At 40.3% G+C, this 61749-nt stretch overlaps 2 protein-coding genes across 7 annotated transcripts; one reads left to right on the forward strand and one right to left on the reverse strand.

Annotated features, from left to right (window-relative positions):
* The first annotated feature begins 31949 nt into the window (after positions 1-31949).
* LOC137267817 (uncharacterized) lies at positions 31950-32477 on the forward strand. Its single transcript, XM_067802251.1, has one exon. The coding sequence runs from the start codon at positions 31950-31952 to the stop codon at positions 32475-32477; it is 528 nt and encodes a 175-aa protein (XP_067658352.1).
* Positions 32478-36771: 4294 nt separating this feature from the next.
* On the reverse strand, positions 36772-59158 carry LOC137268001 (uncharacterized transporter slc-17.2-like). 6 transcript variants are annotated; one of them, XM_067802472.1, is made up of 13 exons: positions 58977-59158; positions 55292-55436; positions 53001-53117; positions 48501-48667; positions 47860-48093; positions 46728-46815; positions 43577-43672; positions 42867-42991; positions 42237-42386; positions 41499-41631; positions 40533-40683; positions 38919-39009; positions 36772-37323 (listed from the first exon to the last, which is right to left on the reverse strand). In XM_067802472.1, exons 3-13 carry the CDS (start codon positions 53095-53097, stop codon positions 37054-37056), a joined length of 1602 nt encoding a protein of 533 aa, XP_067658573.1. In that variant the 5' UTR covers positions 53098-53117; positions 55292-55436; positions 58977-59158; the 3' UTR covers positions 36772-37053. The 6 variants fall into 6 exon arrangements, with proteins under 6 accessions (XP_067658573.1, XP_067658571.1, XP_067658570.1 ...); XM_067802470.1 differs by having other exon boundaries at positions 55292-55425; positions 58977-59041; XM_067802469.1 differs by lacking the exon at positions 55292-55436 and having other exon boundaries at positions 58977-59065.
* Between the last annotated feature and the right edge of the window lie 2591 nt (positions 59159-61749).

A 61749-nucleotide genomic window follows, 5' to 3' on the forward strand; every position in this document is an offset into this window, starting at 1 on the left:
ATTTATTTAGGGAATGCAGTGATGTTCAAACTTTCTGGACGTCACTCAGATTTGTTCCTTTTGAAAATGTTCTCATGTGTGTAACTTAATCTTTACTTCTGAGCTTGTTATTTTTTTGTTACGACATTTTTGTCTCTGTTGAGACGTTTAACCTCATGTTATTACTAGCAAAGTTCCATGTTTATAAATGCAAACTTGCTTCTTCCACTCCAAATATTGCTTGTTATGAAAGACTAAGATATTTCTCTACAAATGAAATCATTAACGGTCACACGCAACCAAAACATAAAACATAATTAAAACACAATTATCACTTATTCGCGACACATAACATACATTGCTGCTTGTGAAAAACAAATAAACAAAATTATAAGCGTACAATCCCGATTCAAAAGTGCAATATTTTGTACTTGGGCTTATTCCCTCGAAACGAAGAGCCCAGTCATAGAGGGTAGATGTGCATTCAAGTGTAACGACGGCTTCCGATTGGCTGGTTACTCTGAGGGCTCATTCTGTGTGCAGAAAGATGATCTGTTTGATGGGCATTTCAGAAGTATGGCGAGTTAAAAGAAAGTAAGATTCTTAATAGTAGATATAAATTTCATTCTACAGCACAGACAATAGAAACTATGTCAAAACAATGCTAAAACAATGCGGTAATTAGCTAAAACAATAGCCCATGACGCACATCCCTCATCCCTCATCCCTCATTTCGTGCTCCAATTAGCAAAGACAATGAAACCAGTGACCGTAAATCCCTCATCCCTCATTTATCCCTCATCCCTCATCCCTCATCCCTCATTTGTCCCACATTTCATCCCAAAAATAGCTACACGTGACAGTCATTATCTAAACATATCAATTTCATTAAGCCTAGTGATACATAATATCACCATGGTGAAAAGAAGTTAATGACGTTTAAGGAGAAATTATCAATGGATGTTTCACGTCTATTCAAATAAGTTGTTTATACAGAACAGTCACGACAGGGTGGCATGACCGGTTGATACCCAGTGCACGGTGTACTCTATATATAGAATCAACAAGCCAGGGGTAGCATGACTGGATGATGAAACTTAAACCTTTGAATAGTGCCATGTCATGATTAGTCATCCCTTTCACATTCTTTTTTTTAAAAACACACGTTCCACTACGTCTATAAATCTACCAATGAGCGATGGTGATTATTGTGTGTTGTCCAATGACATAGTTTGAATTCACCAATAGATGTGCGCATGCTCGCATCCATCACTGCTTACAGCAATGTTATTCCAACTGAGTACAAGCAACAGACAAGGTGTGTCTTTGCTGAACAGACATCATGGGAACAAGAGTTACAGATCGGTTCGTATTCTTTTATACAAAATCTTCACCATTTAGCCAGTACTATCCTGTTAGGATTGAAGTTGATGGTAAAATCTTCAACTGTGCTGAGCAGTATTATATGTACATGAAGGCAATGACGTTTGGCGATGTGGTTACAGCTGAACACATTTTAAGAGCCTCTTCTGCTGTTATGCAGAAGAGATTAGGAAGATGTGTGAAAAACTTTATTCAACACAAATGGGATGTTGTGAGTTACCATGTTGTGAAGAAAGTTACCCTGGCTAAGTTTACTCAGTCTTCCACTCTTCGACATGCATTAATGAACACCTCCACAAAAATATTAGCTGAAGCCAGTCCATATGATAGACGGTGGGGTGTTGGACTCTCTCTTCACGGTCCCAAGCTATTAAATCCATCTAACTGGAAGGGACAAAACTGGTTGGGGAAAGCTTTGATGGAGGTCAGACAAGAGCTTATGGACAAAGTTGTTGAGAGTGAAAAGTGTTAAATTCTTGTTTACAGTCAACTGAATGGTAAAGCAGCTTTCTATTCCTGGAAGCAAGTTCTACAATCATCACACACCTTGCACGAAACAGTTGTCATGCAATCTAACGAATGGTTTCAAGATCGCAGTGAATGTGTCAAGGATGCTAAGAGAAAGTTTCAAGATGATTCTAGGTCAACGAAAAGAATCATCATCAAGAAGACAAGAAAACTGTTCTTGTGTGTCGACGAAGTTGATAGTGGAAATCACATAAAGCATGCGGAAAATCTTCTCACTTTGTGTTACACTTTGGAACTGGCTAAGATTCTTAGACGGTTATCCTGTGATTTGTGTTTTGGATGTATGTTTGAACCTGAGGGAGAACTGGAGCACACGTGTAAGCACATGCTAGAACAGGATCACGTTGATGGTCTTTTCATGACGGCCATGAGTGAAATAAATGATGAACACGTGATTGATAAATGGTTGGAAGTATTTAGTGATGACACATCTCTGAATTACGTGAACATAGTTTCATACCGCTGCAAAGACTTTCGGGACACTCATTTTAAAACATCAGAGTGGCTTCATGATCTGAAGCAACGTGTGGTTAAGATGCTGTTGTTAGAAAATCGCTTTCAATAATTGTGAATGTATACATGAATGAATTCTATTAATTAAAGCATATGTTCCTTCCTATTCGTACCTTCATGTTATATATTGCCTGTTACAACTGGTTTCATTCAGTACGTGTGTGAGTTCACAAAAGATGAACAGGGTATTGTTAGAGAGGCACGAAAAAGCATTAGAAAAGTATTATTATGACCCTCACAATCCAGGAGCCTACTATGGTCCGTCCAAACTCCGACGGGTATTGAAGACAACGCCTCAACCTGATGTTAAGCTCAGGAAGGTGAAATGGTTTGTCAACAACCAAGATCCTTACAGTTTACACAAACCAGTCAAGCATAGATTTAAAAGGATGAAAGTCAGAGTGAATTCCATGGACGAAATGTGGGATGTGGACCTTGCTGATCTTTCACGCTACAGCAAAGAAAATGAGGGTATCCGGTATTTGCTTGTCGTGATTGACATACTGAGTAGGTTTACTTTTGTCCTTCCTTTGGAAAATAAAAGGCCAGAGTCCGTGTTGAAAGCCTTTAAAAAAATACTTCAAGAAAGAAAACCAAGAAAAGTACGCGTAGATGGTGGTAGTGAGTTTAAGGGAGTGTTCAAATCTTTTTTGGAAAAACAAAATATTACCATTACTATTGCACGCAACGAAAACATTAAAAGTAATTATGTGGAACGCTTCAACAGAACACTGAAGTCGTTGATCACACGTTACATGACACGTAAGAACACCAAGCATTATCTCAGTGTTCTACCTGACTTGGTGTACAACTACAATAACACCCCACATTCGTCTTTACCCCTTCTATCACCTGCTCAAGTCAATAAAAGCAATGAATTGAAAGTTTGGCAACACTTGTATGTCAAACCCTTGTTGAAGTCAAAGGAAAAAAAAGGTCAAGTGATAAAGAAATACAGATATAAAGTTGGTGATCTTGTTCGCATCCCATACCTGAGGAAACCGTTCAGCAAAGAACTTGATCTGAAGTGGACGGAAGAACTTTTCAAAGTAACAGAACGTTTCAAGAGACAAGACATACCTCTGTACAGAATTAAAGATTTTCATGGTGAACTTATTAAAGGGAGTTTTTACACTGCCGAACTGCAAAAGGTTAACAAAGGAGACGATATTGAGTGGCAAGTGGAAAAGATCTTAAAGAAGAAACGCATGAGAGGAAAAACGTATGTTTTGGTTCGTTGGTTAGGTTGGCCTAGTTCTTTTGATTCATATGTGGAAGAAAGTCAACTGAAAAACCTATGATGGAGAAATATGTGTTTCTCAAGAGTTCTGACACAAAAAATTCTTATTTCAAGGATAACAGCCCTTATCATTTTCGCATTAAGCTCAATCAAAGACTGCTGTTTGATGGATTTTGGGTCGTGTCTTTATCCGAGTTAAACTTTGGAAAGATAGACCTCACTCATGTGAACGATCCTTATGTAGATATACTGTGTAACCTGTGCGATAGTTCACTGGTGGGTAATACCCAGTTACCACTGTTAAGACGCATTGATCTGAGGAATGGACCCAACTTTTCCTTTGCTAATGAATACAATATCCATGTGATGGTCAAAGAGTCACCTGACATTGAAATCTGTATAAAAGCGAGCAGTGGAACACCACTGTCATTCTTGAAAGAGCAGACTTATGCAACACTTCACTTGAGACGTTATCCCTTTGCTGACTGAACATGGATTCCCTCCCTCTGTATATCCCAGTATGACAACATTAACAGTTTGAACGCTGGTTTGCTTTCCAACACAGGAAAAGAGAAACTGCTGATGCTGACCAAACTCAACATGCATTTACGATAAACAACAAGACCAACTAGTCATTTAGTAATCCATTTTTTTATTTCCTTGTACATAATATGTATAGAAGAATGGATGTACATTAAAATGGTTCGATTGTTTTCCTTACGTTTGTCACACCAGGCACACCATGAGACGCTTTGCGTTTTATATATAAAGTATTTACAGTCTTCTTCTTTTTGTCTTTCTTTTGCCTGCTTTTCATGAGATGTTTAGGAACGTGTAAATGTCTCAAAAGTTTATAAAACTCTCTATATCCCACTGGTCGGTGACTCTCAGCACCTGCTTTCATGATGAGAAAGCGGAGCATGTCCACTATATTTGAACCATGTAATACCTCACCATTAGGTAACACAAGTCTTAGATCTCCTGTTAGTCCTATTTGACCATTCAGAATATTTTCTTTCACAAATATCCACAAGCTCATTAACTTCCCAATGGTCTTTGTAGACGAAACCCCTCGAATGATCTGCTCGGGGACACGAAGCATAAAGTCCATGTTATGTTCCATGACAGATGCAACCGTTTCATCACTAGAACCCTTATTATGATTCATCATCTTCAGATCTTGTCTCGTCAGAGGATTCTGATTCAGTATCTGATTCGCTGTCTGAGGAAGAATCTGTTCTTCTTGATTGTTCATCAACCTCTGGTAGGTCTCTCTTGTCAGAAGAACCATAGGCTTGCTCATTGTGAATCGATGAGAGGTATACTTGAAAGGATTTTATGCAAATGGGTAGAACCGAATGATGTGTCAGAATCAGCTCACGTTTCTCGCGACTACTAACTGTCTTGCTGGCTAAAGATCGAATGCACTTCTTGTAGCGTGAGAGATGCATTTTATCACTGTGTGGTAAGGGTATGATTCCTCTCAAAATGTTAAATATAAGAGTAATCACTGACATAAGCTGTTCACGTGAGGCATGTATTAACAAAGCCTTTCTTTGCCTGACACTAGCTTGTTCCAACATCATAAGAAAAGCTGAATGTTTTTGGAGCAGACCACTCATGTTGATGCTGTAGGGTAGCTGTTCCACTCTCAAATGAAGACACACATCTTTGGTTAGTGTTATTTATCTAGAAACCCAAAATCGCATCTTCTTTGTTGTCATCTTCTTTGCACTGACTACAATCATGAGGAGGATCTCTTTGCCAACTTTCCAACAAATCTTCACCCTTAACAGACACAGTGGTACTGTGTTTTGAGTCTTCATAATCTTGTAAAGACATAGCCTTTCGAAAAATATTATTAGCAACCACTCGCTCGTTTTCTCTACAGAAACATTCGTAGTCTACCCTTCCATCTATCCATATGTCTTCATCTAATATGTTGGGACACAGTCTGTTATTCCACAAGAAGTCTTTAATGACTTCAGTCCATGAGTCATAGTGATGTTCTGTTTGTAAAGCAGCGTAATCGTCTCCCCACACTGACACTGTAAACAACATTCGAGAAGCTGTTTCTTTCAATGTTGCATCATCCTTTCTGTGTTTTTCGATAATGTTGATCAGACAATTCCTTTCTTTCACTGCATACATTCTGAGGGAGGGCTGACTGTACTATGGCTGAAGTGACGTGAATTGGTTGTTATATGGAAGGTTGTCAGTTTGAAAAACTACGGTGATTAATATTTACTCAAAGTTGCTCACGTCTAACCTTTCTTGGTATCCATGGGTTCAGACACCATGTGTATATAGTTACAGTGTGGAGACAGTCTGAAGTGTTCAGTCATGGGATCATCATCGGGTATCCTTTGATGTACACGAAGCCTACATTTGAAGCAGTAGACTTTATCAGACTGTCCTGTGGAAATAAATCCTGCTTCAGCCATGGCTTTTGGCGACTGTTTCATTTGAACAGGCCAGTTGTTGAACGACTTCAATCTGTCACTAAACTTATAGCCATACTCCTCAGTGTAACGCTCTGTTTCAACACAGTCTGTGAGCACATCATTGAACCGTCCGCACACATCCATGGTTCTGTTCAACTTCAGCGGTGAGTGTGAAATGATGAAAACACTTGTAGAGAGACGAATATATCATTTCAGTCCTACTTCTGGGACTGTTGTAAGTAGACTGTACATACTTCATCATCAGGAAATATGTTTGTGCGTAAACGTCCATAGCGTTCATCAGCATGGGGTGAAGCATCCAAAACAAGATACCCATATTGTTTTCTCCCAACTGCATCTTGGAAGGATTCCATAAAATATTTAATTTGACCTGGAAATATTTGCGATGCCAAAATTCTGTATTCATGTGCTGAACGCGGGTTAGACAACAGAACAAAGTAATGGGTGTTTAGAGACATGGTTCTGTTACATTCGCCTTTAGGAAAGGCTGACTGTTGAATGTTAATGACAGTAATTCCCAGATGATGAGATAGTGTGGTATAAAGATGTAAAAACAGAGGGTTCTTACAAATGTCTTGCATGAAGTCATCTACTACCAGTACACACCGTTTATCGGATTCCGAAGAATATGATTTTAACTCCTCTTCTGTAGGTAGTGCATCTTTAAATCGAATGTTGGGAATTGTCCTCTCAAGTTCGCTGTAGGCATCCTGCCACACGGCATAGCAATACACAATCAGGTTGGGTGGTGGATCGAACATGCAGCTAGCTTGTTTTAAGAGCTGTGCAACCCAAAAGGTTTTCCCACTTGAAGATCCTCCCACAACCGATATAGTAGTAGGAGTTTGAAATGGTAACACACATTCTCCCATGATGTATTCAGATCGCTCTTTAGCACAGAACTGCAATACTAGGCTTGATACCGTGGTATTTATACACAACACAAACCTAATCTCATCTACACTAATTTTATTGATATTTTTTTTTCATACATAGATATAACATCAGTTACAATCTAGACAAGAAGCAGAGCAGTATTTGAAATAATTACAAACATATTCAGATACAAAGGCGTCATTCCACATGAAGTTGTGTACATCAAACTGATGAAGTATATGGTTTAGACTCTGGCATGCTTTAAATTTACATAATACATAGTACAAACAATAGAACCCACACACATTTGAATTCACAGATTGTAACCGGTGATTACTGCGTAAGTAAGAACCAGCATAAGTCTTTAAATAGCGATCAAATGTAACATCAACAGGATCTGCTAAACTATCGAAGAATTCTGCTGTATTGTTTTTAAAGTACATAGCAACACAGTGGCGACCACTGTTCTGACTGGACTCAGTATTCACAATAAATCCTACACCTTGTCTTTGCATGAAAGGTGCGATTATAGGAAGCGTATCTCTGGCATACACCCCCAAGACGTGAGTCTGTAAGGTTGAATCACACTGAAGGGCGCACATCAACCGTGAAGCTTTCATCTCTGTGTTTACTTGATGAAGACGTTTCGCGCTTGATCGATTTCGATGATGGAGTTTCTTTCACTGAGAATGATGCAGCTCAGCGTTTTGGTTAGTGCAGCTTTGAACTCGATTTCCAACCGCACATTTCCAGTCTTCACCAGATTGAGGTACTCGGATTCTCCACACAACTCTTCCAGTTCAAAGACAAACAGTGCATTTCCTAACAAAAATTCTCCCCTGGATATGAAATTTCCTCGATTTTCTCTCCAAAACCCCATGCCATCAAACATGTTTACGTAGCTGTTCACATCATCAGCTCGAGTTGGACGCCCAGGTACACTGACACCATTCACATAGAGACTGACAGTTTTGAGCATGCTGGATTGAAAGTTGAAAGGATTCTTGTCATATGACCCATTCAGACTCTTGCTTTCCACAAAGGCGATGATGTAACGATTAGCAATGGGGTTGGACACATTATCAATGGTATGCGTCAGTTGAGAAACAGGGATGCTGTTGACCTTGACCTCAGACTTGGTGAAAGGGTAGAGTGCATTGGAGTTATTTTCGAACAGGGTGTTGTGAGCTAGAATCAGCGCCGGGTTGACTTTGAGTTTGCATACTTGAAGATAAGCATCGAGTAGCTCAATGGTATACTCTTGGTTGGCTTTACCGCTCATCAAACAGAAAGTAGGTGATGATCTGTTGGAAAGTTGGCAAAGAGATCCTCCTCATGATTGTAGTCAGTGCAAAGAAGATGACAACAAAGAAGATGCGATTTTGGGTTTCTAGATAAATAACACTAACCAAAGATGTGTGTCTTCATTTGAGAGTGGAACAGCTACCCTACAGCATCAACATGAGTGGTCTGCTCCAAAAACATTCAGCTTTTCTTATGATGTTGGAACAAGCTAGTGTCAGGCAAAGAAAGGCTTTGTTAATACATGCCTCACGTGAACAGCTTATGTCAGTGATTACTCTTATATTTAACATTTTGAGAGGAATCATACCCTTACCACACAGTGATAAAATGCATCTCTCACGCTACAAGAAGTGCATTCGATCTTTAGCCAGCAAGACAGTTAGTAGTCGCGAGAAACGTGAGCTGATTCTGACACATCATTCGGTTCTACCCATTTGCATAAAATCCTTTCAAGTATACCTCTCATCGATTCACAATGAGCAAGCCTATGGTTCTTCTGACAAGAGAGACCTACCAGAGGTTGATGAACAATCAAGAAGAACAGATTCTTCCTCAGACAGCGAATCAGATACTGAATCAGAATCCTCTGACGAGACAAGATCTGAAGATGATGAATCATAATAAGGGTTCTAGTGATGAAACGGTTGCATCTGTCATGGAACATAACATGGACTTTATGCTTCGTGTCCCCGAGCAGATCATTCGAGGGGTTTCGTCTACAAAGACCATTGGGAAGTTAATGAGCTTGTGGATATTTGTGAAAGAAAATATTCTGAATGGTCAAATAGGACTAACAGGAGATCTAAGACTTGTGTTACCTAATGGTGAGGTATTACATGGTTCAAATATAGTGGACATGCTCCGCTTTCTCATCATGAAAGCAGGTGCTGAGAGTCACCGACCAGTGGGATATAGAGAGTTTTATAAACTTTTGAGACATTTACACGTTCCTAAACATCTCATGAAAAGCAGGCAAAAGAAAGACAAAAAGAAGAAGACTGTAAATACTTTATATATAAAACGCAAAGCGTCTCATGGTGTGCCTGGTGTGACAAACGTAAGGAAAACAATCGAACCATTTTAATGTACATCCATTCTTCTATACATATTATGTACAAGGAAATAAAAAAATGGATTACTAAATGACTAGTTGGTCTTGTTGTTTATCGTAAATGCATGTTGAGTTTGGTCAGCATCAGCAGTTTCTCTTTTCCTGTGTTGGAAAGCAAACCAGCGTTCAAACTGTTAATGTTGTCATACCAGTCGGTGTATCTATCATGGAAGTCTAGTCTGAGTTGTGTACGTTGATGACGTGCACTTTCTAACATGTTTTGATGAGATATTCCACTCAGAGCTTCTTCAAAATAGCGCTCCACCTTTTCATCACTATTCAGCATCACACACTGGTGATTGATTTGAAACGGATGACCAGTTTCACATCCATAGCAATCGTCTTCACACAATTTGGTGATTTTTGTCTGGAGTTCATTCAGGTAGAGCGTTTTGAGAATAGACTCGAACATTTGACGATGGTGTCTCAAGTCACGTGCACGCTCAAGAGACCGCCTTGTGGTGTTAATTTCACGCACTTCCACAGGATATACAGTGTTAGCAGGGATCACACCCTGTTCCATGAGCCGCTGCAGAACCCTCTGTGCTGCTTGATAAGCAGCCATTCGTGTTCTTCTTAAGGTTTGTCCTTCACGCAGCGTTTCACCATTGGCACCGATCAGTCTGTACATATATCTCTGAACATTCATTTTGACGCTGAAAATAAATTAATGATTAGATAAATAGTTAGATAAAAGGAGCAATATATATATAATTAGATAAATTATATATAATGAATGAGTAAAGGAAGCAATATATGGTGAATGAGTAAAGGACTCCATACATGGCAAATGCGTAAAGGAAGCACATACCTGTTGAGCACTGTTTTCTTGTGGAAAGATGTCTTCACATACATAGTGAATGTATACAATTTTTTTTAGATTGGTGAATATCCATATGGAACGCTGTGAACAGCATCATCTAACAGATACCTCTTGTCGTCAACTGGTGTCAATGCCACTTTGTTTTGTCTCTCAGTGTACAAAGTGTTATTGTATGATCGAATCAAGTGAAAGGAACAACTGAACCTCTTCTGTTCAAATAATGATTGTTTATACATATCATGTCTGAGAAATTTCTTGATGACAGATTTCTTAATGCCTTTAGCTGTCTTTTTTTCGATGACGTTTTTAGATTTTTGCATCAGAAAAGAGTACATTTTGCTTTTTAGTCCCACAGACTCTAATATGATGCTCCCGCCTGCTTCATCCTTCATTTTACCAGTTACCTTGCGATTTTCATCCGAGTATAACCCTTTTGGATCATCAGGTGCATAGTTGGAAGTGTCAAACAAATGTTGATTGTATTTCATGAACACATAAGGATTCAAAAGGGGTTCATGTGAAGGTGCATGTACATGCATAAACAAACTGTCCGTGTCCGTCATCAAAAGGTCAAGTCTTTCTGGCCCATACTGCATTTGCATGACATCATAATAGAAAGTGTAAATTTCATATTTGGCTAAATCCAAGATGGTGAAGCCAACAGCAATGGGTTGATCTAAATGTACAGATAATTTCTCCAACTCTACTGCAGTCACGTCTTCTGAAAAACTTTTGACCTGTTTGAAGCTACTTTTAGCTGCACATTTTCGAAGTTTAGATCTCTGTGTTACCAACTGAACTGTTTTATGCTTTCGTTTATTCATGCAGAACCGTCCAAACACACAGTTGTTCATGAGTTTATAACGATCTTTATCACAGTCATCCTTGGCATTTTTGCGGTTACTCAAATTAAGATCGATGTAAGGTTTCAACCATGCTCCTTGTCTAAATTTTAACACTCTGTGTATTTTTGTACATATCAATCCATGTCTCAGGTACAGCTGTAACGTTTTGAAGTGAACCACGTAGTGGGAACGATCTTTTAGAGTAGTGTCCAGTTTTTTACCGGATGATTTCTTTGAACCTTTACGCAACGATTTTTTGAGTGGGTTGAAATGAGTTAACAGTTTCTGGTGAGCAGGTGAAAACTCATCATAGGGAATGTCATCATGTGTAGGAGCCATGGGAAAAGCAGCATGAGCTTTGTGTAAGTGTTTGGGATACAACAAATCGACTTCAAGGATGTAACCTGTATCTCCTTCTGTATCGACAGTTGTCCAGTCAATGCTGTCATACTCTTCAGAACTGATGAAGCGATAGTTTCCAATGGGGAGCGGTTGTAGCATGACTGTTGCATACAGAGAGTTAACATCAAAGTAGAGAAGAAAGGAGGTGTCTTTCAGTGGATCAAAACCCGATAGGTGATAATTGTTAGCAACTGCATATTTCTTACTAATCATAGACACCCCACCACGAATGGAATTTTCAATGAAATTGTAAGTGTCGACATCAGTGAACAGATCAAGTTTGGCATCTGTGATTTTCATAGCAGCATCCAGACAAAAACCTGGCATGGAGTAATAATGACAAATGTCAAGACCATAGTCAGTCAAACACCCTGTTCTGAAGGTCTCTATGATGTCGGTTAATAGCAGCACATCAACACTCACATACAACCGGACAAAGTCGCTCATGGTTTCACAGTCAAACTCCTTCCATAATTCATGAACAAATGTATAGTCTTCCTGACTAATATTTTCATCAGACAAAGAACTGAAGAAGGATGCTTGAGAAGGTAAACAAGTCTCATTCAGTTTTCCCCAGTCATCCATGTATTCATAAGGAAAGGGAAGTTTCCTTGTTAACATGTTTCCATGATGGGGGAAGTGTTCTTTCAAATAGACAAATGAATCCACGCCTTTGTTCAGTTGGTTTTGTGTCAGTGCATCTAAGGAACTTGGCAGAAATTTGTAACTATCCAAAAAGACCAAATTGTTATCCACTGTAAACGATAGAAACTGTTCTGAGTTGTGAGGGATGACTGTAATGTCTCTGTCACCAAAGTGTTGTGCTACTTCCAGTATCAAGTGAGAATCATAACATTCAGAGTTATGAAGCATGACAACCACTTTCTTGCGTAACTGGAAATTCAGGTTACATCGATTATGCAAAACTTGTCGAAAACGTCCTGTCAGGTGATCGTGGTCTAACACTCGATCAGTACCTAACAGTTCACTACACAAACCACAATGAGTAGCATTGGCGATGGTTATCTTATCTTGGACAGTGAGCTGCATGGGTTTGATAGAATCCAACAATGTCTGGATGCTGTCATATTCCCTTAAAATACTTTCAATAAACTGCTCAGCTGCCTGTTCTCCTACATAGGTTTCGAATACCGTTCCTCCGTGCACACCACTTTGTAAGCATAAGCACAAGGTACATGTTTATTCAGTCGTGAACTACCCGGGCTGCTTTCTGGAATGAGCAAGGACTCAAAATCAGCCACGATAACAAACTTGGCTCTTTCTGTTTTGCTTTGAGAACGTAATCTAAACTGATACACCGCATCCTCTGGACTAGGCATAACGACTCTTTGTGCTTTGTCATAACAGTAGTCTTTATGCTTATCCAGACATTGTTGTGATGTATAACACCAAAGACATTTGCGACAGATGAACTGAGTGCGGTTATTACGTTGCTTGTTTCTGACTAACCCACTTAAACTGGTAATGAGACAGTAATGTGTATTTGGTTTAACGTCTACGTCCATGCGTTCATGTTCTTCTAACCCTAGGATGCCTTCAAAATCATCCGACTCACTTTCTTGTGAAAGCAACAACAAATCAATCTTCCTGTTTTCATCTGCATCCAGCCTATTACTGATGTACATGGGATACAAAGTATTATCTTCAAACCCATACACGTTGATACTCAACTCATTGGCTTCTTCAAATCGAGGAATTTGTTTTAAAGTCATGGGAAAGGTGAATCCTTCTAAATTCAAACGGTTTAAATAAGGACGATAATTTCCCTCGCGTTCTTTGTTATGAGAAGCCGGAAACAGTTTTGCTAAAATGCTGTAAGCAAAACAAAGATTATCGCCATTTTTTATGTTGATAATACTTTTGGATTTCTTGACAAGAGTTTGTGGTAGTGGAATATAACTACCACCTTTGAAAGGTTCAAACTTTACCACAGTGAGTTTCAAAAGTACGATATTCAAACCAGAATGAACCCCCTTATAATCATCCAGCGTCTGAAGCATCTTGTGTACGGCTTCAAGATACTGTTCATTTAAGTCACTATCCTCTGTAGCTATAGTCATGACACTTCTGAAATAAGCCTCATGGTAACTTGTGCTCTCATCTTCCCGACTAGGTTTGGCCATTCTAATATGGAGACACAACCCCCATTTTACTGCTTTTTTCTCACGAATTTCATCCTCAATTGTATCAATAACCTGACTTTGTTCACTAATCATGAAATTCAGTGGGTCCGTGCTATTCCGTCCGTCAAAGTCATAGTCTCTAACATCTCCCTGTAGGGAGTGGCTTGAACATGGACGTGAGGCGATATTGGTGGCGGGAGGGGCGTTAGGTGGGGGAGGAGGAGGGACAGATAGCGTAGCCGTTTTAGCCCTTTGTCTACGTTTACCTCTGCCACCACCCGACATGTCATGGTCAGTTTTATGTGTGTGCATTCTTAATGCTTTAGAGGTTGGGAAAGATTGATGATACGTTTGACAAATATGTTCATCAGGAGCAGATGTTTTACAATTACATGAATGTCGTTGATAACCGAATTTGCTGTTAAACCTTTCAAAGCAATGTGGACATTGAGGACAATAAACATTTTCGGAACAACTTTTGACATGACGTTTTAAATTGTCTTCCCGATTAAACGATCGATGGCAATGGTTGCAGGTAAACAATATGCCAACTCGTTCACAATGTCTCTGATGTCTTAACAAATGACATTTCTGTTTGAAACAATGTCTGCAAATTTCACATTGGAAGACAGGACATGTAGTTTGCTCAGACATTTTGTTATTTGTTGTTATTCACCTACTATAAAATTTGAATACGATTCACTATTGCATGCTTTTTTTCTGCGCCAACTTCTTTGTTTATCTGAAATAATTAAAGTTATGATAAAACGTTTCGAACAATGTTTTAAAAAATGATGCACAAAAAAGGCCAAAGACTAAGTATTCTGATTGTTACTCACTTCTCTGTTGCTTGTACGTTCGCTTGAAGAAGTCGAGTCTTGACTGTCTCTAGTCTTTGACGGACTGTTGAAGTGTGTTTCCGGTCGTGCATAACCTTACCCTTTTTATACCGTGTAAGTGCACTATGTTGCTTGCTATTTCTCATGTCTTGTATCGGAAGAGGGATGCGACTGGGGTCGCCACGTTTTGAAAAAGTGTCACGATTACTTCGCTTCTGTTTTTCAACAGTACAACGTGGTTGCTCGGTACATGCAGGGACGTTGATACAACGTGTTTTGGAAATGATAGAGGGGTGTGTCGCTCATATATACTGCTCACCATCACCCATGATGTTGTCTTGACTGATATTCTTGTATATGCGCGGATTCACATAGACACTCACGCGCGCGCGCACACACACACACACACACACACACACACACACACACACACACACACACACACACACACAGACACACACACACACAAGCCATCGAACCACATGCGCGCACACAGAGTGAGAAGTCGACACTGCTAGACTATGGGTGAAAGTCCAACAAAGAATAAGAACAAGACTTTTCAAAGTAATTATTCGTTTTATTAAATTAATAATTCCTTTTCATTCCTGACGACCAAACCTCACCCCGCGTTCAGTGTGGTACGTGTCTTATTACAAGGACGTTGTTTGCTGGTGTTGTGGGGAAAGCGTAGGGGACCCGTGCCTGACACTGTGTCACTGCATCAAGAGGATCCCTTGATACCTTCTGACAGCAACAGGAAATGTAGACTAACGCTTAGTTTCTGAATACATATCATTTTGATAGTAACACACAAACACATTCAAATTCAAAAGGAGCATCAGGGAGACCAGAGATTATAGGGCTTGAGCGCTGCAGCTAGGGCTATGGTGTTTGGGAAATAATATGGTTCGGGGGCTGTGAGACAGACTACAAGGGATATTATCATCTCGGATGGTACGGATCAAGACCGCCACATCGATTGCGAATACACTCAGCACAATCATACATTCAGCACAATCAGCGACAACGTGGTTGTGCAGACTCGTACCACTTCTGAAATAATAAAATTTGTAAGAAGAACTCATGTGTGTAACGGTTTTTAACAGAATTAATGTTAAGTAACTTTACGGTAGGAGTACTACATCATTACATGAGAAGGGGCGTGATTAGACGAGTGGTAGTGACGTCGCACTGTATATCAGTGTGTTCTAAATCGGATTTGCAAATAATTTGAAAAAAAAAAACCCTTCTTGCTATAATTAGACTTTACACACACAATTATATGAACTGTTTAAGACAAAAAATGTGACTTACTCAAGACAGTAATCTATATAAATTTATTAGACACCGCATTGTGAGAAGCTGGTTTTGGTGAACATATGAGTAAATTCATTCATAACTAACGAAGCCGGAGGAACGTTTCAGATCACTATCACCAGCTCGCCGCTTTAACCGGAATGAACCCGGTTGTCGAGCGAACAATATGATTAAAGTCAGGCCATAGCTACAGGTGTAACCTAACCTATCACCCGTCGTCTACCTTCACCGCTTTTCATTCAAGACGATATGCTTACTAGAATGAACTCGCCTCACGCATATATTCAAGACTAACTAAACAAACTCAGTGAGCGGGTAAGCACGTGTTCCCGTTGGTGAGAAACATTGTGCAAGCACCGCCATTCATGTGTCCATTTAGATTGCCTCGCAGAATATCTACCACCCATCATGATACTAACAGCGCAGTGATAATAACGTATTTTAAAACTTGTACTTCTCACATCTTAGTAATAATTTATCCAACACTATGATGTAGGTAAGAACACTTTTTGTGAATTTCTGGTTCTCATAAAATTCGTAGTCGCCTACAATAGGATACAAGGTCATTATCAGTACAACTATCAACATGTATCATTTTGTGAATACCGTCTTTAATCAAGGCGATCGCACGAACAGAATTATAAACCACTTATCAATCAGATAAAGTAATCACATGATAGTTAATACGTGATTGTGGTAACATAGATGATGATCAAAGTTACAAAGTACCTGCGCGTTAGGTTCTGCAACTTTTCAACAGAACACTAATCACATGGTTTAACATGTAATGTTTGCATCAAAATCTCTCCCACTTTGCTAGTGAATTCACTCTCACGTTTGTGTAAAGTCGAGGAACGTTCTAACGATTCTATCTAACGATCTATCACTTGTTACAGCATGATTATCATAACGAATTTCATTAAGAGTGGAAACATTGAGGATACACATCACATAACAGACATTTTAGATTCGGTAAAGTGTTACAAAGTAATTGAATCAGAAGCGTTAGTACTCTTTATAATTTTAAGTTCGTACTCTGTTCTTTGAGCATTAAATGAAACGCGAACAGGCATTACGTGAAATATTCCAACTAAAGCTGTTGCGAGCGGTGGTGCGTTTTAAGACGTAAACGAATTAGCAGACTCTTAAATGTGGAAAACGAGCTGTCTGCTGCTAACAATTTCTTTTCATCACTAATTCTACTGAATTTGAAAACATAGCAGGGAGGGTCTTGCACATCTCAGTTAAATAAACAGTAATTTAAAGCAAACCCATCTTGACCTACAGATCAAACCATCTTGACCTACAAATCAAACCTACTTGTCAGCACTTTTTTACACAATGGGCAATGGCGGAAAAAGTGGTGCATGGGCATGACACAGCGTTTCTCTTGCTGCTGATTAAGTTTCATTACAACGCATGAAATGGGATCGCGATGGGTTAGGGTTTGTATGTGACTTGATTAAAAAACGCTAGATCATAAAGACACTGTCGAGACGTCGCCAAGATAACCAGTCACATGACACCTTTCATGGTTGTTCTATATTACAGAGTACACCGTGCACTGGGTATCAACCGGTCATTCCACCCTGTCGTGACTGTTCTGTATAAACAACTTATTTGAATAGACGTGAAACATCCATTGATAATTTCTCCTTAAACGTCATTAACTTCTTTTCACCATGGTGATATTATGTATCACTAGGCTTAATGAAATTGATATGTTTAGATAATGACTGTCACGTGTAGCTATTTTTGGGATGAAATGTGGGCCAAATGAGGGATGAGGGATGAGGGATAAATGAGGGATGGGGGATTTACGGTCACTGGTTTCATTGTCTTTGCTAATTGGAGCACGAAATGAGGGATGAGGGATGAGGGATGTGGGTCATGGGCTATTGTTTTAGCTAATTACCGCATTGTTTTAGCATTGTTTTGACATAGTTTCTATTGTCTGTGCTGTAGAATGAAATTTATATCTACTCTTAATGGAGAACAACTTCTTTTATTGTACTTGATGCGTCGTTTCAGTATGGATTCATATACCGTTATCAAACAAAATCATATACCACTAGAAGTTGTTATCCATAGAGAATATGTATAGAGATGTTGGGTTTTCTAAATACATATTCTCTGAATTTGCGTTCGATCCAATCAAAAGTCATTTCAGTAGAGATGGTGAACTACTTCATGACTTGAAACTGACAAGACTTTGCACCAATTTCCGTCAGATCCAGTCATCCGAGAAAAATGGATGTAGTTTGTTTGCAACCCACAGACATAAACATGTCATGTGTACAAGTATCACACCTGCCTAATTACATAATGAGGCAGAGACGGGACTCGGTTGCACGAGTCATAAATAAAATTATTTTGTCTATGGCGTATAGCCTGATAGGTGTTAAGTTCAAATTGCATGCGGTCAATGATAGACACAGTGTACTGCACATAGTACATGTCGTCTTTAGCAGACAGTCAGTCAGACATATAACTGTCGATAAACCAGACATTCAGCTTTCTCTGTGACAGAGGCTGCTTACCACAATCAACAAGTTTTTTATGTAACAAGTAGATTATGTACTTGTTTGTGTACACAACCAAGATTAGACTACTGCTCTCGACCTCGTACTCCGGGCATGCATACCGCTTCAAGCTCCCCGAACCTATTCACTGCGCAAGCGTTATGGGCGCAGCGCAGCACTGCTGTGGAAACCACTTTTTCCCCCAGCGCTGTGAATCGTTTGAACTCTGATTTCGCGGGGTTTTTTTTCATCGCGTTTTTTCAACTTTATAGGTTGAATTGGCTTTTTGGATGATTTGTTTCGGTAAGTGCATACTGAAAGGTATCAGAATCTGCAAAGTTGCGTTTTACGTTGCGTGTGACCTTTACATTCTACCAAAATGCACGTTGTATCATGCTCTTGGAGAGCAGTAGTAGGACAATCCTAGCCATGGTATAACACCATATTAAACTTCTCTTCCATCGCTACAACACCATATTATATTCCTCACCCATCGTTATAACACCATACTAAATTCCTCACCCATCGGTATAACACCATATTAAACTCATCCAAATCTATATCACAGTACAGAACATCAAAGTGTCATTTCAGCTATCATGTGCTAGTACTTTTTCCATATATACCACGTAATAATTGTTATTTACTATCTATTATATCAATGTGAATGTGTGAAACAAACAAAACACCCAGATCGAAGCTTGTTGCTTATTCTCTTTTCTCTTCAATCTCTTTTCTCTTCAATGGGGCTTCTGCTTCCCTGTGCTGGAGACCCAGTTTATCACAGGGTTTCTGAAATGAAAACCTAATTTTAACAAAACTTGTGCAACGTCGCATGGTTGTATCACGGGTTTGGGGATGACCAGCTGATTAGTGAAACCTGGTCCATTCTACCACCCACCCGTAAGGGTAGGACCGATGTTTTGGCCAGGAGAACGCTACTCCTGGAACCAGTACCCCCAACCACTGGAATCCCATTCTCCGCCGACAAAGGGGCGCAAACAATATGTACCTTTAAAAAGTCGGGATATTGGATATACAAACTTGATAAAATGCAGCCAAGCAGGAAACATATATGAAGAGTAGGTAAGGGAAAATTTGACTTCTTATTCCATTCCATTGGAGATGTTTCATCTGTATGGATTTACACATTCCTTTTTCTCATATGCGTTGGCATTGTTTAGTGGTATGCTCGCAAAGTGGAATATCCCCTACATTTTTAATGGTATATGAAAAGTGAGATAAACTGTGGACAGCATGGGTGAGATTCAGCGTGAGTGGCTACGAAAGGCAAATACAAACAATGTATGTAGGCAACTGATATTTCCCCGCCACAAGGTGGGTATGGGATATTGGTCTGAGCTCCGTCCGTCCGTCCGTTCGTCCGTCCACCCGTCCACCCGTCCACCCGTCCGAGATGATAGGGACAGATTTTCTCAGAAACCGTTATAGATAGGGAAACTTAAAAGTAAATTTGGTATGTGTTTTCAGGACATAAATGCCTTGATGGAATTAGAAAACGGAAACCGTGTTACAATTTGTTATAGAGTTATGGCTTTGCCATGCGTTTTTTGACTCAGTGCACGTTATCCTTAATGGGAACAGGTTGTTCTCAGTAGTGACAGTCTAAGTAAACTTATCCTCAGTACTTTTCGTTACACTCCACCACTGAGTCTAACAAAACCTCATGGGAGGTCGCGTCAGGTAACCTTTGAGAATGACCAATCAGAACACAGCTTACCAAATCGCGAAAGTGCACATTCACACATACCTTTTGAACTTTTTATCTCTAAAATGGTCGTACCCGAACGATTCAGAATGCTATTTAGCGTACGGTCGCTTCCGGGTGATGCACACGGCTTACGTACAGCCATGACAACGGTGAGTAAACAGTCGCTGAAAATAGTGTTTTTGACAATATTCAAGGATGTTATCTGGCGGAAATATTAGCTAATGGTAACTATGTCAACAGAACCCCCAAAGCGTATATAGTGCAGGTCAAATAACTGTGTTATATGCTGATTTTTGTTTGTGGAGAGATCTGTGTCATTGACCTGAATATTTTGAAAGTCCCTCCGATCCCTAAATAGAAGCCGCTGTCTGATTGGTTAAATCTATTTTACCGTCTCGCATTCTATTCGACTGTGATTAGTTGCTCAAAGGTTACCTGACGCGACCTTCTACTAGGTGTTGTTAGACTCAGTGGTGGAGTGTAACGAAACATACTGAGACGAAGTTTGCGTAGACTGTCAGTAGTGAGTGAGTGAGTGAGTTTAGTTTTACGCCGCACTCAGCAATACTCCAGCTATATGGCGGCGGTCTGTAAATAATCGAGTCTGGAACAGACAATCCAGTAATCAACAGCATGAGTATCGATCTGCACAACTGGGAACCGATGACATGTGTCAACCAAGTCAGCGAGCCAGCGAGCCCGTTAGTCGCCTCTTACAAGCATAGTCACCTTTCATGAAAGTTGAATTTAGCGAGCTTTCTTCTATAGTGATTATTCTTGAACAGGGTATGCACCATCCCTTTTGTGAAAGGGAGAGCAGATGTAGGCCAGTGCACGTGCAGTGTATGACGATGAAATTGATTCCGCGCGTAACTGCACACCCACACCCAACAGCATGCTCCAGTGGGTGGAGCTAATACATGCTAATACGGGTCAACTGTCAGGTCGGTACTCATCTTATCTTCTTTTCACAGTAGATCCTTGTGAATTTAAGCAATATTTTTTCGTGTACTCTTAAACTCAGTTATGGTGATAGATTCGCTAAATTGGCAACCTTCCATGCACCGTGGAATGAAAAAACGGGTTTAGTTTTACGACTCTTTTAACAATACTCCAGCAATAACACGGAGGGTGCACCAGACGTGGGCTTCACACATGTGGGGAATCGAACACGAGCCTTTGGCGTGACAAGCGAACGCTGTAACCACTGGGCTACCTGACCGTCGGTTTGATGCCATGAATAATGTACATAGGTGGAGCAACTGTAAAGGTGTGTGTGATTTTTCTGTTAGTGATTCACGACTTACTCTGGCAGAAACGATCATTAATACTCGTCCTCGTAGATACCGCTCCAGCGTATAATGTCATACTCGTATGACATGACGGAACGCATTTCTCTCCCAAGAAAACAAATCTCTCGAAACCAGAGACCCAGATATCCCAAATGTTAATGTGTTACATATAGCCAAGCATTCTGTCAGAAGCTAAAGCGTCATTTATTCATTACTTTGGAAGTGAAAGTTTTCGGTCCATAAAGTTTGTCAATGTTAAACTAATCCTGTAACAGTGACAAGCAGTTTTGAAAGGTAACTAGTGTTGACACGGGACCTCACCTGCTACTGAAAATACATAGCCGAATAATTGTTACAAAATCATTCCCATGTGTGTCGTGTCTGAAAGTGTCCGGCGTCAATCCTGATAAACCCATGATATGCGCGTATCCTTCATTGGAATGGATAGGCAGGAATGTAGGTTACCATATGATGTGACAACATCAAGTTATGGCTCTGTGTCCCACATAGATGTGCCTGGTCGTACTGGTTGTCGGCAACTCATAATAACCTCGTTAGATTGTCTAAATGAATGCTGGGCATGTCGCAGTCATGGAGATGATGACGTTACTGCAGCGTCACACAGTGGAACAAACAAAGCAGATTCCGTGATAGACAACCACTATACAAGGGATATACATAAACTTTGACATACATAAACTTTGACATACATAAACTTTGATATACATAAACTTTGATATACATAAACTTTGACATACATAAAAACTTTGATATACATAAACTTTGATATACATAAACTTTGACATACATAAACTTTGACATACATAAACTTTGATATACATAAACTTTGACATACATAAACTTTGACATACATAAACTTTGATATGTTTTGCAGCCTCGTGATTTGTATAACGGTGGAAGAAGGAGATATTTGTTAGAATTACGTCCATGTGCCCTCTATTTTATAGCATGAAGTTTGAGGATAATGTGTAATATACACAAAATCGATATCGATACTGAGAATTTTCCTACACCTAAAGATAAAACCTACTCACCACTGGCGTGATAAATCGTTCACTTCCTGCTATGAAATATATCCTGCCGTACACATCTCCCTCTACGGTGTGTATGAGTCAATCTAAATTAAGTATATATTATATCAGCTTGTGTTTCAGATCCAAGACATTTTGGGGTGTTTTATTTTAATACTGATTAGCATATCAGACAAGCACTGGCGACCATCTGTATTCAAGAGTACCCTAAGCTGGTGGCACACTTGAAACGATTAAGCGACGCTCTTTGAGTCTTTGACCTGGGGCATTTGGGGGTAGCCTGGTGGTCAAAGCATTCGCTCGTCACGCTGAAGATTCCCCTCACGTGGACAATGTGTAAAGCCCATTTCTGATGTCCTCTGTTGGGGTATTGCTGGAAAATTCTAAAAGTAGCGTAAAACCCAATTCCAGTTACAGAAGTAGACTAACAACTAGACTCTGAAATGAACATATTTCAGTGAAAAAGAAAAGGTTTATAGTGAAAAAATAATAATATGATGAAATGGAGCCCATAGACTTTCTTCATTTTCAGAAGCTAAGGAAATCTAGACTTGCCACATTTTCTAGACTTGCGTGGGCTTTCTCGAATATATTTACTTAAGGGTCTGTACGACAGACTATTACAGAGGATAAGAATCTAAATGCGATTTGGTGTTGTATATACTGTTGCATTACAAAATCGACAAAACAGATAATTAGGAACCCTTTTAACGGTAGCATTTAAATAATTGGGAGAAAAGATATATTGTTGACAGCTTATCTAAATACATATGTCTACTAAAGTACAAACATTCTTAATTTTGTTTTTGTTATTTTAACAGGGCTGAAAGATATTTAACCTTTATTAACTGCATCTTGTCAGTCCTTGGGACAAGAGCTACTTCCGGGCAAAATATCGTCTTCAGCTTGAATCAATAAAGTTGTTTAATGGCATCTATCTAGAAGTGAGGGCGATAAGGCTGAAGATGTACGGATGTGCACTCTATGTTACACAAGATGACGGCCATCATCCTGCACACGTCATCCATCCATAATACATCGTCCCTAGTAGAGTGATCTGCCTTTAGCCGTTGGTGATATATAGCCCGTATTTTATATTGTCTTGTCCAAATAGTGATGTTAGTTTTAACTTTCCACACTAGTTTTAAACTGTAACTGTGATATTCTAGCTGTTTACTGTCCTTTGATGACAAGTTTTTTATGAAATGCATATATTCCATTTCAGTATTAAATGTTCTCGTCACGATATGTCTGAAATATTGCCGATGTGACGTTAAATATTAACTCACTCACTCCATCAATAACGGTTCATAGGAAGACCCAACACGTTAATTGTTGAATGAAAAATTAATATAACACCGTAAGTTCCTGCCAAGGACGTGACATATAAGCAAGTATACATGTACATATAACAAGTAAATCAACAAAGGACGTCACATATAAGCAAGTATACATGTACATACAACAAGTAAGTCAACAATGGAGGTCACATATAAGCAAGTATACATGTACATATAACAAGTAAATCAACAATGGAGGTCACATATAAGCAAGTATACATGTACATATAACAAGTAAGTCAACAATGGAGGTCACATATAAGCAAGTATACATGTACATATAACAAGTAAGTCAACAATGGAGGTCACATATAAGCAAGTATACATGTACATATAACAAGTAAATCAACAATGGAGGTCACATATAAGCAAGTATACATGTACATATAACAAGTAAATCATCAATGGAGGTCACATATAAGCAAGTATACATGTACATATAACAAGTAAATCAACAATGGAGGTCACATATAAGCAAGTATACATGTACATATAACAAGTAAGTCAACAATGGAGGTCACATATAAGCAAGTATACATGTACATATAACAAGTAAATCAACAATGGAGGTCACATATAAGCAAGTATACATGTACATATAACAAGTAAGTCAACAATGGAGGTCACATATAAGCAAGTATACATGTACATATAACAAGTAAGTCAACAATGGAGGTCACATATAAGCAAGTATACATGTACATATAACAAGTAAGTCAACAATGGAGGTCACATATAAGCAAGTATACATGTACATATAACAAGTAAGTCAACAATGGAGGTCACATATAAGCAAGTATACATGTACATATAACAAGTAAGTCAACAATGGAGGTCACATATAAGCAAGTATACATGTACATATAACAAGTAAATCAACAAAGGACGTCACATATAAGCAAGTATACATGTACATATAACAAGTAAGTCAACAATGGAGGTCACATATAAGCAAGTATACATGTACATATAACAAGTAAATCAACAATGGAGGTCACATATAAGCAAGTATACATGTACATATAACAAGTAAGTCAACAATGGAGGTCACATATAAGCAAGTATACATGTACATATAACAAGTAAATCATCAATGGAGGTCACATATAAGCAAGTATACATGTACATATAACAAGTAAATCAACAATGGAGGTCACATATAAGCAAGTATACATGTACATATAACAAGTAAGTCAACAATGGAGGTCACATATAAGCAAGTATACATGTACATATAACAAGTAAGTCAACAATGGAGGTCACATATAAGCAAGTATACATGTACATATAACAAGTAAGTCAACAATGGAGGTCACATATAAGCAAGTATACATGTACATATAACAAGTAAATCAACAAAGGACGTCACATATAAGCAAGTATACATGTACATATAACAAGTAAATCATCAATGGAGGTCACATATAAGCAAGTATGCATGTACATATAACAAGTAAATCAACAAAGGACGTCACATATAAGCAAGTATACATGTACATATAACAAGTAAATCAACAATGGAGGTCACATATAAGCAAGTATACATGTACATATAACAAGTAAGTCAACAATGGAGGTCACATATAAGCAAGTATACATGTACATATAACAAGTAAGTCAACAATGGAGGTCACATATAAGCAAGTATACATGTACATATAACAAGTAAATCAACAATGGAGGTCACATATAAGCAAGTATACATGTACATATAACAAGTAAGTCAACAATGGAGGTCACATATAAGCAAGTATACATGTACATATAACAAGTAAATCAACAATGGAGGTCACATATAAGCAAGTATACATGTACATATAACAAGTAAGTCAACAATGGAGGTCACATATAAGCAAGTATACATGTACATATAACAAGTAAGTCAACAATGGAGGTCACATATAAGCAAGTATACATGTACATATAACAAGTAAATCAACAATGGAGGTCACATATAAGCAAGTATACATGTACATATAACAAGTAAGTCAACAATGGAGGTCACATATAAGCAAGTATACATGTACATATAACAAGTAAATCAACAATGGAGGTCACATATAAGCAAGTATACATGTACATATAACAAGTAAATCAACAAAGGACGTCACATATAAGCAAGTATACATGTACATATAACAAGTAAGTCAACAATGGAGGTCACATATAAGCAAGTATACATGTACATATAACAAGTAAGTCAACAATGGAGGTCACATATAAGCAAGTATACATGTACATATAACAAGTAAATCAACAAAGGACGTCACATATAAGCAAGTATACATGTACATATAACAAGTAAGTCAACAATGGAGGTCACATATAAGCAAGTATACATGTACATATAACAAGTAAGTCAACAATGGAGGTCACATATAAGCAAGTATACATGTACATATAACAAGTAAATCATCAATGGAGGTCACATATAAGCAAGTATACATGTACATATAACAAGTAAGTCAACAATGGAGGTCAAAATATAAGCAAGTATACATGTACATATAACAAGTAAATCAACAAAGGACGTCACATATAAGCAAGTATACATGTACATATAACAAGTAAGTCAACAATGGAGGTCACATATAAGCAAGTATACATGTACATATAACAAGTAAGTCAACAATGGAGGTCACATATAAGCAAGTATACATGTACATATAACAAGTAAATCAACAATGGAGGTCACATATAAGCAAGTATACATGTACATATAACAAGTAAGTCAACAATGGAGGTCACATATAAGCAAGTATACATGTACATATAACAAGTAAGTCAACAATGGAGGTCACATATAAGCAAGTATACATGTACATATAACAAGTAAGTCAACAATGGAGGTCACATATAAGCAAGTATACATGTACATATAACAAGTAAGTCAACAATGGAGGTCACATATAAGCAAGTATACATGTACATATAACAAGTAAATCAACAATGGAGGTCACATATAAGCAAGTATACATGTACATATAACAAGTAAGTCAACAATGGAGGTCACATATAAGCAAGTATACATGTACATATAACAAGTAAGTCAACAATGGAGGTCACATATAAGCAAGTATACATGTACATATAACAAGTAAATCATCAATGGAGGTCACATATAAGCAAGTATACATGTACATATAACAAGTAAATCAACAATGGAGGTCACATATAAGCAAGTATACATGTACATATAACAAGTAAGTCAACAATGGAGGTCACATATAAGCAAGTATACATGTACATATAACAAGTAAATCAACAATGGAGGTCACATATAAGCAAGTATACATGTACATATAACAAGTAAATCAACAATGGAGGTCACATATAAGCAAGTATACATGTACATATAACAAGTAAGTCAACAATGGAGGTCACATATAAGCAAGTATACATGTACATATAACAAGTAAGTCAACAATGGAGGTCACATATAAGCAAGTATACATGTACATATAACAAGTAAGTCAACAAAGGACGTCACATATAAGCAAGTATACATGTACATATAACAAGTAAATCAACAATGGAGGTCACATATAAGCAAGTATACCTGTACATATAACAAGTAAGTCAACAATGGAGGTCACATATAAGCAAGTATACATGTACATATAACAAGTAAATCAACAATGGAGGTCACATATAAGCAAGTATACATGTACATATAACAAGTAAATCAACAATGGAGGTCACATATAAGCAAGTATACATGTACATATAACAAGTAAGTCAACAATGGAGGTCACATATAAGCAAGTATACATGTACATATAACAAGTAAATCAACAATGGAGGTCACATATAAGCAAGTATACATGTACATATAACAAGTAAGTCAACAATGGAGGTCACATATAAGCAAGTATACATGTACATATAACAAGTAAGTCAACAATGGAGGTCACATATAAGCAAGTATACATGTACATATAACAAGTAAGTCAACAATGGAGGTCACATATAAGCAAGTATACATGTACATATAACAAGTAAGTCAACAATGGAGGTCACATATAAGCAAGTATACATGTACATATAACAAGTAAATCAACAATGGAGGTCACATATAAGCAAGTATACATGTACATATAACAAGTAAGTCAACAATGGAGGTCACATATAAGCAAGTATACATGTACATATAACAAGTAAGTCAACAATGGAGGTCACATATAAGCAAGTATACATGTACATATAACAAGTAAATCATCAATGGAGGTCACATATAAGCAAGTATACATGTACATATAACAAGTAAATCAACAATGGAGGTCACATATAAGCAAGTATACATGTACATATAACAAGTAAGTCAACAATGGAGGTCACATATAAGCAAGTATACATGTACATATAACAAGTAAGTCAACAATGGAGGTCACATATAAGCAAGTATACATGTACATATAACAAGTAAATCAACAAAGGACGTCACATATAAGCAAGTATACATGTACATATAACAAGTAAATCAACAATGGAGGTCACATATAAGCAAGTATACATGTACATATAACAAGTAAATCAACAATGGAGGTCACATATAAGCAAGTATACATGTACATATAACAAGTAAGTCAACAATGGAGGTCACATATAAGCAAGTATACATGTACATATAACAAGTAAGTCAACAATGGAGGTCACATATAAGCAAGTATACATGTACATATAACAAGTAAGTCAACAAAGGACGTCACATATAAGCAAGTATACATGTACATATAACAAGTAAATCAACAATGGAGGTCACATATAAGCAAGTATACATGTACATATAACAAGTAAGTCAACAATGGAGGTCACATATAAGCAAGTATACATGTACATATAACAAGTAAATCAACAATGGAGGTCACATATAAGCAAGTATACATGTACATATAACAAGTAAATCAACAATGGAGGTCACATATAAGCAAGTATACATGTACATATAACAAGTAAGTCAACAATGGAGGTCACATATAAGCAAGTATACATGTACATATAACAAGTAAATCAACAATGGAGGTCACATATAAGCAAGTATACATGTACATATAACAAGTAAATCATCAATGGAGGTCACATATAAGCAAGTATACATGTACATATAACAAGTAAATCAACAATGGAGGTCAAAATATATTTCAGACTCAACTGGCTGGGTATACAACTGTACATTTGTTAACGTTTGAGACGCACGTGTACGCACGTTTCGGTTTTGCACACTGCTGCAATCCATTTTCAGCATTACAATTTACCCGGGATTTAGGTAATCCACTTAAGTGTTTGTTACGATAACGAAAATACACTGGCTTCGTTATTTTTCCGTCCTAATAGTTTTTTTACCATTTCTACCACTGGCAGATGATTAACCTTCAAAGTGTTTCATTTGTTTTCATAATACATTTGTAATGAATTAAAAATGACTTCTCCTAAGTTGATCTGTATATAATTAAACTCTTAATTGCGCATACGGACTGCGCAGCTGAGGTTACGAACCAGTCACGAATTCTGGGATATCATCCGGGTACTCACGGGAGAAAAACAATAACAAAAGTTTAAACCAGTCCATGGAAATTGCTCAGCATCAGTGCCCTTTAACGAAAATAACCGGGACGGCAGCTTGAAAATACCGAGGAACTATTTTCTTCGGAAGACTGCCATTCCTTCGCTCTTTCTCAAAAAAACATTCGTCATTGAACCTTTCATTCGTAACGCAAGTAGGCATCTGTCTCCATGGAAATTAATTATATAGATAGAGTTGAACGGTGGCGTTTTGTCCGAAGGCACTATGAAGACGATCTGTCCATAACATTCTTTGTGCCCATGCGTATGCGCCTGTTCTATCATGCTTGGGAATATGCTCCAACCTGGACACGGACAATAACTTGTCTTGGATAGCTCTTTAGTTATTGCAGAGACCAGATACGAACAGGAAGTACTATCTTCAAAGGTGGAAAAATCTCTGAACCAATTTCTTAATAATTACGGGATGAAAGTATTTTCAGATGCGTCTGTAAAATCACTGCATCTCCTCCACACAGGCGTTCGTTATAACTTTATTAAGAAGAAGCGTGATTGAGTGAGTTTTGGTTTACGCCGCACTCAGCAATGTTTCAGCTATCTGTAAATAATCGAGTCTAGAACACACAATCCAGTGATCATCAGCATGAGCATGGTTCTATATAACTGGGATATGATGACGTGTCAAACGTCAGCGATCCCGACGACCTGTTCCGGTAAGTCGCCTCTTACGACAAGCATGGGTGACCGGAGGCCAATTTTCACCCCCACCTACCTTGTCTTAACAACAAGCCAAGTAGCCGCGTGATAGCACAAAGAAGGTAAACATTGAAATATTAATGTATCAGCTATGTATGGACATCAAATCTGCCGACTCTGTTCAATCCTTCAAGAAGTCTGTAAAACATCTTTAGCTGTTACAAGTGAGTATTTTCTGCATATTTTGGTATTAACAAAATTATTATTATTATTGGGTCACAACGTTTAGTGTTTTGAATAATAATTATGTCGGGTCGCATTTCGTCTTATAGATGGTCAGCATTTTTAAGATTTTGTTAGCAGGCTGTCCGGAAATTATCTGCCCTTTGTTTTCTATTTGTTACTTCCGGGAGACTGCTAGAGATTTCTACGGTGTTGGCGATGGTCGTATTTGCTCGAACTTTCGGGAAATGACTGAATGTATATATAAATGCAAGTTGCCGAGTTGGGAGGGGGGCACACATTCTTAATCACTGGAGTATCCTCCACAATCGCTGCCAACGCTTCATCTTGTAGCCGCCGTCAGACCTCTCACTGTGTTTCATTCTGCATGACTGTTTCTCTCTCGCACTAAGACTTTGGTGAGTTTGCTATGTTATATTTCGTGACCCATTACCTTAGCTTCTGTCTCACTTGTATTGTATTTGAAATCGGTATTGTGAAATTGACTTGTGATTTTGTCAGTACTAAGTACACTTAGTCTCAGTACTTTTCGTTACACTCCACCACTGAGTCTAACAAAACCTTTTGGGAGGTCGCGTCAGGTAACCTTTGATATTGACCAATCAGAGCACAGCTTACCAAATCTCGAAAGCGGACATTCGCACATTCCAGAAATATTAGCTAATGGTAACCATGTCAACAGAACCCCCAAAGCGTATATAGTGCAGGTCAAATAATTGTGTTATATGCTGATTTTTGTTTGTGGAGAGATCTGTGTCAGTGATCTGAATATTTTGAACGTCCCTCCAATCCCGAAATAGTAGCCGTTGTCTGATTGGTTAATCTATTTAACCGTCTCCCGTTTGATTGTACAGTCATTGGGTGCTCAAAGGTTACCTGACGCGATTCTAAAAACTACACAGTAATTCTTGGTGACTTTAATGTGCACTTCAACGCTCACGAGAAGCCGGAGGTCAAGAAATATACTCAGTTATTGAATACATATTCCTTGACCCAGCATGTGTCTGTCGCCACACATAAATCTGGCAACATTCTCGACTGGATTATCACATGTAGCAACTACAGCATTATCAAGGAAGTTGAAGTCATCGATTTCCAGATGTCTGACCACTTCAATGTCTTCTTTACTATTGACGTAGTGAAGCCGAACAACAAGCACTCAATCTTGATGTGTCGCAACATCAAAAAAATTCAGCCGGATAGTTTCTGACAGGACTTGGTTAATTCAAATCTCCTCACTGATCCTCCCCATGATGTTGATGACCATGCTGAGCTCTTCCATGACACCCTCACATAAAAAAAACAGATCTTGACCCTCAGAATCTTCAGAACTTTCGACCTGTCTCAAATTTATCCTTCGTTTCCAAGATAATCGAGAAGGCTGTACATGTGAGGCTTAAAGACCATCTCTCCAAACATCTTCTGTTGGATGAATTCCAATCGGCGTATCGGCAATACTATAGTACAGAGACTGCACTACTGCAGGTGACAAATGAGCTCCGTTGTGCTGTCGATGACGGTAGGATTGCTGTTCTAGTGTTGTTGGACCTGTCTGCGGCCTTTGACACAATTGACCACCATAGACTCCTGTCTAGGCTTAAAAAACAGTACGGACTTGAAGGCCATGCCCTTCAATGGGTATCATCTTATCTGTCCGACCGACGGCAATCTGTTGTCATTGGTAGTGAGAGATCTAAAGGCGCTGCAATCACATGTGGTGTGCCACAGGGGTCAGTCCTTGGTCCGATCCTGTTTGTATTGTATACTGGATATGTCGGAATGATTACTAAAAGCCACACAGTTTCTCACCACACCTATGCTGATGACACTCAGCTCCTGAAAGCCTTCCATCTGTTAGATCTCTCCACATCTCTTCACTGCTTAGCTAAATGTACACAGGACATCAAGTGCTGGATGACTACAAATATGCTTAAACTCAATGACACTAAAACAGCAGCAGTTCTCGTTGGTACAAAGCAACAACTCAACAAAGTCAAAACCGATTTCCTTAAAGTTGCAGATGCAGACATTAAGTTCTCTGATGTTGTTAAGGACTTGGGTGTCTACATTGACTCTTCTTTGACTCTGGATTCTCATGTTAATCATTTGAGCAGGATCTGCTACTTTCACCTGAAATCCATTGGTAATATCCGGCAATACCTAACAACTGCTGCAACTGATGCCCTTGTTCGAGCTCTCGTTACATCAAGGCTTGATTCCTGCAATAGCATCCTTTCAGGCCTCAGTTCTACACTCCTCGAGACACTTCAAAAGATACAAAACACTTCTGCCCGCATCATCAGCTAGACTTTTGCATTGGCTACCAGTTGAGGCCAGAATTGACTTCAACATCCTCTGTTTGACATACAAGTGCCTCCATGGATTGGCTCCCTCCTACCTGTCTGAACTGCTACATCCGTATGTCCCCGCACGCAACTTGCGTTCAAACGCTCAAGATCTACTGGTCATCCCACCCTACAAACTGAAATCCTTTGGCTACCGGTCATTCTCGTACTCTGCAGCTGTGCTTTGGAGCTCTCTCCCTTGGGCCATTAAAAGCTCGAACACAATTGACATTTTTAAGTCCAGACTTAAAACTCACTTTTTCACAGCATACTACTAATTATTTCAGCTGTAAATATTCCATTGTATATATTTTGTAGTGCTTTGAGCATGCCTTAGGGTGTGGAACAGGCTCATTATAAGTATGCATTTATTATTATTATTATTATTACCTCCTACTAGGTTTTGTTAGACTCATTGGTGTAGTGTAACGAAATACACTGAGACTAAGTTTGCTTAGACTGGTGACTTTGTATACCTTACTCTCGTTACATAATAATACAGAATTTGAATGTTTTTAGATTTGTCTTTGTTCTGTTTTGCTGGTTCACAGGGGGTTTCTTATATTGTTGTCACGGCAAATTCTTAACCGTAACATAGCCCAAAACTGCTGTCTCCTCCTTTCCCGGAAAGCGCTGATGAACAGGAAATTAGGCGGGTAAAATGTCAATTTCATAGAGTTTTCATTTGGCAAACATACTACAGTTATCTACGATTGTATCTACGTATTTTGTTATAATATTCACTCTAAGTACTTCTTTCTTTGAGATATCAAATAATATTGATCGTCGGGTGCATGAAACATAACAATATATATTAGCTATTATCGTCTTGTGTTGATATGATCAAGTACAGGCACTGTTGCTATATGTATACTAGCAAACATGTGCACCCAACAGTTTGAAAACCATGTATATACTTAGAGGTGGTGAGGTAATTTATACTCTAAAGTAAGTGAAACTTTTTGTGTGCTCAGTGGGTACTTTGTACGGTGGAAAATTCTCTGAACCAATTTCCTGATAATTACGGGATGAGAGTATTCTCAGATGCGAAGGTAAAATCACTGCATCTCCTCCACACAATTTATAGTCGGGCGTTCGTTCGCCCGTTCGTTCGTTCGTCGGGCGTGTACATGTTAGAACATGCAAAACAACTGATTCAATGTTGGTTGAGTGAAATTAAACATCGCGAAAAACAAGGGTGCTGAAACACATCAGCACTATGGTTGATCCAATCACAACAGCCTAGTGCATATGGAAGACAACTTTCGTGAGTGAGTTTTGTTTAGGTTTACGCCGCTTTATGACGGCGGTGGACACCAGCAATGGACTTCACACATTGTACACATGTGGGAAATCGAACCCGGGTCATCGGCGTGACGAGCGAAAGCTTTAACCACAAGGCTTCCCCACCGCGGCTTTACTTTCGTCTCTTCGAAGATACCTGGCCCCGATTAACTTAAGTTTTCACACAAATAACTCAATACTCTTAACTCAACAGTATTTTTTTTAAAAAAACATGCAAACTTCGTCAGTCTATCCACCAAACTCAAACTGTGTACTGTTTTTGCGTTTAACATTGATTTCAGTTCATTCTGGGAAATGAATTTTCCTGTGTTTACCTATGTAAAATGTAAAACCTCAAACTTAAGTCAAAGCTGAGACTTAAGTTGGTTTCGAGAAATCGGGGCCTACGGTATGTTTGTTGCCCTAGTGTTGCATGACTCATTATCTGTCACACCTGTCTGGGGCCTATGCAGCAGGTGTCTGATGTACTTTAACGAGAATGAGAACACAGGCAACCTACTTTGCTTCAGCCCATCAGATGATGGGCGGGGGACTTGTGTCCGTGTTTTGGAATATCTTGATTAACCACCTTTGTGTGGATCTCAACTCAGATATTTAGTAGCTTTTGAATATGTTAAAATTTACCAATCAATGATTGTGAGGTACCTCAGTATTACGTTAGAATGTGATATACGAAGGTGATGGAACTCGAGAACATAAAGATACATGTCTGTCTGTTTCCTTCTTTCATTGTCTGCTTGCTTCATGGCTGGCTTAAAAGCGCACTCGACATTACGATGGTCTGCAAATAATCAAGTCTGGGCCTGTCCAGTCAGTCCAGTGATTGACATCATAAGCATCGATCTACACAACTGGGATTCAAAGACATGTGTCAACCACGTCAGCGAGTTTGACCACACAATTATTCTTAAACGAAAGGGAAGTGTTGGAGAAAATCATTTCTAATGCTGATCTTCACGCTTTGACAATATATACGTCATATGGTTTGATCTTTGTCTGTAGTCGGGTTGGTTGTTTATCTCTGCACTCTGCAATATTACATCTGTATAGAGTAAATGGTCTGTAAATAATCGAGTTTGGATCAGATAATCAAGATAATCAAGTGATCAATACATTTGCATCGATCTACACAACAGGGAAATGCGTCAGTCAAGTCAGCGAGTCTGACCACCTGACTCGCCACTCACCTTTTACAAGCACCGGTTTCGGAAGACCAGTTCTAGCCCGGATCTTTGCGACTATGGACCAGCATGGGTTTTTGAAGACCAGTTCTAGCCCAGATCTTCACGACTATGGACAAGCACGGGTTTCTTAAAACCAGTTCTAACCTGGATCTTCACGGGTATGGACAAGCATGGGTTTCTGAAGACCAGTTCTAGCCCGGATTTTCACGGGTATGGACAAGCATGGGTTTCTGAAGACCAGTTCTAGCCCGGATTTTCACGGGTATGGACAAGCATGGGTTTCTGAAGACCAGTTCTAGCCCGGATCTTCACGGGTATGGACAAGCATGGGTTTCTGAAGACCAGTTGTAGCCCGGATTTTCACGGGTATGGACAAGCATGGGTTTCTGAAGACCAGTTCTAGCCCGGATTTTCACGGGTATGGACAAGCATGGGTTTCTGAAGACCAGTTCTAACCCGGATCCTCACGACTATGGACAAGCACGGGTTTCTGAAGACCAGTTGTAGCCCGGATTTTCACGGGTATGGACAAGTGTGGGTCTCTGAAGACCAGCTCTAACCCGGATCTTCACGGGTGTGGACAAGCATGGGTTTCGGAAGACCAGTTGTAGCCCGGATCTTCACGGGTATGGACAAGCATGGGTTTCTGAAGACCAGTTCTAGCCCGGATCCTCACGACTATGGACAAGCACGGGTTTCTGAAGACCAGTTGTAGCCCGGATTTTCACGGGTATGGACAAACTTGGGTCTCTGAAGACCAGTTCTAGCCCGGATTTTCACGGGTATGGACAAGCATGGGTTTCTGAAGACCAGTTCTAGCCCGGATTTTCACGGGTATGGACAAGCATGGGTTTCTCAAGACCAGTTCTAGCCCGGATCTTCACAGGTATGGACAAGCATGGGTTTCTCAAGACCAGTTCTAGCCCGGATCTTCACGACAATGGACCAGCATGGGTTTCTGAAGACCAGTTCTAACCCGGATCTTCACGGGTGTGGACATGCATGGGTTTCTGAAGACCAGTTCTAGCCCGGATCTTCACGACAATGGACCAGCATGGGTTTCTGAAGACCAGTTCTAACCCGGATCTTCACGGGTCTCCTATGTAATCGTTATATACGGACACACGGCAGATGTCCTTACATATCGAGTGTGAAGTGAATATGCGACACCACAAATACGTGGAATCAGTATGGGTACAAATATCAATATGGTCGACGACATATGTGCCAGACGCTGAATCACATTACATGGCACACGATACAAGATTGGAGCCAATGTCATCAGTCGTGATATTGCTGAAATATTGCTAACAGCGGCATAAAACCATATTCAGTCAGTCGATGCAAAATTGGTATACAGGAATTGTTTGATCCTTAAGTATCTGAAAACACAAGTCACTGAGCCTGACTACCTGATCTAGCTGCTCGCCTCTTACGACCAGCAGTCTGTGGTCTCTCTGATCTATTCTGTCAGTATTCACTGCAGGGAGAAAGAGTACTGCTGCACTGCGCAGCACCAACACTGTTCAGAGTGAGTACGGGTTTCCTCACACATTGTACCCATGTGGGGAATCGAACCCGGATCGTCGGTGATACAAGCGAACGCTTTAACCACTAGGCTGCACTACCGCCCCATGCTGTTTACAGATAGATCCAGCAGGTCATAATGACTGACGGAGAGGACGTAGGGCGCTGTCCAAAACTCTCATTGATATTATTCTCCTTAGAATCTATTGTACCTGTACATGATTAATGTATTCTCCGATATGAGTTATTTAAACAATTTATTTTTCAGAATCCTCACAAAGTTGCTTCGTTGATCGAAAATATATTTTGTCGCTAAAAAGAATTCAAAATTCTGATTTTCACAACACACTGTTTCCTGAATGTGCTGACTAGTGGGAATGAATGCTGTTTGTTTTTGGAACACTGTCAGTGGAGGACACACTGCAGCTGTGTCGTACACTCTGGGTGGTTCGGGAATAATCAATAAAACAGTTTAAGGAGTACACATCACGGCCTGTCATAAAGATGAGTTATCATCTCTTACTAAGACATCTGTTTTTTTTCTGGAATGTTGACTTGTATAGTGTTACTCAAAATGTCCGCAGGTTTCTGATTGTTTGGTGAAATTACGTCTTTGAAATCAGTGACTTTTTCCAACATAGGCACCCCATGCTCCTCCCCTACTTCTATTACCACCTGCTCCACGGCCCAGGGCTGCAGCTCCCCCCGGGCCTGGGTGCCAAACACCAGAGTTCCCAGGACACAGAACCCCCCACACACGTAGAAGACGTTCCGCCATTCCTCCTGGGTTTTCTGTTGGGAAGAAAGGAGTGAGTAAATGATGGTGCGCTGACTTAATCAAAAGGGCCTCCGTCCACAAAGCACTATGGTGACCGTAAGTCGCCAAGACAACCTTAGTGCTATGTTGAAGAATGGGAGTTCAGATTAAAAAGTTGCTTCGCGAAAGGAGCCCCAGCACACGCATAATGAGAATCTCATAGGGTGACAGAAACAATACAAGGACTGGGATCTTTGGTATAGAAACGTAGCTATAGGATTATGTCTGTTATAGGATCGCAGCTATAGGATTAAGTCTGTTATAGGATCGTAAGTATAGGACTAAGTCTGTTATAGGATCGTAAGTATAGGATTAAGTCTGTTATAGGATCGTAAGTATAGGACTAAGTCTGTTATAGGATCGTAAGTATAGGATTAAGTCTGTTATAGGATCGTAAGTATAGGACTAAGTCTGTTATAGGATCGTAAGTATAGGATTAAGTCTGTTATAGGATCGTAGCTATAGGACTAAGTCTTTTATAGGATCGTAAGTATATGACTAAGTCTGTTATAGGATTGTAAGTATATGACTAAGTCTATTATAGGATTGTAAGTATAGGATTAAGTCTCCGGTATAGGATCGTAAGAATAGAATAAAGTCTCCCGTATAGGATCGTAAGTATAAAATAAAGTCTCCCGTATAGGATCGTAATTATAGGATTTAGTCTGTGTTACATGATAGTTAATACAGGACTAAGTATTTTGCATAATCGTAACTACAGGACGAATCTGTGACAGGATCGTAGCCATGACTAAGTCTGTTACAGGATCGTAGCTATAGGCCTGAGCGCATTGAACGTATCACAAAACATGAAGTAATGAATAAAGTCTTGGTTTTTTTTAATGTTACTGTAACGCAGTGATTTCAGCGCGTTACAGCGGTCAGGATACTTTGATCTGTAGTGTACAGATTTAATATTAACGTAATAGCACATATTTAGCCAGCTAATGGTTGTCATGCAAGGTCTGCACGACCAATATTTGTATTCCTTCCCTCAGCAAAATGACAATCTAAGTCTTTGTGTGTTGCCGTAATCCCCTGCTATCTCATGACGTTTGATTTAGTTAAGAGAGGAAAAAGAGTATGTTTCGAGATTTGGGATATATGACATGGGATGTATACCATTACAAAATGGGTGTTATCTGTTGGAGGAGTAACAGCGCGGAGGGAATATATTCACCCCATGAATGGATTTACTTCTTTCTTGGGCAATGGGATGTACAAAAATGTATAATCACATACAGTCGTCACGATGAATACGTAATTCTTAATTGTTCAGCTCTGACCTCAACCAAGAAGACAGCTAGCGGACAAAATACATAAAAAAGTCAAATATATAAACACATATTGTTCAAGGTTGTTTGAATTTTAAAAATTATTTAAATTTGTAATAAATGTGGGTCATCAGTCTCACCTTGTTCGTTTTAGAAACGTGCTGGAGTACAGGCAGTTTCAAACACACCAGGGCGTACAAATGTCAAACAGTTGGGAACTTTAAAATATTTTATATGTTATATTTTACGTAGAGGTTTGGGTGCATGATTGATAGAACATGGAATCACAGACTTACATGAGGAGTCATGACACCTGCAAGAAGCGGTGCCACCATTCCTGGCAATGAGGCGATTGTGTTTGAAATACCGACGAGTATTCCAGCATGTCTGAAAAAAAGTGTATTTATTTCTTAAGCGTTATTACACACAGCTCCGTTGCTGAAAACGTTTATGGTACTATACTCTTCAACGAAAGTTGGGGATAATGAACTTTCAATTTAGACAGGCAGTGTAAACGTTAACAAACGTTTCAAGGACAGGCATCTTATGAACGCACCACCATTTTCCCCTGTTACCACCCCTAAACACAACTCATGATATTCACGTGCACAAAACAGTACCCCCATACACGTGCATGGGGTCCCATTCTTGATTTTGAGGGTTTTTTTCTAGAAGGTCGAGAAATCACTTAGAACATTAATTTTGACACTCATCTTGCATCACACATTTGTTAGTGTTTGTTTCTAGTCATTTGTTTTCAAATGAAAATCGTATACATGCAAATTACATGTCATACACCAATCATCTTTCAAAAGCGACCACATTCCAAATAACTATGGTTGTAAGGAAGTGCAAATGGTGATGCACTCTCAAGACATTCAATAATATCATATCAACATTGATGGACTCCGATAAATCTCCCAAATTTTTAATCTTAAATAAAAAAGAATATATCTCAGCTATGTGATAACTATGGAATATTTACCATGGGAACTGAAGAATATGCGCATCGGCATTTATGGAATAGGGCTGTCACAGATGAGGACATTTACTGATATCTGTACATAACTTGGTTGATACAGGTGGCCATGTAATATAGGTAACACCAACCAAGGGAAACTGTTGTTTCCCTGCTGTGGTGTGAGTGAGTGAGTGAGTGAGTTTAGTTTTACGCTGCACTCAGCAATATTACAGCTATATGGCGGCGGTCTGTAAATAATCGAGTCTGGAACAGACAATCCAGTGATCAACAACATGAGCATCGATCTGCGCAATTGGGAACCGATGACACGCGTCAACCAAGTCAGCGAGCCTGACCACCCGACAAGCTCTTACGACAAGCTGAGTCGCCTTTTATGGCAAGCATGGGTCCTGCTGTGGTGTATGGACAACAGTCTCAGTTGGAAGTGTGCCATGATGACTGTACCACATGTTGGGTCGCAGCTATTGTGTTTGGACACTGGCAAATATGGAACACATACGTGGGCAACAGTGCATAATGGCATTGCTAAGCGTGGATAAGAACATTTATCCAACCGTTAAGTATCTATAGTTACAAGAATGAACTAGCCACTGGGACTAACAACTTCAGACATCGATATTCAGGAAAATTCAGCACGTAAAGCATCCACTTAACCTGCAAGGGGCAGAAGACCCGGGTTCGATTCCCCACATGGGTACAGTGTGTGAAGCCCATTTTCTGGCCGCCGTTATATTGCTGGAATACTGCTAAAACCGGCGTAAAACTAAACTCACTCACTCACCTGCAACAATGTAGCATGTATTTTTGCATGTCATTATTTTAGACTGGAACAATAACATTTCCTTTGCATCATGTTCCAGGTGACGACGTTCACATGTTACACGTTCATTTGGTTCCATACTTCAAGAGCCAAATAAGACATACTTACCTTGGAGCGAAATCGACAAAGTTGACGAGGTAGCCTGCCGTGGACAGGCCCATAAACCACATGGCTATTGTGAGCAGAGCTATGGCGACGTAGCGGTGTTCTGCATTTACGAATCCCGTCCCTATCAGACACGCACCTGCTCCAAGGAACGCTGGAATTCATAACAGTCAGTGAGTGAGGGACTTAACAGACAAGGCCATGACGTATGTCAGTATCAACGTCCTACGCCGTTGTTATGGGGACTCAGTGATGCTGATCTGCTTTATTATGACACCTCGGAATAGGACAAGATACTTTCCGCAATATCAACATTATACGATTTCGTCTAAATCAGGAGAATGTGGTCATGGATCACAGTTTAATAGTGATGACATCAGGTGTTCGAAAAAAGGTGGACGTGTCCTGTCTCCCCGCTGGGCTAGTAAAAAGTTCAAAATTAAACACTGTATTAGACCCAGAATTACTCATGAACATACTTTCGAGCCATCAAGAAGATATCACAGAAGCATGAAATAAAATATTGATAGCATAGCCAAACCCGTTAGACCATTCTTAGTTCATACTTGACCACCAATTACAACATGAGGAACACAGTTGGAACTGCATCGGAACTGTCAGTTTTACTGACCAATACTTCAGGGTGGCTGAGGTGCTGAAGTGCTTCCAAGGAAGACCTATCGTTCGTGCTTTTTCAAACTCTATCCCAATTATATGATTTGGGACATTTATTTTAATTCATAATTCATATCAGAATGATTCCATTCTGAACTGGAGCCCCATCGGAAATGCCAGGGATATTGACTTTGGGATAGCCTCCCAGAGGCCGAGACGCCGAAGCACTTCTTTGACCGGGCATAGTTCTGTCGTTCATTCTGATTTCAGATTTGACAACATTACAAGATATGGAACATTCCCCCAATATCTATTCTGAGCTGTAGTCCTATGGGAAATGCCAGGGATACTGACCAATACTTTGGAATAGCCTCCGAGTGGCCGAGGTGCTGAGATATTTTCTTGACCGGAAGTAGTCGGCCACCTGACCTGTCAACACTGCGGAAACGGCCTGGCTGGCAAAGGTCATAGAGGACAGAAGGCCGTTCTTGTTAAATAGAAGGAAAGAAGCAGATAATTTCATGTGTTCAATCAATAACACTTGCCTCTAAGCAATTCATTTACAGAAAATAATGTTTATCAGCTACACGCGTGAGACACGTTGGTTCCAGACATATACGACATTGTTGACACCAATGAACCCGAATATAGCGCAGTTTAAACAAAATAAAATGTTATTGAAGGTCGAAACAGTCGTGGAAACACTGCAAAAGTAATGTCCAAAACACAACCACATCACCCGTATCACACACACCATCGCTATTTTATTTGTCCCTGATGAAAAACAGTTTTTTTTTCTTTTTAGACGAGATTGTGTTCATTCATGCACTGTTGTTGAATGGACTGTTCAGCTGATGACACGTCTCGATGTGCTCTGACAGGGGTACTACAAGCTTGCGGCAACTGATCTCGTGCAAATGAACTCGGCTATAGTTGATAATCAACTATTGTAACAATATAAGACATATACTCGTGCATTTGTAACTACTCGTCCCTTTCCGTGACCTACAAAGCTTGCCGGAATGACACGAGTAGTTCCGAATGTTTCAAAAGGTGAATTCGCATAGGTAATGATTAAGCGAGATTACGTACCTCAGTTATATCAAAGTTCAGTACTTCTTTAAGAAATAAAGGTGTGTTTGTGGTTAATGTGTATGCTGTCCAGTTAAAACACACGTGTCCAATTACACATGCCCACGTGGCCGGAGACGACATCATGGCCCACCATGGGGTCTTGTAATTCTGTCAACACACAATAATATCATGGTTACACGGAAACACAGGTACACAGTGTGATAGTCATGACATATGTCGAAAGTATGGTATCACTGGAACCTTTAAATGTCGACAGACATTAGCTGTGCTACCTTTGAATTAGTGAATTAACGTTAAATACTGATTGCGAGATCTGCAGAAGAATTCACAAATGTCGAGTAGGACTAAACACTAACAGTCTTTCCAAAATTTTGTTTTGTTTTGTTTTCAGCAATATTACAGCTATATGGCGGTGGTCAATCAAGTTCGGACCAGACAATACAGTGATCAACTGGACTATGGTGACGTGTCAACCAAGTCAGCAAGTCGCCTCTCACAGCCAACATAGGGTACTGAAGACCGATTTTCGCCTGGATCTTGGCCGGTCACATGCAGAGTTTACATGACAAGAAAATGACAAGTGTCCTTGTTTTGTTTTTTTTATGAGGTGTAATGTAAATAGCTTACGTTCTCTTTCTCTCCAATGCTCCGTATAATGTGGTCCTTTTCTACCTGTGAGATCCGGCGATGTTGAGACGGGGTGCTGGCCACGGTGTAGTACCACACCCCACACCATACCATCGTAATACCACCTACAAAGACAACCGAGTATTACTACCTGACACAACGCAACATTCTGTGGGGAAACTTCCCAACTTGTTGACTATCATTGTTTTGTTTTACGCCGCATTCGGCAATATTCCAAATATGTGACGTCGGTCTGTAAGTATCCAATTCTGGACCAGACAAGCCAATGATCAATGGCATGAGCGTCGATCTACGCTATCGGGATACGAAGATGTGGATTGCGGTCTGTTGGCTTGAAACCTGTTTAGCCAATTTCTCATGCCAACGTGACATAGTGCGTTGTGTTGTCATGTTATTTTGTCCCTCTCTGTGCTTAGGAAACAACTGTTAGAATACCTATTGTTCACTTTGAAACTAACTTTTGCCAACCTATACTTTCTTTTTCTGCTTATTTAAAAAAAGATATAATTGATTGCATTGAGAGTAATTTCGCCAAATGCATTTGGTGGTACACTTGCTGCGAACGTATTCACATCTAGATGACCAATGCACACATTTCAAATCCGATGATACTAATTCTTATAATCAACTAACTTTCTATGAAATTTACGTAACTAAACGAAAGTATATTCGGTCCGATGCGAAGTTACCTGTTAAATAAAACATTGAAGCCCATCCATTGTCGAAACCGTACTTGCACAGATACCCCGACATGGCGAACACAGCAATACTCCCGATCTTAGGACCTGTGAAGGAAATCGAAAGTAGTTCCCTATTATAATACCAGCAGCGACGTAGACACATATGTATGGTGTATTACACTAGCGGCAATAAATGTTTAATTTATAAATGAATTAATGTTTAATGCGCTCGATAAGCGAAGCGAATATCCGAAAAGAATATAATAATTACTTCAAGGCTGAAGCGATTACACAACAGTCAAATATCATGCCTTCATCCTAGGTTTGCTTTCATTCAAGATATCATAAGATATCCTCAAACATAATAAACATAGTTCCCGTATCATGAAATACAAAATACTTTCAAACTATCGCTACGTTACCTGTAGATGTAACCGCGCTCAGTTGAGTTTGAAGCGAAACGAGTTCATAATATTTTAGGACGCTTGAAATGTTTTGGTGTGAAGACAGGGAGACTATGAATGGGTGTACTACGACGTTCGTAATAAAGATAGTGAAGGACACACCGTCTGAGTGAGTGAGTGAGTTTAGTTTTACGCAGCTTTTAGCAATCACAGTCTGAAGTTCAGTAACTAGGTTAGGAATATTAATGCATTTGTGAGTTTATTAGCATAAGATGTGTGAGTGAATTTAGTTTTTACGCCGCTTTCTGCAATATTTCAGCAATACCACGACCGGGGACACCACGTTCTATCCATGTTGGAAATCGAACCCGGAATTTTAGCGTGAAGAGCGAGCGCTTTAACCGAGGACACGAGAATTAGCACGAGGAGAATTACTGAAGAATAAAGGTATCAAGAGTCACTGCTGGACTTATTCAGGAAGATATACATTGGTGATGAATAATAATTAATAAATAATAGATTCTCAATTTGGTATCCTAGAAGCAGAATCGACATACATATCCCAAAGTACCTCTCAAGGTCAAGGTGAAATCTCATTGTTAAGACTTCTGAAACAAATGTAATTGAAAGTATAGATATTTAAAATGTTTCGTCATAAAGAAGAGAGGTATTCATTATAGGTCACATGCAACCAAAAATCAAACATAGTTAAAACGTAATTATCACTTATTCATGACATATGATATACATTGCTGCTTGTAAAAAACAACAACAAATAAACAAAATTATAAGCGTACAATAGCGATTCACAAGCGTAATATTTTGTACTTGGGCTTACTTCCCTCGAAACGAAGCCCTTGAGAGACCGAACCCAGTCACAGCGGATGGGTGTGCGCTCAAGTGTAACGACGACTTACGATTGGCTGGTTCATTTGCGTATCCTACGCCGAGGGCTCATTTTGTGTACAGAAAGATGATCTGTTTCAAGGGCATGTTAGAAGTATGGCGAGTCACAAGAAAGTAAGATTCTTTTATTCTTCTTTTATTGTACTTGATGCGTCGTTTCAGTATAACATGTCATGTGTACAAGTATCACACCTGTCTAATTACGTAATGTGACACAGACAGGACTCGGGTGCACGAGTCATAAATCAATTTATTTGGTTATGGCGTATAGCCTGATAAATGTTAAGTTCAAATTGCATGTGGTCAATGATTGAAGCTGTGTATTGCAGATTGTCTTTAGCCGACAGGCAGGCAGACATATAGGTGTCAACAAACAGACATATGAGCTTTCTTTGTGACAGAGGCTGCTTACCACAATCAACAAGTTTTTTTAATGTAACGAGTAGATTATTTACTTGTTTGTGTGCACAACCAAGATTAGACTACTGCTACTACCTCATACTCTGGGCATGCATACTGTTTCAAGCTCCGCGAACCTATTCACTGCAAGCATTATGACCTCTTGAAACCACTTTTCCCCCAGCGTTGGAGGAAATTTAGAGAATCGTATGAACTCCGATTTCGCGGGGTTTTTTTTCAACGCGTGTTTTTTTCCAACTTTATAGGCTGAATTGGCATTTTTGGTGAACTGTTTCGGTACGTGCATACCGAAAGGTATCAGAATCTGCAAAGTTGTGTTTTACGTTGCATGTGACCTTTAAAATACTATTTACAAGGATTATTTCCCTTGCGCATGGGGCACATATCTACGCAACTAGTATATACTCAAGGCGCTGTTATTTTTATGACATTTGAACACGACATATAAGCCTGATGTTATTTTAACTTTTCTTGGTGTAATTAGCAACAAACCTTTCTTTGGTTACTGTTTTCTGAAAATATTCATAGAAGACCACGACACACCTGTCTCGTGATACGGCTTTAATGCTTTCTTGCGGCCATATAAGGCAATGTCGCCTCTAGGCCACCATATAGTTGTTTGTTGCTGATGACAAGCTCAGTTCTGAACACAAAAACACGTGTTACTTCTGAATACAATTAGGTCACGTAATGTGAGCGAGCCCTCACTTGTGTAGATTTTAGCCTAGATTATTGATGTTTCGTGTGAATACCATCTCTTGGAGGTTGGCTAATAATAGGGTACACTCAATGTGTGACTTTGATGTGGCCTTATTTATATATACTTCCACTGAAGCGTATGAATTCACGAGAATTAATGACTGCAGTGGTGGTGTCAAGGTAACCCTGTCGAAGGTTTCAAATCTATTTTAAGAGAGACTTATATGCATCCGCCAAGTAGCTAGAGATCATAGATGTTTGCTGTTAGCAGTATAGCCGTCTAAAATTCAACTGAATAACTAACGATAGGTTGACGTGAAGGGTCTCCGGAGAATAAGTATCTTACGTACACGATCATATTTAAGATGAATTACAATTCTCGTGTCACTGTTATAAGCTAAGTATTAAGAGTCTTCTATGTTGTATACTGCTTCAATGTCACATATCAGAGAGAGTGAGTACGGTTTTACGCCGCTCTTCACACATTCTGCCTTCTTACTACAAGGATGCTCACAGTTCAGGCAATTTGTTCACGAGCACTTAAAGAATAGTGTCATTGTTACAATAATGTAAAGACGTTCTTAACATTAGAAAATAAACAACGACTAAATGTATAATGAATAAATATTTCATATAAATGCTTAAATTTTATCACTATACTAAAAGATGAATATAACTAAATCTACGTCGGCCAGTGACCTTCACCTGTAATTAACGTCTTAGAAGTTTACCTGCATAGGCAACAGCCAGTAGTTTTGTCCTCTCTAACGGCGGCGCCCATTTGCCCCACATTGTGTGCATGGAGAACAAGTACACTCCCTTAACAAAGTGAGAAAAGATTGTAATGTGCAAATCGTAAATTTCACAAACATGTGAGGAATAAAATGAAAAGGTAATGTCACAAATTTTAAAGCTGACAGAACGATCTTTGATCATGCCAATTAAACCGGAACCAAATTGCCCCAATTGAGATTCTTGAATAGAATTGGTTACAAGCAACCGACTGTCTAGAGTGTAACACGTACAATATCTCTTTACATGTAACGGTTTAGGAAAGTGATTGAATCCTATATATACACGTTTGTGTTCTATGTTAACACGTTCATGGTCAAAAGACATAGACTGGGTGTCCGTCTCACAGTCTAAATACTAGGGGTGACTGTTGAGGGGAAAACAAATAATGAGATATAGATAGTCTGTTGCGACAAACTATTGTAATACCAGTTTCCGTCGTCTCTTTTACTGCTGAGAAAACACATGTAATCCAGATCAAGTCAACAGTTAAAACATAAACTCGATGAAGCTGCAAGTCCGCAGGGATGGATAACTCTAAATCAAAGTAGACGAACCTGGTACGTCCTGTATTTTGCGCTGCGCATTTATCAACGGAAGTCAGTTAATAAACTGTCGATAGTCACGCATACAATCGATGCATCGATAGTTTTTTTGTTTCATTTCTACCATCGATTAATCGCTGTCGGAAATTCAACGACTTGAGCCTTTCCTTCCATTATTAAGCTGGCAGCGATTTGGACCAGTGAACACCCGGATAAGAATTGGTCTTCAGCAACCCATGCTATGTCGTCAGAGGCGAACAACGGAATCTGGTGGTCAAACTCACTGACTTAGTGAACACATCATGGCAATTGCGTATATCGATGCTCATGATGTTGATCACTGGGTTGTCTGGTTGAGACACCCGTTTATTTACAGACCGCCGTCATATGGCTGATTAATGTTGAATTCGGCGTAAATCTAGACTCCGTCACTCATTCACCCATGATTCATTGTCGATATCACATCTGGCACAATGTAATGGCAAGACGTACTGTCAGTATATGTGGAAAAAACGGAAAGGCCTACCTGTGAAATGCCGAGAAGTGCCCGTAGGACGTATACAAGATATTTTGTAGTCCGGGCTCCGATGGGTAGAAGCAGAGATGCGATCGACCCAATCAGCATTCCGATAAACATGACGTTTTTCCCGCCATATCTTCCGGCCAACCAGCCCCCGGGGATTTGTATGACCATGTAACCATAGAAATAGGCGCTGAGCATTCCAGATTGTTCCGTTTTGGACCAGTAAAACTCAGCATGCTAGAGGAAACAATGTATAGAGCTGTTAGAACCACTTATTTCAAATGAGTGAATTTGAAAACACACCCTAGTAATAATACGTTCGATTGATGAATATATATACAAGTAGAACATAAAAAAACTGGCACATTTATGATTATGTGAGCAAAAATGAGGGAGAAAGAGAGTGGAGTCTGGCTATGGCGCTATGAAGTTAACAAAGAGGACAGTCAGCTTAACAGGATAAGTAGCAACATTTCATACGAAAATCAATGATGAAATTAAAATGGATGCTTTGTCAATGAAGTGTAATTTAGATTCAATGAAAATGCATATAAGGAGCATGAATAGTAGCTTTCAGTCTTGAAACTTCGCCAGAACATATTTTCCGTGTTTGGTATCAATGCCTCCAAGTTCTGAGCCATTACCTCAGTAAATTTGGATGAACTGTTTGCTGTGTCGTTGACGCTGCTGTCGGTGTCGTTGGCCATGCACACGATCGCCATGCTGAGACCGGCCCTGCCGGATTCCACCATGATTCCGCCGAAACATCCCACGAGTGCCAGCAGCCATCTTTGAGGACAGGCACTGCATCCTGTATGACATGAAACAGACACTTTAGGGTTAGGATTGCTTTCAATGCCAACATGGGTCAGCATTTCTGGGTTTTCATTTTTGGATGTCATACAGCACGTTCAGCAACTCTGCATCCTAGCTCAGCCACAGTAGACGTCAGACACTCTCAACCTACCTTGATGCCTAGCCCTCACATAGTGGACATCAGACACACTACACCTACCTTGCTGCCTAGTCCTGACATAGTGGACATCAGACACACTACACCTACCTTGCTGCCTAGCCCTGACATAGTGGACATCAGACACACTACACCTACCTTGCTGCCTAGTCCTGACATATAGGACGTCAGAAACACTGCACCTACCTTGCTGCCTAGCCCTCACATAGTGGACATCAGACACACTGCACCTACCTTGCTGCCTAGCCCTCACATAGTGGACATCAGACATACTGCACCTACCCTGCTGCCTAGTCCTGACATAGTGGACATCAGACACACTACACCTACCTTGCTGCCTAGTCCTGACATAGTGGACATCAGACATACTGCACCGACCTTGCTGCCTAGCCCTGACATAGTGGACATCAGACACACTGCACTTACCTTGCTGCCTAGTTCTGACATAGTGGACATCAGACACACTGCACCTACCTTGCTGCCTAGCCCTCACATAGTGGACATCAGACATACTGCACCTACCTTGCTGCCTAGTCCTCACATAGTGGACATCAGACACACTGCACCTACCTTGATGCCTAGTTCTGACATAGTGGACATCAGACATACTGCACCTACCTTGCTGCCTAGTCCTGACATAGTGGACATCAGACACACTGCACCTACCTTGCTGCCTAGTCCTGACATAGTGGACATCAGACATACTGCACCTACCTTGATGCCTAGTCCTGACATAGTGGACGTCAGACACACTACACCTACCCTGCTGCCTAGTCCTGACATAGTGGACGTCAGACACACTACACCTACCCTGCTGCCTAGTCCTGACATAGTGGACATCAGACACACTGCACCTACCCTGCTGCCTACTCCTCACATAGTGGACATCAGACACACTACACCTACCCTGCTGCCTAGTCCTGACATAGTGGACATCAGACACACTACACCTACCTTGCTGCCTAGTCCTGACATAGTGGACATCAGACACACTACACCTACCCTGCTGCCTAGTCCTGACATAGTGGACATCAGACACACTACACCTACCCTGCTGCCTAGTTCTGACATAGTGGACGTCAGACACACTACACCTACCTTGATGCCTAGTTCTGACATAGTGGACATCAGACACACTACACCTACCCTGCTGCCTAGTTCTGACATAGTGGAAGTCAGACACACTGCACCTACCTTGCTGCCTTGTCCTGACATAGTGGACATCAGAGATACTGCACCTACCTTGATGCCTAGTCCTGACATAGTGGACATCAGACACACTGCACCTACCCTGCTGCCTAGTCCTGACATAGTGGACATCAGACACACTGCACCTACCTTGCTGCCTAGTCCTGACATAGTGGACATCAGACACACTGCACCTACCTTGATGCCTAGTCCTGACATAGTGGACATCAGACACACTACACCTACCCTGCTGCCTAGTCCTGACATAGTGGACATCAGACATACTGCACCTACCTTGATGCCTAGTCCTGACATAGTGGACGTCAGACACACTACACCTACCCTGCTGCCTAGTCCTGACATAGTGGACGTCAGACACACTACACCTACCCTGCTGCCTAGTCCTGACATAGTGGACATCAGACACACTGCACCTACCCTGCTGCCTACTCCTCACATAGTGGACATCAGACACACTACACCTACCCTGCTGCCTAGTCCTGACATAGTGGACATCAGACACACTACACCTACCTTGCTGCCTAGTCCTGACATAGTGGACATCAGACACACTACACCTACCCTGCTGCCTAGTCCTGACATAGTGGACGTCAGACACACTACACCTACCTTGATGCCTAGTTCTGACATAGTGGAAGTCAGACACACTGCACCTACCTTGCTGCCTAGTCCTGACATAGTGGACATCAGACATACTGCACCTACCTTGCTGCCTAGTCCTGACATAGTGGACATCAGACACACTACACCTACCCTGCTGCCTAGTCCTGACATAGTGGACATCAGACACACTGCACCTACCTTGCTGCCTAGTCCTCACATAGTGGACATCAGACACACTACACCTACCCTGCTGCCTAGTCCTGACATAGTGGAGATTCAGACACACTACACCTACCCTGCTGCCTAGTCCTGACATAGTGGACATCAGACACACTACACCTACCTTGCTGCCTAGTTCTGACATAGTGGACGTCAGAAACACTGCACCTACCCTGCTGCCTAGCCCTCACATAGTGGACATCAGACACACTGCACTTACCTTGCTGCCTAGTCCTCACATAGTGGACGTCAGACACACTACTCCTGCCTTGCTGCCTAGTTCTGACAGAGTAGACGTCAGACACACTACACCTGCCTTGCTGCCTAGTCCTGACATAGTGGACATCAGACACACTACACCTGCCTTGCTGCCTAGCCATGACATAGTGGACATCAGACACACTACACCTGCCTTGTTGCCTACTCCTGACATAGTGGACGTCAGACACACTACACCTACCTTGCTGCCTAGCCCTAACATAGTGGACATCAGACACACTACACCAACCTTGATGCCTAGTCCTGACATAGTTGACGTCAGACACACTACACCTACCTTGCTGCCTAGCCCTGACATAGTGGACATCAGACACACTACACCAACCTTGATGCCTAGTCCTGACATAGTTGACGTCAGACACACTACACCTACCTTGCTGCCTAGTCCAGACATATAGGACATCAGACATACTGCACCTACCTTGATGCCTAGCCCTAACATAGTGGACATCAGACACACTACACCTACCTTGCTGCCTAGCCCTGATATATAGGACGGCAGACACACTACACCTACCTTGCTGCCTAGTCCTGACATAGTGGACATCAGACATACTGCACCTACCTTGCTGCCTAGTCCAGACATATAGGACGTCAGACACACTACACCTACCTTGCTGTCTAGCCCAGACAAAGTGGACATCAGACATACTGCACCTACCTTGCTGCCTAGCCCTGACATAGTGGACATCAGACATACTGCACCTACCTTGCTGCCTAGTCCTGACATATAGGACATCAGACACACTACACCTACCTTGCTGCCTAGCCATGACATAGTGGACATCAGACACACTACACCTACCTTGCTGTCTAGCCCAGACAAAGTGGACATCAGACATACTGCACCTACCTTGCTGCCTAGCCCTGACATAGTGGACATCAGACATACTGCACCTACCTTGCTGCCTAGTCCTGACATATAGGACATCAGACACACTACACCTACCTTGCTGCCTAGCCATGACATAGTGGACATCAGACACACCACACCTACCTTGCTGTCTAGCCCAGACAAAGTGGACATCAGACATACTGCACCTACCTTGCTGCCTAGCCCTGACATAGTGGACATCAGACATACTGCACCTACCTTGCTGCCTAGTCCTGACATATAGGACATCAGACACACTACACCTACCTTGCTGCCTAGCCATGACATAGTGGACATCAGACACACTACACCTGCCTTGTTGCCTAGTCCAGACATATAGGACGTCAGACACACTACACCTACCTTGCTGCCTAGCCATGACATAGTGGACATCAGACACACTACACCTACCTTGCTGCCTAGTCCTGACATATAGGACATCAGACACACTACACCTACCTTGCTGCCTAGTCCTGACAAAGTGGACATCAGACACACTACACCTACCTTGCTGCCTAGTCCTGACAAAGTGGACATCAGACATACTGCACCTACCTTGCTGCCTAGTCCTGACAAAGTGGACATCAGACATACTGCACCTACCTTGCTGCCTAGTCCTGACAAAGTGGACATCAGACATACTGCACCTACCTTGCTGCCTAGTCCTGACAAAGTGGACATCAGACATACTGCACCTACCTTGCTGCCTAGTCCTCACATAGTGGACATCAGACACACTACACCTACCTTGCTGCCTAGTCCTGACAAAGTGGACATCAGACATACTGCACCTACCTTGCTGCCTAGTTCTGACATAGTGGACATCAGACATACTGCACCTACCTTGCTGCCTAGTCCTGACATAGTGGACATCAGACATACTGCACCTACATTGCTGCCTAGCCCTCACATAGTGGACGTGAGACACACTACACCTACCTTGCTGCCTAGCCCTCACATAGTGGACATCAGACACACTGCACCTACCTTGCTGCCTAGCCCTGTCCTCCTCCTCCTCCGTCTCTGATGTGGTTGACCTGATCTGGCCAGTATGGGGAACATCCATACCTTTACCACAGATCATCTCTCACATGAGATCCGACACTGAAAACAACAACAGAGTGTCTCTGCTCACAAATATCATCTGCTATCACATAGGAAATAACAACAGAATATATCATTTTGCTCACAGGTCAGACAGGTCCCCAAAACCGACAACGTTCCTAAAAGGGAATAGGGTTAGTAAACGAGGAGAGATATTCCATATTCCAGTCACATCACCGCGAGGAAGACATACATACATATGAACAGGTTAACAACAGGTACAGTTGAGACCAAATAATACGGGAATCACAAATGTCTGTAATATATAATAAATTCGTCTTTAAGTTTCAGACGTCGCCCTGTACATGTTGAACATTCTAGTATTTTGAATACCGCCCGTAGCTATTGGTTAACGCTACTACACTGTTCGTGTTATACAATTCATAACATAATATCGAAAATACCTCTGACTCTGCAACTATAATTGTGTCCTGTTCAATGTGCTGTTGTCGAGTCTCCATAGATTCAGTGTTCCATGAATAGCAGACGCAGTGCAAGTTCGAATAGATTGCATAACAAAGAAAAAATATCTCCGTATTATATGCCATGCTGTAGAGAAGCGGTACATTGACTGTTCAGCGTTTCATTTCCGTGAGTAGTGTGGTGCACCTTCATTACAGTACTAGGTTGAAGAGGATTTCGCCGTTCTACGATCCACGATGTCTATATAGTACAACATACCCCTGTCCTTCTGTGGCGGCTGTTACAACTAATGTCTTGTGTCTCGAGAGCAATGAAACAGTGATATGTATAGATCCTTCTGTACAACGGAACTTGAGCCCTCGCTTGCGTTCAGTTCCTGGTGTGCGAGGATATGCTCATGTGAACTTGTCTCAGTTTCCATGTGACTTCGGACTGCTTGTTCTAGCGCATTGATCGCATGGGATTTGGCTTGTTGCATGTAAGTAGTGCATGAGAGATCCAGAGAGAGAGATGGGTAGGGGAGAGACAGGGGCAGAGAGAGAGAGAGGGAGGGAAGGGAGAGAGAGGGAAGGGCACAGAGAGAGACAGGGGCAGAGAGAGAGGGGGAGGGAAGGGAGAGAGAGACAGGGGAAGAGACAGAGAGGGAGGGAAGGGAGAGAGAGGCAGGGGCACAGAGAGAGAGGGAGGGGGAGAGAGAGACAGGGGCAGAGAGAGAGGGAGGGAAGGGAGACAGAGGCAGAGATGGATTGGAGGCTGGGAGAGAGGGGGATCATAAAATAGATGCCTGTCACCAAATTACTGTTCTACAGCCAATATCTATATAGTATGTGATATGATTTCATTTAAAACAATTTGGAGAATATTTCAAGCGTTTGACAGAAAATGTAGACACAATCTGAAACTGTCAAACGAAATCGAACTTAGCTTAGCACATTTGTACATGTAAAATATACATGTACTCAGCTAAGAAAATGCCTGATTTCAGTATGTCAAAAGTACAGTTGCAATCATGGAAGGTTGAAAACAAATATTTTGTACAGGCCGTTATCACAGGTTTGTGAGATTGTTGCCCCAGGATTGTACAGACAGTTACCACAAGGTTGTACAGACAAGTACCACAGGATTGTACAGACAATTACCACAACGTTGTGAGACCGTTGCTGTAGGGTTGTGCAGTTACTACAGGATTGCACAGACAGTTACCACAAGAGTGTACAGACACTTACCACAGGATTGTACAGACAGTTACCACAGCGTTGGGCGACCGTTTCTGCAGGGTTGTACAGTTACCTCAGGATTGAACAGACAGTTACCACAAGGGTGTACAGATAGTTACCACAGGATTGTACAGACAGTTACCGCAGGGTTATACAGGATTGTACATACATACACACAGAGACACACACGCACGCACGCGCGCACGATTGTCAAGATTTAATAGTTAGTCCTAGGCCAAACGCTAGAAAAGTCCCTATCTTTTAGGATCTCTCAGCAGCAGTAAACGTGTTATTCAGTAGTTAGTATGACACCTCCCACCCTCCAAAAATTCTTGTTGATGTGGAACTAGCTACAGGAGGTATCAGGTTACTAAAAACTAACTGGGTTCAGTCCACTGTTGAAACAGTGTCCACATGTTCATATACAAACTGCTTGAGAATTGATCACATTGTCTAATGTGTTGTGACAAGCACTGGTGTTCAACATGGTCAAGATATGCAGCATGGGTGATAAGGCTGGGTGTATCATATTACCTGATTTTCATGATATCTCTACATTTGGCCTAGGAGTAAGTCATTCGAAAACAAACGCCTGTTCGACTGTGGCAACACGTGATCCCAAGGTCAGTGGCATGATTCTTGAGAAGCTCTGCGCTATTGCTGTCGCACTGAAACAAAACTATTAAATCATGTCAGGTCAGCACATACCTTTCTGTCGCAGTTTTAGCCTATTTAGGTTAACCCATGTTATTTCCACTGTATAGAATGTCTTTTAGAGCGCTCGTTGACCCGTGTAGAGGGGCGCTTCCATGCAAACACACTGGGCCAGAGGTAGCATGGCGAAAGTGGCGTTCTGATATTGTGCCAACATTGCATATGAATCTCAAGAAATTTAAAATACTTATTCTATTTGACATTACTGTTAAAAGTTACCATAAAAATGTATGTATAACGTCAACAGCCTTAACTTGTCTTTAGCAACCAAACGATATTTTGTATTTATTGTCCGCTGTTTAGCTACAAATGTAAGTTGTATTTGGGATTTTCTTAGCAAAGTACAGATTCTAGTTCTTTTGGGGGGTGGAGTCCCATCCGGGATTCGAACCCACACTGGAAGCCGCGGTGGCTGAGCAGGTTAGATGGCTGACATTGTGTGCTGACGATTAGGTACCTGAATCTGAGGGAATATGACTCAACCCCCAAAATACTAGAATTTGCACTTTACCATGAAAGTGTTACGCCAAATATGAAATATCTTACGTTTGACCACTTTCTAAATGGCACTGTGTATTCACATTATTTAGCAGTTCTGTATTTTTTACTACGACGCGGTGGGCGACAAACTTCGCTTTTGTGTGGCTCTTATTAAATGACATGTAAATATGTCTGAGACAAATACCTGGATGTTACGAATGGTCGTTCTGTCCAGCAACTTATCATCAAAGAATTCAACTTCTTTCCAAATAATCCCCAACTGACTTAATTAGACGTGCTGCATGTATGTGCTTTCCAGCAACATCGGTTTATTAAGACAGCTCAGAGTTAACAAAGAACCATGCCCACAATATTAATGCAAGTTGTCCAGACTGAAATTTATCACTGCCACAAGCTAATAGCAAATTACACCGCTGCTCTGAGATTTGAGTGGTAGCTGCAGGCATTTAGCGGACATTGTTGTCTCCCCTGTACATGTACGCGCTATAACTGTATACTTGTCACAGGTTGAATAACTCATATTGCACAGCACCCATTAGACCTGAAGCTAGGGGAATGTAGACTTGCCACATTTACTAGATTTGCATGGGCTTTCTTGGATATATTTGCTTCGGGGTCTGTATGACAGACCACAAGAAAAAAGTAGCGCAAATGGGTTGCGCAGCATAGAGAAAATGACCAGTTTCGTACATGCGAGCGAAGCGAGCAAAAGTTGGCAACGAACTTTCCTCGCTTCAGTTCGAAAAATATTTTTCATGTGAAAATACACTATCGCAACCATCAAAAGTATACACCTATTTCTTCACTGGGGTGTGCTCTCACATTTCCAACACCATGCTTAACAATTAAATATTTTTATTCAACATTTTAAGCTCAACTCGTGGTATATCATACCGTTCTTCGCCTCCATTCCCCCTTCCAGCTTCCGGTTCAGCGGAGTGAAGGAACAGGAGGGTATTATTCCATATGGAATACGTACAGTTACCTCCCCTGCTTCATTCTCCAGAAGTGTTTTTATGTAGAATAGATGTTAACAATAAATTCTGACAATAGCGACGACAGATAGGACAAATAAATCCCAATAGGTTCATCATAAAATTAGACAATATGGTATTTCTTTTTAATTCCTGCTTATTCTTGTTTCGTCACTCCGTTCAACCGGAAGCTGGCAATGGTAATGGAGGCGAAGGACGATCTTAATATCTCGAGTGGCGCTTAAAATGCTTAAAATATATTTCACGTGAGTAATTATTAAATATGGGGTAGGAAATGTGTGTACACAACCAAATGAGGAAATGGGCGCACATCTGACGACTTGTCCCGAAAAGCTTGCCATACAGCTGATCTGCTACATGCCTGATACACACCATGCTGGCAGTGGCAGCTCTCCATGTAAATTCATCAAAAACAAGTATGCAAGTTTGTGTGAAGTGTTCGTATTAAAACAATTTCTCGTTAAGTCAGGTGTAATCGTGTATTCTTAAAACTATTTTTAATAATGGGTAACTAACCATTAACTTTCATAATTATTTTTATCTAATAATTATGAAAAATATCACATTAGTTGTCATATCGATTTATAATGGCACGCCGTGCTGGCAGTGGCAGCTGTCAGTGTTTAATGTCACTAATTACAGGTTTATTATGGCAAGTGGCAGAACAAAAATCGTTGAACACCAGCTCAATGATCGTATTTTAAAACCTGCAACACCAGCTCAATGATCGTATTTTAAAACCTGCAACAGACATACTTAAACCTGCGAAATACAAACGAATACTAGTTGTTTATTTTTGAATGATTATTTTGGAGTGGCATTCACGTGACTAATAAACCCCAGTAATCTTGAGTGCGACCCATTTAACACACTTCAGCCCAGAAGAGGAAGTGGAATATCTTCATTGTATTTGGTATCTTCATATAGGCATGTCTGTCACACACTTTACACCAAAGAACCTTGCAGTGCCACAATTACATCTTGCCTTGCATAAACCTGATACTGTCAGATTTTTTATGATACCAGATTTTTTATGATGCTAGATTTTTGTACAACCCCTTTTCCACAGTGTTAAGACTCCGTTAGAGAGAGGACATACGTTGATGCCAGAGTTTTCCGTTACAGGCTCGTATGGGCTTCAGGAGTGTCTTTCTGTATTCGATGACGCGTATCAAACAAGCCCCGATTATTACTCAAATCGGAGAAAATGCATTTCCCAGAATGTACCGAAATTGATTTTATACTCAAACATAGTAGACAGTTTGAGTTTGATGGATAGATTACTTAAGTTGTCTGGGCCTTAGTAAATTTTGAAAAATGCAAATGAGTTAAAACTACAGCTGTTAACCTCAGTTTGATATTTGAGTAAAAGCTTAAGTTTGTTTCGCGAAATCGGGGCCAGGTCTCCCGATCAGGCCACCAAATCACGTGACACAATCAACGCATTTTCCCGTAACAATGTCCTAACTGGCCACGACTGAAAACAAACATACTTGAAAATAACCAGTTGTGATGATCAGCAAGTTCACATGTTGACAAAGTGGTACTATCTATTGAATTGTTCCTTGAGGTAACTATTCTGACTTTTTAGTCAGGATGCATTTGTCAGATGTCAGTCATTTAGAAATTCTGGCGTTGCATGAACGCTAATAGCCGAGCCTGAACGCACAATCGATGAAACGAGCAGCTGGACCAGAGCGACCCGAATGCTAGACCTGTTACTATTTTTAGATGGGGCTCGCAGGACTGGAGCTGTTAGCGTGTTGTGACAAAGAAATTGATACGAGTGGCTCATGATTCAAACTAACAGGATAAAACCATCACATTGGGAAACGTGTACGCTCCTATCTGTACGTGTTTCAAGTCTAGTTCCCGACATGCGCATATGTCGTTAACGTGCGCCACAGACAGGACCCAGCATAGGAGAAGGCGCAGAGCCATGTGTCTAACTTTTCCCGGCATTTAACTCATATCAGATTATCATTCATAACTGGAGAGCATATACTCACCCACCCTATCTGCAACACCGACGTCCAAGGCCACGTCCGAATGAAGTGAGTTGGCTGAGGTGTTGCTAGCCTTGTCCCAAGGCTAAACTGAAGGCTAAGCCCATGGATGTTTGGTAATTCTATCCTTTAAAGAGGCAAGTCTAGTTGCGCTTACAGTACACCTTAGGACGCCAGGCCGTTACAGATTATTATTTGTTTTAGAAATCGTCAGTTAACCTATCAATTTGTACCTAGTAGAGATTTGTTCAAGTCTAATGTGTTGCTATCTCCGTCGGTATTGCTGGCCTGGATACCTCTTTGTTGGAGTGAGTTTACAGCGGCACTTATTCCAGTTCAATGGCGGCGGTCTGTAAATACTCGCGTCTGGATAATCCGGTGATCAACAGCATGAGCACCCGTCTTCGCAAATGGGATACGATAACATGTGTCTAACAAGTCAGCTAGTTTGACCACCCGACCCCGTTAATCGCCATTCACGACAATATGGTGGCTGATTCGGGCCATCGCTTTAACGCCCTGTAAAATCAAGGCGACATTGCGACAAAGCGATTGCACGACACGACATTGCGATACGCCGACACGATATAGCGATATTGCGATACGGCCAGAAAACGAAATAACGAAAACCCGACACGATATCACGACACGAAATGGCGATAACAAGACACGAAATGGCGATAACTAGACACGAAATGGCGATATCACGACACGAAATGGCGATATTACAACGCGAAATGGCGATAAAACTGGGCGACATTGCGATATGGCGATAACACGAAAAGGCGACATTGCGATATAGAGACACGATATGGCGATACAGCGATATTGCGACATAGCGATACAGCGACATTGCGATACAGCGATATTGCTTCCTTTCCATTTATGAAATATGGAAAAGCGGGTAAGCTGATTCAGTTTTAGAATCTGATAGGTGGAGTGTGTGAGATAAACGCATTAAATTTTGTAAAACCATCCAGTTTTACAGACATAGATATAGCTCATCCAAAAGCACGATGAGTGATGACATATTTCAAACTGTGAGAGTTGTGCAGGCCATGGTCATGCGAACTTTGTAGGCTATAGGAGTTCACCAGAACGGATTTGGCAATCATACTGTGCCTTTTTTTTCTTCTTTACGAAATGAAAATATGATCATAAAGAAAAGTTTTTATTCTTGTATCTATAAATAAGAAAATATTACATTGTACACTGAATTAATTTCAGTAAGTATAGTAAGTCACTCTCAGAATTTAAAGAATTTAAAGCAAAATATATTTGACGACGAATACAGTATTGTGGACCCACTGATGACCTTCAGCGTTTGAGGAGACAGCCCAATTAAACAGTCCGAGATACAATATTACACATGATTAGATTAAACAATTTAATACAAAATTGGGTGGAATTGACTTTATTTTAGGTTTGTTGAGGCTAGAGCAATAGAATTTTACTGGAAAGGTACATGTACGGGGATGTAAATGTTTTTTGGGTGAAACATCTAGTTAATAAAATACAATGTATATGATTAATGCACATGGGTTTCAATCTATCTCTACAGATATTTATAGATTAAGAAAGTGTAGGTCTTGTAGTTGTTATAGCATGATCCCCCTGGTAAACGATTTGGAAACAAACGGATAAAAACATGTATGTTTGTTTGTTTGCTTTCTGACCATGTCAATGTTGTATTTGAATGGTTGGGTGGTTATTACTATTACAACGTCGACACATTGTTCCATACATAAGGGCAAAAAATATTACAGTAAATGTAGAAATGTTTGAGATATTTACCGATTTTCTCTAAATAGTCATTAGCAGGGTTGGGTGTTACCAAAATGTTCGTATTGCGATGTTTTGTGATATACGTTGACGTACTGCAATATGTATTGCAATACATTGTGTAAGTGGAACACATGGTTTAAGGTCATGTAATTACTGTTTAATTTCTTTTGAAACAATGCCACTAGCCAGTTAGGAATCAGGTGTGATTGTAGGAGAGATCAAATGAACATGTTTCTGAATGCTTTGCTCTAATGTTTGGACTCGAGAAAAAGTGTCTGCAGCAGGGTTTGTTTATCCCCACAACAAGTGCCCTACCAATCTATTTTCTTTAATTCACATGGTTTAAAATTCATGCTAGTACAATCACATGACCAATAAACATTTTCGAAACTAAAAATATGCGGTTTAAACAGTATTTATTCAAAAAAAAGAAAAGACATCAGAAAGACAACAGAGAACCCACAAAAAGGAATGGCAAACAGATCGATCAAGGCCTGTATTGATGTCTCTCCCAAAAGAAAACAGCTTAAACGAATTAAACACGATTAAGAGATTGTAAAAGGATGTATAATTCAATTAGGCAATTTTCAAAACCAAGAAAACGAGTTTATGTGTTATTTAACCATACGTTTGGAGTTGAATTATGGAATGATAAATGGATGTAAGAAGTAAGTCTGCATGAATATTGGATACGTTATCTTTGCCACAGATTATTTCTTCAACAGAGAATCTTTTGCGGTAGAAGTACTGGTTATATTATGTCTGATATGACGAAATACAGGGCAAAAAGTGAAGTACGGGGTATCTTCTGTTAAAAAGCCACATTGGTATGAACTGTTTTCTTTTTATGTCTTTCGAAATGGTATAAGTTTAAAACACTACACAAAGTCTCAGTTTGGACATGATAATTTGGAAAAAGCGCGTAGCAATAATTAAAGTATTTATAGCTCTGAAAATGAGAGTGTAATAAGTAAGATATAATTTAAATTTA

Source organism: Haliotis asinina, chromosome 16 (genome assembly GCF_037392515.1).
Source record: "Haliotis asinina isolate JCU_RB_2024 chromosome 16, JCU_Hal_asi_v2, whole genome shotgun sequence".
NCBI lineage: Eukaryota > Metazoa > Mollusca > Gastropoda > Lepetellida > Haliotidae > Haliotis > Haliotis asinina.

Coding starts and splice junctions, on each gene's coding strand:
- LOC137267817 (XM_067802251.1), top strand. CDS start 31,950: ATGATTACTAAAAGCCACACAGTTTCTCACCACACCTATGCTGATGAC.
- LOC137268001 (XM_067802472.1), bottom strand. CDS start 53,097: ATGATCTGTGGTAAAGGTATGGATGTTCCCCATACTGGCCAGATCAGG. Junction 48,668..53,000: donor GGACAGGGCTAGGCAGCAAG/GTAGGTGCAGTG, acceptor CATGTCATACAG/GATGCAGTGCCTGTCCTCAA. Junction 37,324..38,918: donor CAGGTGTCATGACTCCTCAT/GTAAGTCTGTGA, acceptor TCTTCCCAACAG/AAAACCCAGGAGGAATGGCG.